We start from the raw sequence: 72,089 nt of genomic DNA, 5'->3' as shown, positions 1-72,089 counted from the left end.
AAGTGGAAAAACAGGTCCCCGAGGTTAGAAAAAAAAATTGCAACTTTTGAAGAGGTTCAAGTCGTTGCTTTTATGGAACAGGAACTGGAACCAAATAAAATCCATCTAGTAGCAAGATATGTTACTACATCTACGGTCACAAATTTCAAGAACTTTGAAACCAGAGGTAAGTGAAAGATGATTTATAAAAAGTTGGCATAACTTTAGAAGAAAAATCAATGATAATTTTAAGAATTTTGTTTTTACCCTCCCCTCAAGAAGCTGTATTTTCTGCTTCTCTGAAAACAGCCTTGTATTTGGAGTGGCTGTTTATCTATAATAGTTTTGTGTGTTTCAACTGGTCAGCATCCTAAAGAATAAAATGTGTTGCATTTACATAATTTTTATTTGGAGAGATGTTGTTCAGTTTTCCTTTTCCACAGATAAGATTAAATAGGTATATATATACATTTGAGACAGAGTCTTGCTCTGTCGCCCAGGCTGGAGTGCAGTGGTGTCATCTCGGCTCACTGCAACCTCTGCCTCCCAGGTTCAAGCAATTCTCCTGCCTCAGCCTCCCAAGTAGCTGGGATTACAGGCACCCGCCACCATTCCTAGCTAATTTTTGTATTTTTAGTAGAGCCAGGTTTTCACCATATTGGTCAGGCTGGTCTCAAACTCCTGACCTCAGGTGATCCACCTGCCTCGGCCTTCCAAAGTGCTAGGATTACAGGCATGAGCCAACATGCCCTAAATAGGCATAGTTTAAAGCAGAAGATTTAGGTTGGGTATGAGGTGTGAATATGAAATGATGAGATCAGTTTCCTTGTGTGGTACATACAACTGCTCTAAAGGCAATTTCAAAAAAGAAGTTACAAGAGGGTTTTTTAGGTTCTTTACAAGACTTCTTACATCATAGTCAGACCTCATGTATAGGTAATTGATGGCAAAGTAATGATTCAATTTCTTTTTGAAGTATATAGTTAAGTTGTTAGCTTTATTATTGACAGTTTATAAGAACAGTGGCATTAAATTTCTTGTTCTGCTCATGTTCTGGTGTCTGACAAACTCTTTTTAGCTATAATACTTTTGTTACCTAGTAATAAATGGGCTTGTTGCCCAATATACATAGAGGTCAATACATTGGCCCTGGCTTTTAAGAAAAAAATAAAAAGCAGCTTTATTCTGAGTCGACTGGCAAGGAGGTAGTAAGAAATGCGCAAATCTGTCTCCCCAAGCTGGGGGCTGAGGGTGGGGATGGAGGGGTTATAAGCATAGGGTAATGAGGTGCGATATGATCGGATCTTGCAATGTGTTGAAGCTGATATGATCGGATCTTGCAATGTGTTGGAGCTGGGAGGTGTGATCTGACTGGATCCTGCCATGGGGTGATGTCATAGCTCAATCTGATTGGATCCTGGATCCTGCCATGTGGTGTTCACTTCTAATTCTGTCCCCACTCTTCTGTCCAAGTACTTCAGTTCCCCCTGTGGTTGCACAGGTGGTTCATCTGGGCACGCTCAGGTTATGTGACCTTCAACCGGGGGGGGTCCATGATAACTGAAAAACAACTCACATTTTTATACATAAAAGTTGAACCAGATTGGTTTGATGTGGTTATCCTTTAAGTCCATGCTTACAAAGACTCTATTTGCACTCCCTTTCTATGAATGCTTACATACATGTATTGGAGTGAACCATAAGAAATAGCCATTTTGTATGTCAAAAACTGTTGAACATCAGCAATTTCATTCAGTTCAATTTAATATATACTAAATAGTATAATTATCTGAATAGGTGAAAATTTTTTCAAGAATTATATGAGGCCTTTAGAGATCACTAGAATCCTACTAGGGCACTGCAACACTAAAACTAGAAATTATTTCTCTGCCCTAGGATTTCCAGCTTCTTAAAGCAACATAGCTATTCAGGGAAGAAACCGGCACTTAGAGATTTGAGTTCTGCTGGGCTACCTTCTTAACTTCCTTGCTGAAGTGGGATTCCATAGATAGGAAATAGAGACATGAAGAAAACCCAGTTCCTTTCTCAACTAGGTTTTCCTATTTCTTGAGTGAGGTGCACCCAAGGTGAAATTCATATACAAAATGTTGTCAGTATTTTGAATGATCAACATTTTTCCTGAATGCATGTTAAAAAATAGCAATGTTTTCTGTTTTAAGGTCCTCATAATGAAAAAGTATCTATTGTTTCCACACTGTTAAGGAAAAAATATGAATCAAAACAGCCTCTACAAAGCATAAACATCAATTTTTCCCTTATCTGATTCTATGAACATCTCACTGAATTGTTTATTTCCTATATAATTTCCAGAATGTCTGATTGCACCGAAGACAGTGGGTCAAAACAAAAAGCACTGGAAAGTCAAGATTCAGCTTTTAACAAGGTTATTTTAGTTTATTACAAAGTGTTGGAGAGTCAGTCAATTTCTATCAGAGAACTTGCTTTAAGCATTTCTGAAATCATTATTTGAATCCTGTTTAACAGTGACATTTTAAAAGCAGACATTACCCAACAAATGGTTTCTGTAAAAACAAAATATATTTACTGCCCAAGAGTGGCTGTGACTGTGACTTTGATGATCTCTTTCGGGAACTCTTAATAGGAGTCATCCATGTTCTGTACAAAGAAATAGGAATAAATCATCAGCCTTATGGCAATGGAAGAAACAAATCATTTTCTTTGCCTAGAAGCCCTAATTTGGCCAATTGCAACAAAAGCAAAACTATGAAAAGACAAGCAGGCTCCAGAGACTGGAAATCAGCTCCTACTGCCCAAATTGATAAACTCATGCAGAAAAATAAACTAAATTCTCTAGCATGTAATTTAGGCACTCTGGTTGGTAGCCTAAAAACTGTGAATCTAAAGTAGTCAATAAAAATGTAAATATTGTTTTAGATTTGGTTTTGCCTGATGAATGGCTAAATTGGGATATGGATTCTGGTAAAATAGCAATGAAAATGTTCCCATCTCCAAGTAATCAGAAAAGTCATTGCATACCTAGAAATAATCTAGGGCTTTCCCCCAAATCAGTTTTTCATCTGAAATTTGTGTGCAAGAAACTTATTAGAATGCTTTTATGAGAATGCGCAACAAACAACTCTCTTACAAATAACCCTCTTTCTGATGAAATGTCAGCAGAATGTCAACTGTTCAACGTACTTCAAAATACAGAGGAAGAAGGATTTGGTTATTACAGGAAAACAATGAACCAATTTTGGAGGTGGGGCCTGGTGGGAGGTGTTTAGATCATGGGGGAGGATCACTCATGAATAGCTTAGAATTGTCCTCAGGTTAGTGAGAGAGTTCTCACAAGATCTGTTAAAAGTGTATGGCACCTCCCCTTCTCTCTTGTTCATGCTCTCCCCATGTAAGTGCCTTTTCCCCCTTTGCCTTCCATCATGATTGTAAGCATTCTGAGGCCCTCCCCAGAAGCAGATGCTGACACCATTCTTGTACTGTCTGCCGAACCATGAGCCAACTAAAGCTCTTTTATTTGTAAATTACTCAGCCTCAGGTATTTCTTTACAGCAATGCAAAAAATGACCTAATACAAGAACTTTTGGAAAATCTGGAGGAAATCGATCAAGAATATATGATTAGTTTTATTCCCATAGTTTTGTAAAATCCTTAATGGAAAAACAATCACACCACGTACAGCAACCTCTAAGATGTCCATCCTTTGCATTCTTTGCATATAGTAAAAGAAGGAGACTTTCTAATTTCCCAAAAGCAAAAAGGCCAGAATTAAAAGAATCAAGATAAGGAAAAGGCTCTATAAGTTTCATGAGTTATGAAGCCTTTGTTTCATAACTCTGTCGCCCAGGCTGACATAAGGAAAAACAATCACACCACGTACAGCAACCTCTAAGATGTCCATCCTTTGCATTCTTTGCATATAGTAAAAGAAGGAGACTTTCTAATTTCCCAAAAGCAAAAAGGCCAGAATTAAAAGAATCAAGATAAGGAAAAGGCTCTATAAGTTTCATGAGTTCAGCAAGCCTTTGAAGGGGGCACTGGATAGTATCTGAGCTATCTGTTCCAAATAGAAGCCTATTTGGTAAGCAACTTCCAAGAAAACCCTCTTGTCTACCTCCTCTTTGAAGACCAGGAGAAAAGCAATAAATATAGCAGTGATTCATAGCATGCAACATCTAGAAGGCATGAACCCAGGAGTTTACTCTGCCACATTTTTGGAGGAAATAATTGTAGGCATTTTTCTTAATCTCTATACCTCATTTTGGGCAAAAAAATATATAAATATCACTGAGGCCCAGTTCAATGAGGTGAGTATATTAGGTGTTTACCCCATGGTAAATGAGTTTAATAATGCTCAAGTCACTGTTTTATAGGGTGTTGAAGAAAGGATATGTTTCCAACTAGTCTACAGCCTGGCCAACATGGTGAAACCCCATCTCTACTAAAAATACAAAAATTGGCTGAGCATGGTGGTGTGTGCCTATAGTCCCAGCTACTCGGGAGGCTGAGGCAGAAGAATCGTTTGAACTTGGGAGGTGGAGGTTGCAGTGAGCTGAGATTGTGCCACTCACTGCACTCTAGCCAGGGTGACAGAGTAAGACTTGTTCTCAAAAAAAAAAAAGTGCTCGTAAGATTGTTGACTCAGTTTATAACGATGCTTTACGGGAATATAAATTGCAAGTGACTTGTGGTAATCATCTGGCACACACTATCACCCCAGTAGCAGAGCAGATAACTAATGGCATACTGATAGAGATTTGAGACTAGCAACTCCCATTGTGTTTTGAAGAAAGGCTCATGCCTAATTCATATTACTCTCTCAAAGCTGAAAATATACTGCAGAAACTTCAGAATAACCTGAAATAACTTATTTACCAAGTTCAACATTCAACATGCTACATTACCATGTTATCACACTCATTTTTAGAAGATGTCATCAGGAGGCTATTATCTCCACTCATTTCTCTATACAGCACGACTTCATGCTTGGGAAGGAACTATTTAATGACTTCAGATTTTAATGAGAAATCCACCTGTATAATAAGTAAAGTTATGTTAGCCATTTTCAAAGCATAAGATTTGGCTCACTAAATATGGTCGTTAGTATCTATGTATAGAAAAAGACCTCCAAAATATAGTGGAATCTGTTTATGATAATATTTTGCAGATGTCTGACTCTCTTGTGTCAATACAGAAAAGTTACAGTAGGCCAAAGCCAAATTATGATTGACCGGACAGCCAGTCTTATTAGTCAAGATTATTGAAAATCATTCAATCCTTTTTGTGTGGCGAGGGCTTACCTTGTCCAAAGACTCCATTGGATGAAATATCCAATATGGTTAAGGAGGTTCTCAGTGAAGTCACAGAGTCACACAGACCCCAGAAAACCCCATCACCACTGGCTATAGGTTTTTACCCTCATACATTTGTAGGAAAAATTGTTGTAAGGCTTTTATCAAAGGTCTTCAACCTGAGCTATAACACTGAGCATGAACTGGATAAAATGATCCAAAAATAGTAAATTCAATAAAGAACAATTTCAACAAAGCTAAAATTTGCATCCTTTGTGATTACCAAGAGCAATCCTTTCCCACTGTAGATACAGACACTGTGGGTGAACTTGTCAATACAGCTTACAAGAATGTTCTGAAACAGCATGGGCTGGCCCTTGAGGTTGATAGTAAAGAACTCAAAGACAGTGATATTTTTGCAGAAGATGTTACCAAAAATACAGTGATATTTTTGCAGAAGATATTACCAAAAAGACAGTGATATTTTTTGCAGAAGATATTACCAATTTAATTGTGGCAGCTATTTGTGTTTATCTTTTTCATCAACTGTTTTCTGGGGATTTGTCAGCTTCCTATGCCACTTTAACAACAGAAAATATTATTAAGAATATCTTTAGTGCCATTAGTAAATCTACGAAGTCAAGGCAGCATTTATCTCTGTATAACACCTTATTGCCATACACATTTTTGGAAGACACAATCAAAGTACTGTTATCCAGAATATTTTCTTCTGCATCTAGCTTGCTTCCATGCAGTGAAATTCCAGATCAGGAATAAATTTCAATGAAATCTCTCCAAAACTAATTAGTGATATTAAGATGAAAAGTTTCCAACATGGAATTAGAGTTTCAAAAGATGAAGAAAAACCAACTCTGTTTATTCAGAGGATGATGCTCAGCATCTCGTTGATTCAGTATTTAGAAATATTTTGCAAAACTCTGGGTCTCAGGAAGCAGCTGAACGTGCTATCACAAGCAGTAACAATGTTTCTATTGACAGAATGGCAGATTTTATCATTAGAAATATCTGTCAACATCTTTATCCATTTGTATATGGAAATTTGTTACTTCCTTCATAATATACATATTTTGATGATGCAAGAAGGCCACAGTTTTTCTACTGGTGTTTACTTCTCAGACTTCTTGGAAGACATGATCTCTGGAGTTTTAAGCAAAATATTCCATAGAGTGTTAAGCATTGCACAAACAAAATCAGCAAGAGATTCAGAAAAAAGAACTTTTGGAGACAGCTGAAGTAATAATATATTTGACAACAGAAGAATTTTCAAAAGTCCAAGTTAGCATCCTAGAAAATACTAAGGGACAATTGTGTTTTCCCCCAGTAGATATGTAATTGTCAAAATTTCTGATGTGGTAAATAACAAAGTTTTACAAGGATATGAACAGGAACAACTACCTGATAAAGATTTTCTCAATGACACAAAGACATTGGCTGAGAGGGTAGCTAAAATTATCCTGGCTGAAGTTTCTGATTTCCAAATTCATCCAGATGTCATACCAAAGCTGCCTTTTAAATAATATTCAAGGCTGGGTGCCGTGGCTCACGCCTGCGATCCTAGCACTTTGGGAGGCCAAGGCGGGTGGATTGCTTGAGGCCAGGAGTTCGAGATCAGCCTCGGCAACATGGCGAAAAACCTGTCTCTACTAAAAATACAAAAATTAGCCAGACATGGCGGTGCATATCTGTGGTCCCAGCTAGTCTGGGAGGCTGAGGTGGGAGGATTGCTTGAGTCCAGGAGGCAGAGGCTGTGGTGAGTTGAGAAGGCACCATTGCACTCCAGCCAGGGCGACAGAAGACCCTGTCTTAAAAAAAATCATATTCAAAACTCAATGCTGATGATTTGGTAAAGAGAATTCATTATGATATTAGTAAATAAATACTCTGAAGATAGACGTGTACAATATATACCACCGTATTATCATGACACGTTCAGAAAAAATAGTCACTCAAGTTTTATCTCAGATAAGTTTATTGGACTTCAGTACAGAAGACCCAGAACTTTCATGATGAGACTTCAGTAAGTCATGAGATTGATTGATGAAATCATGTCAATAATTTCTAAACATGCAATATGCATTATTAAATATGGAAATGAAAAACAAAATGTGATTTCAGGAAATGATGTTCAGGCTATGGTTGATGCCATTTATAGTGATATTTCTCATTCAAATCTATACGAGTCTCTTACAAAAGGTAAAAACACATAATATACCTGTTACAAAAATAACAAGTCATATAATAAAAGAAATATTTAACCATCATATTCAGTCATTTTTATCTGGCATAAGTAATATACCTATTACAAAAATAGCAAGTTATATAATAAAAGAAATATTTAACCATCATATTCAGTCATTTTTATCTGGAGATAAAACTTTTTCTTCATACTGTTGATCAAACTCATAATCAAAGAGCAAGAGATCCTAAACAAAGAGAATTGTCCTTCATCGTGAATTCAGCTGTCCTTTTGGAGGAAGTAATTTCTGGGCTTTTATGCAAAATCTTTTATGTATTCTCACATAATATCTTTATGTGGCCAAAATCCACATAAAGCAAAAGCCAACATTACTGATATTGTTACAACATTAGTAAAATCAACTATGCTGGAGTTCACCACATCACGAATTTTACTTGCAGATAAGTAGGACGAAAATCTGTATTTTTCAGAAGAATATAAAGAAATAGTCCAAAAAATGTCATCAACCTAATTTATGAAAAATATTAAATGATTATGTCTCAGATTCATATATATAGGGCTATACAAAATGATGTCATTGGTTTTGGATGAAAAATATATTGTTTGCTATAAGAAGAAATTTATGATTATCAGGTAGAGTCATTAGTTTCAGGAAAATTATTAATGTCTTCTTACTCCACTCTCCAAGATGAGACTATCATCAGAAATGTACTCAACATCATCAATGATGATAGCCATCTCTTGCCTTCATGCATCTCTGTTTTGCTTCATTCTCTTTTAGAAGACATGATTTATGTGCTTCCAGCATGTATATTCCCTTTATCTGAGACTGAAACTGGACTAAAAGAGGGAGAGGTGCTGCCAAATTATGAGTTTGTTGATGCAGTTTCAGAACTGACTGGTGAAATTAGAAATTTCTGAATGTGAGATTAGATTTGTCCCTGCAGAGGAGCACACAGAAAGCATGCAACTGGGGGCAATTGAGAACTTCGTTGATTCCATACTTAACAATATTATGAAAAAAATTAAATTCCAAGCTGAAGCACAGAACAATACATGCAAAAAGGAAGGCTCGTTCCTTGGGAGAATAGCTGGTTTTATTATGAAGGAAATTATAGATCACCATGTGCAGGCATTTGTATGTGATGAAGAAGCATCTTCCAGTGACTCACCTGAAAATGACCATGTCATTGAATTCTTGAATCCTGCTAATGAAAAAGCACTGTCCCTACCACAGTCTTCTGTGTATTCTGCTACATTTCTGGACGACATTATAATTGACCTTGTTTGCAAGTTTTATACTCTCCAAAGTATTGCTGAAAATCCTAAGGACAAAGAAATATTGGAATAAAACCTCATGGAAATGCTATAAATTTTACAAATGACCCGATTGGGATAATTTAGGAAAAGTGAAATTAAAATTCTAATAAATGCTGAAGAAATGTTTTCTTTTCCACCAATGGATAAACAGACAGTTGATAAAGTATCTGATTCCGTGTATGATGAAGTCATAGAAATATATGGATCTAACAATATTGGGGGAAATGACAGAAGTAACATTGTTATAGAGTTTATTGCTACTTTAGCCAAAAAGGTGATCTCTGCTTTCAAAATTCAACTGCTTTTTTCAGGAGACTGGTCTTCCACCTTCTTTTCATTTCTAGATGTGGATAACATTATCCAAAGAATTCAACACCTGCCATTTAAAACCTTTAAAAAGATAAATGGAAGTTTAAAGGGGAACTGTATTAGTTCATTCTCACACTGTTATAAAGAAGTATGTGAGACTGGGTAATTTATAAAGAAAAGAGATTTAATTGGCCCATGGTTCTGCAGGCTGTGCAGGCAGCATTGTGCCAGCATATGCTTCTGGGGAGGCCTCAGGGAGCTTTTATTCATTCCTTCAGGCGGAAGGCAAAGCAGGAGCAGGCATCTTATATGGCAGGAGCAGGAGCAAAGGGGGCAGGGGGAGGGGGGTGCTACACACTTTTAAACAACCAGATCTCACAAGAACTCTATCACGAGAAGAGCACCAAAGGGATGGTGCTAAACCAATCATGAGAACTCCGCCCCTATGATCCAATCACCTCCCACCGGGCCCCATCTCCAACACTGGGGATTACAATTCGATATGAAATTTGGGCAGGGACACATATCCAAACCATATCAGGAATCCAATTTGTTCAGTCATCTACATCAGGCCTGAAAAACAAAAAGGACACTTTGGAAATAGGTAGATGAGTATTTAATTAAAAGGAAGGTTTCAAAAAGAAGGAGACATCAATGAAAAAAGGCACCATTCATGAGCCAATATGTACCGCTATAACTAGCATTATGAACGGCAAAGTACCCTAGCATTAGGGTTAGCTGGAGGTGTGGTGGATAAAAAGAAAGAGGAGGAAAAGAAAGGGGGAAGTTCAATTAGAGAAGATAGTGGAAAGGTATCAAAAGTTATTTCAACAACTTTTCCAGATTTGAATATAGCACTTACAAAGGATGAAATCAAGAAGAAAGACAATTCAGCTAGAAAAAGGTCTAGATGAGAAGGTATACCAGCATTTTTCACCGGGTACCAATGACACAAAACACAAGAACGTTGGACTGGAACTAGATATTAAAATAGATGATAAAAAGGAAGAGTGATAAAAAAGAGAAAGTTCATTAGAAAAAGGGAACATACCTCTTAAACTACCATCTCTGAAAATCAAGGTGAAAAATAGATCCAAGAGAAGAAGAGAGATTCTCCAGCTTAAAGAGTTACAGATGATAAACAAATCTCACATTCTGAATATGTCCAAAATGTCACTGAAAGCATTTACAGCAATATTTAGAAATATCTTCTTTTTAAGGAAAAATAGGTGATTCAAAATCCCAAAGACCCTAGAAGATAATGCAGCAGATGTAACTCAGGTGGATGGTAAGGATTCTGCGCAGCCTGCTTCAACAAATTGAGCTAACCAAAATGTTCCTGCAACTGAGGAAGAGAATGAGAAAAGTAAAGATAAAGAGATTAAAAGTAAACCTAGTAAACCAGACAGTTCTCAAAACCCACCAGAAAATAATCCTGGGATTTTGTCAGCCAATTTCTTAGACAAGTTATCTCTGAAATAATTAACAAATTGATTTTTCTTCCTCACCAGACACAGATGATGCATGTTGAAATGTAACCAGTGACGTAAATCAAGATGAGATCTATGAGGCAGCTATGAAACCGATTGATTCCGTGTTAAAGGAGTTTTCAGATGCTCAAATTAAAGTGTTAAACCCAGATCAGGGAAATCAGCCCTTCCCACCTGCAATAAAGTTACATCAGTTCATAAAGTACCTCTCAGGCAGAAAGAACTATCTGTGGATAAAGCACCATCCAAGATAAAAAATGATAATTATAGACAAAATACCATCCATGCATAGAATGCCACCTGCAACTAAAACACCTCCTTCAGATGAGGTACTTTTAATGGCTAACACACAATCAATTGATAAAATGTTGATCAATATGATTTTTTGCTCATCTGTATGCAATATTTTGCAGGAATATAGACGGCAAGACTCCATTTGTAAGGACATAACAGTAACAGTGAAAATTTAGCATAAGGCTAGTTAATGCAGTAATAGGAGAAGTTTTTCAGCATCAGCTAACCTTGGTACTTTGTGGTGAGGTTCCAGCTTCAGTATGTTTGCCTCTAGAATCTTGGGAGTTAATTTAAAAGGTCGAAAAGGTGCCCCAAACAGCCTGCAAAAAATGTCAGGCATCATGGCCATATACTACAATGCTGCCTTGTGAATTTTTAGAGTATAATTTCTTCTCTTCTATCAAAAATTTTCTCGGTGGGTGGAGCCAAGATGGCCGAATAGGAACAGCTCCAGTCTACAGCTCCCAGCGTGAGCGACACAGAAGACGGGTGATTTCTGCATTTCCAACTGAGGTACCAGGTTCATCTCACTGGGGAGTGCCGGAAAGTGGGTGCAGGACAGTGGGTGCAGTGCACCGTGCATGAGCCAAAGTAGGGCGAGGCATCACCTCACCCGGGAAACACAAGGGGTCAGGGAATTCCCTTTCCTAGTCAAAGAAAGGGGTGACAGACGGCACCTGGAAAATCAGGTCACTCCCACCCTAATACTGTGCTATTCCAATGGGCTTAACAAATGGCACACCAGGAGATTATATCCCGCACATGGCTCAGAGGGTCCTACGTCCACGGAGCCTCGCTCATTGGTAGCACAGCAGTCTGAGATCAAACTGCAAGGCGGCAGCAAGGCTGGGGGAGGGGTGCCTGCCATTGCTCAGGCTTGAGTAGGCAAACAAAGTGGCAGGGAAGCTCGAACTGGGTGGAGCCCACCACAGCTCAAGGAGGCCTGCCTGCCTCTGTAGGCTCCACCTCTGGGGGAAGGGCACAGACAAACAAAAGACAGCAATAACCTCTGCAGTCTCAAATGTCCCTGTCTGACAGCTTTGAAGAGAGTAGTGGTTCTCCCAGCACACAGCTTGAGATCTGAGAATGGGCAGACTGCCTCCTCAAGTGGGTCCCTGACTCCCGAGTAGCCTAACTGGGAGGCACCCCCCAGTAGGGGCAGACTGACACCTCACACGGCCGGGTACTCCTCTGAGACAAAACTTCCAGAGGAACAATCAGGTAGCAGAATTTGCAGTTCACCAATATCCACTGTTCTGCAGCCACTGCTGCTGATACCCAGGCAAACAGGGTCTGGAGTAGACCTCCAGTAAACTCCAACAGACCTGCAGCTGAGGGTCCTGACTGTTAGAAAGAAAACTAACAAACAGAAAGGACACCCACACCAAAACCCCATCTGTACGTCACCATCATCAAAGACCAAAGGTAAATAAAACCACAAAGATGGGGGAAAAACAGCAGAAAAACCAGAAACTCTAAAAATCAGAGTACCTCTCCTCCTCCAAAGGAACGCAGCTTCTCACCAGCAACGGAACAAAGCTGGATGGAGAATGACTTTGACAAGCTGAGAGAGGAAGTCTTCAGAAGATCAAACTACTCCGAGCTAAAGGAGGAAGATCAAACCAATGGCAAAGAAGTTAAAAACTATGAAAAAAAATTAGACGAATGGATAACTAGAATAACCAATGCAGAGAAGTCCTTAAAGGACCTGATGGAGCTGAAAACCACAGCACAAGAACTACATGACGACTGCACAAGCCTCAGTAACCGATGTGATCAACTGGAAGAAAGGGTATCAGCGATGGAAGACGAAACGAATGAAATGAAGCGTGAAGAGAAGTTTAGAGAAAAAAGAATAAAAAGAAATGAACAAACCCTCCAAGAAATATGGGACTATGTGAAAAGACCAAATCTACATCTGATTGGTGTACCTGAAAGTGACGGGGAGATGGAACCAAGTTGGAAAACACTCTGCAGGATATTATCCAGGAGAACTTCCCCAATCTACCAAGGCAGGCCAACATTCAAATTCAGGAAATACAGAGAACACCACAAACATACTCCTCGAGAAGAGCAACTCCAAGACACATAATTCTCAGATTCACCAAAGTTGAAATGAAGGAAAAAATGTTAAGGGCAGCCAAAGAGAAAGGTCGGGTTACCCACAAAGGGAAGCTCATCAGACTAACAGCTGATCTCTTGGCAGAAACTCTACAAGTCAGAAGAGAGTGGGGGCCAATATTCAACATTCTTAAAGAAAAGAATTTTCAACCCAGAATTTCATATCCAGCCAAACTAAGCTTCATAAGTGAAGGAGAAATAAAATACTTTACAGACAAGCAAATGCTGAGAGATTTTGTCACCACCAGGCCTGCCCTAAAAGAGCTCCTGAAGGAAGCACTAAACGTGGAAAGGAACAACCGGTACCAGCCACTGCAAAAACATGCCAAATTGTAAAGACCATCAAGGCTAGGAAGAAACTGCATCAACTAACGAGCAAAATAACCAGCTAACATCATAATGACAGGATCAAATTCACACATAACAATACTAACCTTAAATGTAAATGGGCTAAATGCTCCAATTAAAAGGCACAGACTGGCAAATTGGATAAAGAGTCAAGATCCATCAGTGTGCTGTATTCAGGAAACCCATCTCACATGCAGAGACACACATACGCTCAAAATAAAGGGATGGAAGAAGATCTACCAAGCAAATGGAAAACAAAAAAAGGCAGGGGTTGCAATCCTAGTCTCGGATAAAACAGACTTTAAACCAACAAAGATCAAAAGAGACAAAGAAGGCCATTACATCATGGTAAAGGGATCAATTCAACAAGAAGAACTAACTATCCTAAATATATATGCACCCAATACAGGAGCACCCAGATTCATAAAGCAAGTCCTGAGTGACCTACAAAGAGACTTAGACTCCCACACATTAATAATCGGAGACTTTAACACCCCACTGTCAACATTAGACAGATCAACGAGACAGAAAGTTAACAAGGATATCCAGGAATTGAACTCAGCTCTGCACCAAGCAGACCTAACAGACATCTACAGAACTCTCCACCCCAAATCAACAGAATATACATTCTTTTCAGCACCACACCACACCTATTCCAAAACTGACCACATAGTTGGAAGTAAAACACTCCTCAGCAAATGTAAAAGAACAGAAATTATAACAAACTGTCTCTCAGACCACAGTGCAATCAAACTAGAACTCAGGATTAAGAAACTCACTCAAAACTGCTCAACTACATGGAAACTGAACAACCTGCTCCTGAATGACTACTGGGTTCATAACGAAATGAAGGCAGAAATGAAGATGTTCTTTGAAATCAATGAGAACAAAGACACAACATACCAGAATCTCTGGGACACATTCAAAGCAGTGTGTAGAGGGAAATTTATAGCACTAAATGCCCACAAGAGAAAGCAGGAAAGACCTAAAATTGACACCCTAACATCACAATTAAAAGAACTAGAAAAGCAAGAGCAAACACATTCAAAAGCTAGCAGAAGGCAAGAAATAACTAAGATCAGAGCAGAACTGAAGGAAATAGAGACACAAAAAACCCTTCAAAAAATTAATGAATCCAGGAGCTGGTTTTTTGAAAAGATCAACAAAATTGATAGACCACTAACAAGACTAATAAAGAAGAAATGAGAGAAGAATCAAATAGATGTAATAAAAAATGACAAAGGCGATATCACCACCGATCCCACAGAAATACAAACTACCATCAGAGAATACTATAAACACCTCTACGCAAATAAACTAGAAAATCTAGAAGAAATGGATAAATTCCTCGACACATACACTCTCCCAAGACTAAACCAGGAAGAAGTTGAATCTCTGAATAGACCAATAACAGGATCTGAAATTGAGGCAATAATTAATAGCTTACCAACCAAAAAAAGTCCAAGACCAGATGGATTCACAGCCAAATTCTACCAGAGGTACAAGGAGGAGCTGGTACCATTCCTTCTGAAACTATTCCAATCAATAGAAAAAGAGGGAATCCTCCCTAACTCATTTTATGAGGCCAGCATCATCATGATACCAAAGCCGGGCAGAGACACAACCAAAAAAGAGAATTTTAGACCAATATCCTTGATGAACATTGATGCAAAAATCCTCAATAAAATACTGGCAAACCGAATCCAGCAACACATCAAAAAGCTTACCCACCATGATCAAGTGGGCTTCATCCCTGGGATGCAAGGCTGGTTCAACATACGAAAATCAATAAATGTAATCCAGCATATAAACAGAACCAAAGACAAAAACCACATGATTATCTCAATAGATGCAGAAAAGGCCTTTGACAAAATTCAACAACCCTTCATGCTAAAAACTCTCAATAAATTAGGTATTGATGGGACGTATCTCAAAATAATAAGAGCTATCTATGACAAACCCACAGCCAACATTATTCTGAATGGACAAAAACTGGAAGCATTCCCTTTGAAAACTGGCACAGAGAGGGATGCCCTCTCTCACCACTCCTATTCAACATAGTGTTGGAAGTTCTGGCCAGGGCAATTAGGCAGGAGAAGGAAATAAAGGGCATTCAATTAGGAAAAGAGGAAGTCAAATTGTCCCTGTTTGCAGATGACATGATTGTATATCTAGAAAAACCCATTGTCTCAGCCCAAAATCTCCTTAAGCTGATGAGCAACTTCAGCAAAGTTTCAGGATACAAAATCAATGTGCAAAAATCACAAGCATTCTTATACACCAATAACAGACAAACAGAGAGCCAAATCATGAGTGAATTCCCATTCACAATTGCTTCAAAGAGAATAAAATACCTAAGAATCCAACTCACAAGGGATGTGAAGGACCTCTTCAAGGAGAACTACAAACCACTGCTCAATGAAATAAAAGAGGATACAAACAAATGGAAGAACATTCCATGCTCATGGGTAGGAAGAATCAATATCGTGAAAATGGCCATACTGCCCAAGGTAATTTATAGATTCAATGCCATCCCCATCAAGCTACCAATGACTTTCTTCACAGAATTGGAAAAAACTACTTTAAAGTTCATATGGAACCAAAAAAGAGCCTGCATTGCCGAGTCAATCCTAAGCCAAAAGAACAAAGCTGGAGGCATCACACTACCTGACTCCAAACTATATTGCAAGGCTACAGTAACCAAAACAGCATGGTACTGGTACCAAAACAGAGATATAGACCAATGGAACACAACGGAGCCCTCAGAAATAATGCTGCATATCTACAACTATCTGATCTTTGACAAACCTGACAAAAACAAGCAATAGGGAAAGGATTCCCTATTTAATAAGTGGTGCTGGGAAAACTGGCTAGCCATATGTAGAAAGCTGAAATTGGATCCCTTCCTTACACCTTATACAAAAATTAATTCAAGATGGATTAAAGACTTACATGTTAGACCTAAAACCATAAAAACCCTAGAAGAAAACCTAGGCATTACCATTCAGGACATAGGCATGGGCAAGGACTTCATGTCTAAAACACCAAAAGCAATGGCAACAAAAGCCAAAATTGACAAATGGGATCTAATTAAACTAAAGAGCTTCTGCACAGCAAAAGAAACCACCATCGGAGTGAACAGGCAACCTACAGAATGGGAGAAAATTTTTGCAACTTACTCATCTGACAAAGGGCTAATATCCAGAATCTACAATGAACTCAAACAAATTTACAAGAAAAAAACAAACAACCCCATCAAAAAGTGGGTGAAGGATATGAACAGACACTTCTCAAAAGAAGACAGTTACACAATGAAAAAACACATGAAAAAATGCTCATCATCACTGGCCATCAGAGAAATGCAAATCAAAACCACAATGAGATACCATCTCACACCAGTTAGAATGGCGATCTTTAAAAAGTCAGGAAACAACAGGTGCTGGAGAGGATGTGGAGAAATAGGAACACTTTTACACTGTTGGTGGGACTGTAAACTAGTTCAACCATTGTGGAAGTCAGTGTGGCGATTCCTCAGGGATCTAGAACTAGAAATACCATTTGACCCAGCCATCCCATTACTGGGTATATACCCAAAGGATTATAAATCACGCTGCTATAAAGACACATGCACACGTATGTTTATTGCGGCACTATTCACAATAGCAAAGACTTGGAACCAACCCGAATGTCCAACAATGATAGACTGGATTAAGAAAATGTGGCACATATACACCATGGAATACTATGCAGCCATTAAAAATGATGAGTTCATGTCCTTTGTAGGGACATGGATGAAGCTGGAAACCATCATTCTCAGCAAACTATTACAAGGACAAAAAACCAAATACTGCATGTTCTCACTCATAGGTGGGAATTGAACAATGAGAATACATGGACACAGGAAGGGGAACATCACACTCTGGGGACTGTTGTGGGGTGGGGGGAGGGGGGAGGGATAGCATTAGGAGATATACCTAATGCTAAATGACGAGTTAATGGGTGCAGCACACCAACATGGCACATGTATACATATGTAACAAACCTGCACCTTGTGCACATGTACCCTAAAACTTACAGTATAATAATAATAATAATAATAATAATAATAATAAAATTCTCGACAGTAGCCAACACTGCAACAGAAATATCTGAAGATAATTTGTATACAGAACTGGATTACCTTCAAATGAAGTAAATTCAATTATGACAGTGGTCTCCAAAGATGAATATATGATTGATTATACAGGATGTACAATCCTTACATCCTAATGATGATGAAATTATTCATTTAGTGGTTCAGACTATTTAAAATAATTGGCGACAATTTGGATTTCATGAAAGCATAAAAAATTTTGTCACCAGTGGCTGCAGAATACTTTCAGAAATCAGTTTAGTTGTACAGGAAGTGGCTGGCAATCAGCTGCTGACCTATTTTTCTGGAGAGCTAACTTCATATAAGTGTACAGAAGTTGCCAGTGTTGTTGAAAATATGCTTAAACATGTTGTCTAAACCACGGGAGTCCCCCATAGTCAGCCATCACGTGTTTACAAACTGCCTTTTAACATAATAGAAGATATTGCTATACTTTTTTTTACCAACGCTTTTATCTATGTTTCCAAAATTGATAAAAAACAAAACAAGTCTCTAAATGCTGAAATGCAAAAACTAACCTTAAAAATCGTACATTTACTTCAAAAATATATGTCTAAAAGTCAGATTAAAGTTGTACCACAGGCCAAAGAGTCACTCACCCTGTCTTTAGCAGACAGTGCAACTATTGAAAAAGTAGTTATTCTGCTTATAACAGTATTTTAAAGCACTCTGGGTAATATTTCAGTGTAGAAAGATTTAATGGGTAAGAACAATGTCCTTGCTGGGTGCGGTGGCTCACACCTGTAATCCCAGCACTTTGGGAGGCCAAGGCGGGTGCATTGCTTGAGGCCAGGAGTTCAAAACCAGCCTGGCCAATATGATGAAACCCCATCTCTACTACAGATACAAAAATTAGGTGTGCATGGTGGCACACGCCTGTAGTCCCAGCTACCCAGGAGACTGAGGCAAGAGAATCACTCAAACCCAGGTGGTAGAGGTTGCAGTGAGCCAAGATAGTGCCACTGCACTCCAGCCTGGGTGACAGAGCAAGACTCTGGTCTCAAAAAAAAAAAAATTCTCAATTTTGAATGGTAAAGGAAACTCAATTTTACCCTCAAGTGGAGGAAGAAGCATCAAATTCAGAATTAGTTATGGAAACTGTCAAAATTCTGGAAAACATGGTTAAGATTATTGATGTCCTTAAGTCAAAGAAAAAGACTTCACCCAGAAAAGATGCTGTGTTTAATGCCATGATTTTCGATAAAATATTGGCCTTGTTCTTGGCTAGACTAATTAAGTTGCCAAGGGCCTCAAGCAAAGATGCTAAAACTTATCAAAGCCTGAGTTAAATAAAATCGCATCTCAATTAAGAAAATCCATGACATCTGAAATTTCCAGAGAAAACATTAGTGTTATAGCTGCTAATCCTGAAGAATGGTTTTTCAAGTCCAGAAAGTATAGAAATTATTTCTCAGGTTATTGATTCTGCTTATAATCATGTACTACAACAATTTGGAACACAGGAACAACTTTATTATAATATTAAACGTACAAACAACTTCTTCCCTTATAAGGTGTCTTCTTTGATTATTAGTAAAGTTTTAAATTGTCCAGTAGAAACAATTCACTCAAAATATTCATGTACTGATCTCTTTGGTGATATGGACATTGGTCGAATTGTTGAAAAGGTGTGTGAGGGTCGGGCGTGGTGGCTCACGCCTGTAATCCCAGCACTTTGGGAGGCCGCGGTGGGTGGATCACGAGGTCAGGAGATCGAGACCATCCTGGCTAACACGGTGAAACCCCGTCTCTACTAAAAATACAAAAAATTACCCAGGCGTGGTGGCGGGCACCTGTGGTCCCAGCTACTCGGGAGGCTGAGGCAGGAGAATGGCGTGAACCCGGGAGGTGGAGCTTGCAGTGAGCCGAGATTGCGCCACTGCACTCCAGCCTGGGAGACAGAGCGAGACTCCATCTCAAAAAAGAAAGGAAGGAAGGAAGGAAGGAAGGAAAAGAAAGAAAGAAAGAAAAGGTGTGGGAGCATGCTGTTAAAATACAGCCTGAGCTACAGAAAAACAAAAGTTAGATTAGGATTTAACTGAAGAGAAACACCCAATTAAAATGATTCTTTACTGTAGGAAACTACCAATCAATATTGATCCAGACATTGCTGCAGAACACCTAGGAGTTATTTCTATAAAAACTCAGCCTACTGAGAAAATGCAGATGGAGTGTTTAGCTAGAACTGGACACAGCATAGAAGCACTGAGAAGAGCATCAATAAGTGGGAGGAGTCACTTAGACTCCTCTGCTGCAGAAAGGAGGAAGAAGGACAAACTTATTGGATAAGACAGGATGACTGAATGTGAAACTGTTAGAAGTAAATGCATAAGGCAGTGTTGAAAAGAAGCGAGTGGCTAGTGAGCCCTTGTTGTCCTCCTGTGACTTTCTTCCTCAGGTAGGTCTACTGAATGCATTTGTCAAATATGGTCAATTTGCTCCTGCTCAGCTCAGTAGAATTGGATGCTCTTGATTCATCCAATACAATCCTCTGCTTTCCTGGCACTTACCCCATCAGCCCTGTGGCTCAGTGTAAATGTGTCAAGCTAGTTTTTATTAGCCAGTCAGAGTGAACTGCCATTTCTTGAAGAAAGAGAACAGGGAAATACCCTTGACAGCAAACCAGAGTGACTGGAATTATAGTCCTCATTTATCAACTCAGAAGAAATGCAATCTTTTACAATTCCCATAGTTCTTTTTTTATGGATATGCATTATTATTGTGCTATATAGGTGCACAAGGGTCAGTTAGAGCATCAGCTCAACCAGCTCTACTGGTCATTTATATCCTCAAACTTAAGACTCCACAGTAGTATTGTTTTTACTTAGCAACATTTATCAACAAACATTAGACTGCAAGCTCTTTAGATATCACTCTTCCTATTTCACTTTTACTATGTAGGAGTTTGTCCAGAGATGGAGCTATAGTGATCCAGCCCCACGTTCTCATTTAATACCAAAGCCCCTTGGTATAAATGAGTCTCTTGCACTGATGGTGAGCTTTCACACTAGGGATATAGCTTGTGGCTTAAAAACTGCCTAGGAGCATGTTTTCCTTAGCATTATTTTCCAGCCGATTTAACTAAGTCTCAGAGCCAGTAAATACATTGATGGGTACTAATTTTTAGTCCCAAATACTGAGATTGTAATGGGCTGGGACATTAATGTAATCTCCTTGATCTTTAGTTTCTTGGACCAGATGAAGGTCCTTTCCAGCTCAAAAATGTCCTTTTCTCTCTGGGTTTTCAAAATTAGATTAGCAGTTACATGGTAGTCTTCATTTATATATGAGTAGTTCCTTGGGCACATGACCTGTGTGACTAAACTGTAAAACATTACCCCCAAGTCAATGCTTAATCATTTGCAGACATATCTGTCACAGTTCTTATTCTTGGTTGCCTGTTCTCTTCACTTTCATCCTTTATCAGCACTTTAACCATCTCTTTATAGCCCAGAGAAAGTTGGAAGTTGATATTTAATCCAAAACAACTATCCCTGCCACTCTAAATGGGAGCAAAAGCTGTCTTAAGGAAAGTTAGACATAGGCAGCCCAGCCAAGACAGACTGTGCAGCGATCTGGATAGCAAGGCCATCCATCCCCAGCATAGGGCTGGGAATTGTAGAAAGAACAATAAATGAGTTTAGGAAACCCAGACAACTCCTGGACTACTCTTCAGTCAGGAAATCCACTTGCAGGGCCTCATTTGCTATTTTAAGATACCAAAACATCCCAACACAGAAAATTTATTATTGTTATTATTATTATTATTATTTTGACGGAGTCTCGCTCTGTTGCCAGGCTGGAGTGCAGTGGCATGATCTCAGCTCACTGCAGCCTCCGCCTCTTGGGTTCAAGCGATTCTCCTGCCTCAGCCTCCCAAGTAGCTGGGACTACAGGTGTGTGCCACCACGCCCAGCTAATTTTTGTATTTTTAGTAGAGATGGAGTTTCACCATGTTGGCCAGGATGGTCTCGATCTCTTGACCTCGTGATCCGCCCACCTCGGCCTCCCAAAGTGCTGGGATTACAGGCATGACCCACCGCACCCAGCCTAAATACATGAATATTAAAGGCCCATACAGCGACAAATTCCAAAGCCATATAGAATGATTTTTTATTTTTTGAACCATTGTTCCCCTCCACCAGACACATAATCAAAATTGATTGTTTCTATTTCTTACAGAAGTTCCTCTTTTATTTTCTTTTTCACAAAAGGCATTCCTTTAGGGCAACATTTATCTAAAAATCTGGTTTACAGTGTTATAATGAGATGTTGAGATCTAGGATTGGTAACTCAAATTAATGTAAAGGCTCTGTGGCATCATCAAAGGCTACAGAAATGGGAAAAGACACTTATTTACTTATAACTGTCTTCTCCTTGAGCTGTCTTTAACATCGCAAAATGGAAAGTGACATTTGACTAGGGAGGTGAGGAGAAATGAGGATTTATTCTTTGAAGCTTTTTTTTTGGAAAATATGTTCAAAGTGTTAGGGGCAGAGGCAAACATCCAAAGGCCTTCAAAATTGTGACTATTATTCATCATTTTAAAAAATCCAGGTTAGCCAACACCTTGTCTTTTTTCATGAAAAAATATATATATTTATATTGCTGTATGATTAGTTCCCTATTAAGAAGTTTAGAAAAATATGTTATCAAGGTGCAGAGACAAAGCAAGATGGTGGAATAGAAGGTTTCACCAATCGTCCCCAATGAGGACACCAATTTTAAACTATCTACACAAGAAAAACACCTTCATAAGAACTAAAAATCAGATGAGCACTCACAGTACCTGGTTTTAACTTCATATCACTGAAAGAAGCACTGCAGAAGTAGAAAAAATAGTCTTGAATTGTCATGTCCCCCCACCTCTGCAGTGGTAGCGTGGTGCTAAGAGCATCTCTGGTTGCTGGCAGAAAGATAGCACAGCAATTGTGAAGCATTGAACTCAGTGCTGTCCTGTTAGAGCGGAAAGGAAAACCAGACCAAATTCAGCTGATTCCTGCCCAGGGAGGGAGCATTTAAACCAGCTCTAGGCAGAGGCGTATTACCAATCACAGCGGTTGAAACTTGAGTTCCAGCAAACCTTGCTATCATGGGCTAAAATGCCCTTGGCGCCTTAAAAAAACTTGAAAGATGGGCCAGGCCACAAGGACTGCAACTTTTATGTGAGTCCTAATGCTGAACTGGGCCCAGAGACATTAAACAGGGGGCATGTGACCTACCTACTGAAACATTTGCCAGGGCAGTTAAGGGAGTGCTGCCACCACCTCACCTCTAACCCCAGGCTGCATGCACATCTCACAGCTCTACAAGAGACCTTTTCCTACCACTTGAGGAGAGAAGGAAGAGTGGGGAGGACTTTGTTTTGCCTCTTGGATACCAGCTAGCCTTAGGGCCCTGGTCAGAGTTGCCAGGCCCTTTTTCCAGGCTCTAGCTCCTGGATGACATTTCTAGACTTATCCTGGGCCAGAAGGGAACCTGCTACCTTGAAGGGAAGGACCCAGTCATGGAAGGATTTGTCACCTGCTAACTGAAGGGCCTTTGGGCCCTGAATAACCAGCAGCAATACCCAGGAACTACGTTGAGGGCCTTGGGTGACCCTCTGAGATTTGCTGGCTTCAGGTGAGACTGTGCATATATATTTTCAGCTATGGTGGCTATGGGGTGAAACTCCTTCCACTTGAGAAAAGCACAGGTAAAAGTAAAGGGGACTTTGTCTTGCACCTTAGGTACCAGCACAGCCACAGGGGGTGGAGCACCAAGCAAGCTCTTGGGGTGCCCAATTCCAAAACTTGGTTCTTAGATGGCATTTCTGGACGTGCCATGGGCCAGAGGGGAGACTATTTCCCTGAACGGTGAGTCCCAGGCCAGGCAGCATTCATGATAGGCTGACTCAAGAGCCCTTGGGCCTTAAGGGAACATTGGCAGTAGTCTGGCAGTACTCCCTGGGGACCTGTGGTGGCAGTGGCCATGGGGTGAGGCTCCTCTGCCTTTGGAAAGGGGAGGGAAGAGTGGCAAGGACTGTGTCTTGTGGTTTGAGTGCCAGCTCAGCCACAGTACAATAGAACACCAGGTAGATTTCTAAAGTTTTTGACTCTATGTGAGAAACAAACTCACCCGTCCAAACCCAAAGAATGGACTCAGAGACCCAGAGAACAGCAAAAGTAAGACTTTCAATGATGGTCTTCCAAGATCGGGTGTCTTAAAGCATTCAGAAAAATTGAAATAACATCAACCATCTTCTCTGACCACAGCAGAATAAAACTAGAAATTAATAAGAAGAATTTTAGAAACTATGCAAACACATGGAAATTAAACAATATACTCTGAATTACCAGTGGGTCAATGAAAAAATCAAGAAAGAAATTTTAAAAATTCTTGAAACAAATGATAATGGAAACATAACATACCAAAACCTATGGGATACAATGAAAGTAGTAGTAAGAGAGCAGTTTATAGCTATAAAAGCCTACATCAAAAAAAGAAGGAAAACTTCAAATAAATAATCTAATGTTAAGAACTAGAAAAGCAAGAGCAAACTGAACCCAAAATTAGTAGAAGAAAATAAATAATAAAGATCAGAGCGGGAATAAGTTAATTTGAAATGAAGAAAACAATACAAAAGATCAATAAAAATGAAAGGTCTTTTTTTTAAAAGATAAACAAAATTGACAAACCTTTAGCCAGACTAGCTAAGAAAAAAACAGGGATTAAAAATAAATAAAATCAGAGATGAAAGAGGAGACATTACAACTGATACTGCAGAAACCCAAAGGATCATTAGTGGATAGTAAGAGTAACTGTAGGCCAATAAATGGGAAAACCTAGAAGAAATGGACAAATTCCTAAACACATATAACATTCCAAGATTGAGCCAAGGAGAAATCTAAAACCCAAACAGATCAATAACAAGTAACAAGATTGAAGCCATAATAAAAAGTCTCCCAGTAAAGAAAAGCCCAGGACCCGATGGTTTTACTGCTGAATTCTACTGAACATTTCAAGAACTAATACCAGTCCTACTCAAACTATTCCAAAAAATAGAGGAGGAGGAAATACTTCCAAACTCACTCTTCGAGGACCATATTTCTCTGTTACCAAAACCAGAGAAAGATAAATCAAAAAAAGAAAACTATAGGCCAATATCTCTGATGATTATTAATACAAAAATCCTCAACAAAATACTAGCAAAACAAATTCAACAATACATTAAAAAGATCAGTCATCATGACCAAGTGGGATTTATCCCAGGAATGTAAGAATGGTTCAATATACGTAAATCAATCAATGTAATACATCACAACAGAATGAAGGACAGAAATTATTAGATCATTTCAATTGACACTGAAAAAGCATTTGATAAAATTCAACATCCCTTCATGATAAAAATCCTCAAAAATTGGGTATAGAAGGAACATACCTCAAATTATAAAAGCCATATATGACAGACTCACAGTTAGTATCACAGTAAATGAGGAAAAATGGAAAGCCTTTCCTCTAAGATCTGGAACACAACAAGAATGCCCACTTTCTCCACTGTTACTCAACACAGTACTGGAAGTGCTAGCCGGAGCAATTGGACCAGAGAAAGAAATAAAGTGCATCCAAATTGGATTAAAAGAGGTCAAATTATCCTTGTTTTCAGATAATATGATCTTGTATTTGGAAAAACCTAAAGACTCCACAGAAAAAACCTATTAGAACACATAAACAAATTCAGTAAAGTTGCAGGACACAAAATCAACATACAAAAATCAGTAGCATTTCCATATGCCAACAATAAACAATCTGAAAAAGAAATCAAGAAATTAATCCCATCTACAATAGCCACAAATAAAATTAAATACCTAGGAAATAACCAAAGAAGTGAAAGACCTCTATAATGAAAACTATCAAACATTGATTAAAGAAATTGAAGTGGACAGCAAGAAATTGGAAGAGATTCCATGTTCATGAATTGGAAGAATCAATATTATTAAAATGTCCATACTACTCAAAGCAATCTACAGATTCAATGCAATCTCTATCAAAATACCAGATATTATTCACAGAAATAGATAAAACAATCCTAAAGTGTACATAGAATCATGGGAGGCTCAGAATAGCCAAGGCTATCCTAAGCAAAAAGAATAAAACTGGAAGAATCACATTACCTGACTTCAAATCATATTACAGAGCTATAGTAACCAAAACAGCATGGCACTGGCATAAAAACACACACAGACCAATGGAACAGAATACAGAACCCAGAAACAAATACACAAACCTACAGTGAACTCATTTTCAACAAAGGTGCCAAGAACATACACTAGGGAAAAGATAGACTCTTCAATAAATGGTGCTGGGAAAATTGGATATCCATATGCAGAAGAACGAAACTAGACCCCTATCTCTCACCATATACAAAAATAAAATCAAAATGGATTAAAGACTTAAATCTAAGACCTCAGATCATAAAACTACTACAAGAAAACTTTGGGGAAAAATCTCCAGGACATCAGTCTCAGCAAAAATGTACTGAGTAATACCCCACAAGCACAGGCAACCAAAAGAAAACTGGAGAAATGGGATCACATCAAGTTAAAAAGCTTCTGCACAGCAAAGGATACAATCAACAAAGTGATGAGACAACTCACAGAATGGGAGAAAATATTTGCAAAACACCCATATGACAAGGGATTAATAACCAGAATATGCGAGGAGCTCAAACAATTCTATAGGAAAAAACATAATCATCCAATCAAAAAAAATGGGCAAAAGATCTGAACAGATATTTCTCAAAAGAAAACATACACAAATAGCAAACAGGCATATGAGAAGGTCCTCCACATCACTGATCATCAGAGAAGTGCAAATCAAAACTACAATGAGATATCATCTCACTCCAGTTAAAATGACTTATACCCAAAAGATAGGCATCCAAGGATGTGGAGAAAAGGGAACCCTCATACACCGTTTGTGGGAATGTAAGTTAGTACAACTACTATGGAGAACAGTTTGGTGGTTCCTCAAAACACTAAAAATGGAGCTACCATATGACCCAGCAATCTCACTATATACAAAAGAAAGGAAATCAATATATCAAAGTGATGATATCTGCACTCTTTTGTCTACTGCAGCATTATTCACAATAGCCAAGATTTGGAAGCACCCTAAATGTCCATCAACAGATGAATGGATAAAGAATATGTGGTTCACCCATTAAAGAAATGGGCAAAGGACCATGAACAGACACTTCTCAAAAGAAGACATAAAAGCAGCCAACAAGCATATGAAAAAATACTCAGCATCACTAATCATTAGAGAAATATAAATGAAAACCACAATGAGATACCATCCCACACCAGTCAGAATGGCTATTATTAAAAAGTCAAAAAATAACAGATACTGGCAAGGTTGTAGAGAAAAAGGAACACTTTTACACGGCCTGTGGGAATGTGGATTAGTTCAGCCAGTGTGAAAAGCAGTTTGACAATTTCTGAAAGAACTTAAAACAGAACTACCATTTGACCCAGCAATCGCATGATTGTGTATATACCCAAAGGAATATAAATTGTTCTGCCATAAAGACACATGCACACATATGTCCATCGCAGCACTATTCACAATAACAAAGACATGGAATCAGCCTAAATGCCCATCAACGGTAGACTGGATGAAAAAAAAATGTGGTACATATACACCATGGAATACTATGCAGCTATAAGGAAGAATAAAATTGTGTCCTTTGCAGCAACAAAGATATAGTTGGAGGCTATTATCCTAAGCGAATTAATGCAAGAAAAGAAAACCAAATACCACATGTTCTCACTTATAAGTGAGAGCAAAACACTGAGTACACATGGACACAAAGAAGAGAACAACAGACACCAGGGCCTACTCAAGGGTGGAGGGTGAGAGGAGGATGAGGATCAAAAAACTACCCACTGGCTACTGTGCTTATTACCTGAGTCACGAAATAATCTGTACATCAAATCCATGAGACACACAATTTACCTATGTAACAAACCTGCACATGTACCCCCCTGAACCTAAAGTAAAAGTTAGAATGTAAAAAAAGAAAAGAAAAAAAAATTTTTTTTTGAGAGAGTCTTGCTCTGCCACCCAGGCTGAAGTGCAGTGGTGTGATCTCATCAACCTCCACCTCCAGGGTTCAAGCGACTCTCCTGCCTCAGCCTCCTGAGCAGCCGGGACTACAGGCACGTGCCACCATGCTTGGGTAATTTTTGTATTTTTAGTAGAGACGGGGTTTATCATGCTGGCCAGGCTGGTCTTGAACTCCTGACCTCAAGTGATCCGCCTGCCTCAGCTTCCCAAAGTGCTGGGATTACAGGCATGAGCCACCACGCCCGGCCAAGAAAGTTAAATTTAAAATTTTTCACTTAAGACAAAAAGAGAAAGGCAATGTGTTTCATATACACAATTGTCTACTATTCAGCCATAAAAAGGAATGAGATCCTGTCATTAGCAACAACATGTATTGAACTGGAGGTCATTATGTTAAGTGAAGTAAACCAGCCACAGAAAAACTTCACATGTTTTCACTTATTTGTGGAAGCGAAAAATTAATAGAATTTAACTTATGGAGATATAGAGTAGAACAATGGTTACCAGAAGCCATGAATGTTAGTGTGGAAGGGTGAGGAAGGGGTATGGTTAATGGATACAAAAATAAAGTTAGATAGAATGAATAAGATCTAGTATTTAATAGTACAACGGAGTGACTATAGTCAACAATAATTTATTGTACATTTTAAAATAACTAAAAGATGACCGGGCACGGTGGCTCATGCCTGTAATCCCAGCACTTTCGGAGGCTGAGGCAAGTGGATCACTTGAGGTCAGGAATTCGAGACCAGCCTGGCCAACATGGCGAAACCCTGTCTCTACTAAAAATATAAAAATTAGCCAGGCGTGGTGGCATGCGCCTGTAATCCCAGCTACTCGGGAGGTTGAAGCAAAAGTATCATTTGAACCCTGGAGGCGGAGGTTGCAGTGAGCCGAGATCACACCATTGCACTCCAGCCTGGGTAACAGAGCTGGACTCTGTCTCAAAAAAAATAAATTAAATAAAATAACTAAAAGAGTATAAATGGATAATTTGTAACACAAAGAAAGGATAAATGCTTGAGGGCAATGGATACCCCATTTACCCTCATGTGATTATTATGCTTTGTATAACTGTATCAAAGATATCAATATCTCATGTACCCCATAAATATATGCACCTGCTATTAACCCACAAAAATTAAAAATTAACAAAATAGCCATTCTGACTGGTGTGAGATGGTATCTCATTGTGGTTTTGATTTGCATTTCTCTAACAGGATCAATTATACACAACTTCAGCATCATACAATATACCAATGTAACAAACCTGCATATGTGCCCCCTGAACCCAAAATAAAAGTTGAAATTTTTAAAAAAATTAAAATAAAAAGTAAGACTAAACAAAAGTCAATGTAGCAATGATTTTCACTTGATTTGAGAACTCAGACACATCATTCCAGGTTTGCTTCTGTATGCATAATGACTTTGGCAGATTTCTCTTTGGCTTAACCAGTATCCCTTCATGTGTAAAATGCATAGAAAAATGAAATGTCTTTTACCTTTCATATTTAGTGGTGATGATGATCATTCCCCAGATCCAAGTGCCAAAGTAACAGAAGACTTGATTGACTTATTTTTCTTCATTTAAATTCGATAGTATTTAAAAGGAGACTGTTCATTACATGGATGAATCTTCCTGTTGTCAAACCTGAAGTTAATACTGGGTTTTCCAGTAGATTGACCTACTTTAGGGGAGTACTGCATCAGTTAACTAGTTAACAGGAACCAATTAGTTTGCTTTGTCTGAGTCACTACTGAGATTTTATTAATGATTTGAGTGTAGAGTATCTGATGTGATATGAGTTTACAATTACTGTGCTTCTCTGAGATCTAGAAAATAAGGGTTTGTCACATTGGTCGTTTATATGGGGACCAGAGCCAATGCTACTAGGATTTAATCATCTTTTTAAGAGTGTATATTTGCTTTATATAACTAGCTTTGCCCTATTAAAATATATAAAAAAGCTTTTAAAGCTAAAGATTAAACCTAAATTTATTTGCTTACTTTAAAACCTAGCTAGGATAGATCCCACTTTATTTTTTGTCTCTGTTAGAACTGGCTCATTAAAATATTTACGACTTAAGGTTTCGGTCCTCAGGATCAATATGGCTGTAACACTGGACTAGAAGTAGGAATGTCATGTTTACTGGAAAGGCAGAGTTGAAATACAAACCACAGGGCTAGAGGTGACCTGGACTATTCTGAGCCAACAACCCACTCAAGGAGTTAAGAAAACTATCCTCTCCACCCAGAAGTATAAACAACATTCATTAAAAGATGAACCATAGAATGAATAGTGGTAAGTATACCAGAATTCCTGAACATATCATAGTCAGAAGGTCATATATCACTGATGTATTTCCTGCATTGTAGAATTACAGGCTATGACAGTCAGAAAGAAGGGGGTGAGGGATAAAAGACCACACATTGGGTAGTGTATACTGCTCAGGTGATGGCTGCAACAAAATCTCAGAAATCACCACTCAAGAACTTATTCATATAACCAAACACCACCTGTTTTCCAAAAACCTATGGAAATAAAAAAAATCATCTGGTAAAACCCCTTTATTTTGGAGATGAAGAAACTGAAGTTCAGGGTGAGGAGGTGACTTGTCCAAGGTCATACAGTGAGTCAGAGTATAAGTCAACCTGAATCCAATGTCAGTGTTTTCTCCAACTTCATTGCTTAAACTAGGTCATGCCTAGTTCCTATATCCTTTGGTAATATTGCGCCTGCACAATTCATTCAACAAATATTCCCTGAGCACTTTCTTTGTGCTGAACACTGTTCTAAGTGCTAGGGATACAGTGGTGAATAAGACAGATAAAGTTCTTGCCTTCCACGAGTTTTACATTCTAACGTGTGGTGGAGGGGTGGGGGCAGGGGACCATAAACATATAACTCTAGATAGGAATAAGTACTTCCCATCTCACCTAGGGTAAAAGCCAGAGCCCTTACAATGGCTTATACATCCCCAGATGGTCTGGACACCACTCCCCCTCTATGATCTCTGTGCCCACCTCCTCTTAATCACTACACTCCAGCCACACTGACCTTAAACATGTCAGGCATTCTCCTTTCAGAGTCGTGGCACTTGCTAGGCTGCCTGCAGCATCCTCCCAGAGATCTGCATAACTCACACCTCACCTCCTTCAGATCTTCGCTCAAATATTATCTAAGTGAAGGCTTCCCTGAGTATCCTCTTTAAAATTGCAACCTCACTGCCATCCCAGCACTCCATACCTTCCACCCCTGCCTTAATTTTCTCCCTAGCTCTTATACCATCTGATAGACTATAGATATTTATTATTTGTTTATTGGCTATCTCCCTACCCTAGAATGTTAGCTCCATGAGGGCAGCGATTTTTGTCTGTTCACTGTATGCTCACATACCTAGAAAATAGGCACATAAGCCAGGCGCGGTGGCTCATGAGCACTTTGAGGGCCCGAGGTGGGTGGATTGCCTGAGCTCAGGAGTTCGAGACCAGCCTGGGCAACACAAGTGAAACCCTGTCTCTACTAAAATTAGAAAAAAAAAAATTAGCTGGGTGTGGTGGCATGCACCTGTAGTCCCAGCTACTTGGGAGGCTGAGGCAGGAGAATCACTAGAACCTGGGAGGCAGAGGATGCAGTGAGCCAAGATAGCACCACTGCACTCCAGCCTGTTTGACAGAGCAAGACTCCATCTGAAAGAAAGAAAGAAAGAAAGAAAGAAAGAAAGAAAGAAAGAAAGAAAGAAAGAAAGAAAGAAAGAAAGAAAGAAAGAAAAGGAGAAAGAAGAAAAGAAAAAGAAAGGAAAGGAAAGAAAGGAGGGAGGGGAGGGAGGGAGAGAGAGAGAGAAGGAAGGAAGGAAGGAGAAAGAAAAAGAAAGAAAGAAAGAAAGAAAAAGAAAAAGAGAAAGAAAGAAAATAGGCACATAGTAGGTGCTCAGTAAATATTTGTGGGATTCATAAATGAATATGAAAAAAAAGAAGAGTAAACATGATAGAGAGGGACTAGCTAGATTCATTTGTTTGGTCCAAGAAGTCCAGGAACATCTGACCTTAATGATAAGAAGGAGGGAGCCACAGGAAGCAGAGGGGACCAAGCACAGGATGCAACAAGTGCAAAGACCCTAGGATGAGAAGAAAGGCTATGTCCAGAGGACAGTGAACAGCACCTGGCAAGAGAGATGGTCAGGGCCAGATCACACAGGGCCTGTTGTAGGCCATGGAAAGGAGTGTGGAGCACTTTCCTGGTCACAGTAGAAAGCCTGTGGAGGATTTTAAGCAAAGAAGTGACATAATCTATCACTTATTAATATTTTTTTTAAATCGCTCTTGGGTGGGTGCGGTGGCTCATGCCTGTAATCCCAGCACTTTGGGAGGCCGAGGCGGGCAGATCACCTGAGGTCGGGAGTTCAAGACCAGCCTGACCAACATGGAGAAACCCCATATCTACTAAAAAGACAAAAAAAAAAAAAATTAGCCAGGCGTGGTGATGCATGCCTGTAATCCCAGCTACTCAGGAGGCTGAGGTAGGAGAATTGCTTGAACCCAGGAGGCGAAGGTTGCAGTGAGCCGAGATCGCTCCATTGCACGCCAGCCTGGGCAACAAGAGCGAAACTCCATCTCAAAAAAAAAAAAAAAAAAAAAAAAAAAAAACTTGCTCTTGCTCCAAGTGGGAGAATAAACTGAGTAGGGATAGGATTAAAGCAGGGATACCAGTTAGAAGGCTATTACAACAAGCCAACCAGAGAGATGATGGTGGCTTGGACTAGCAGGTAGCAGTGGAGGCAGTAAAAATTCAGAATATGTTTTGAAAGTGGAGTCAGCAGAATCTGATGATGGACTGAATGTTGGAGGTGAGGAAGAAAGAATAATCAAGATGATTCCTACAATTTTGACTTGAGTAACTGAATGGCTGGCTGGTGGTGCCATTTGGTGAAACAGGAAAGACTCTGAGAGGAGCAAAGGTGGAGAAGAGCGTTGCAGACAAGAACTCTGTTTGGGCTCTGTTGAGATTGAGAGGCCCATCAGACGTTCAAGTGGAGAGATCACCCAAGTCATTGGCTATTTAAGTCTACATTCAGTGCGGAGGTCAGGGCTGGTGATACGAATTCTTAGTTTCACAGAATAAATCATAAAATCTTAACTTGAATCAGTTTATCTAGGGCTGTTAAATACCTGGAATTCTTCTGTGCCCTCTTCCTCAAAACAACTTCCTAGGTATATCCCGATGGGTTGGTATGCATTTAGCCTACACACATTAAAAACTGATATTTGGAATGATGGCCCTGATAAATTCACATGGCCTCAATCATCAGAAAATGTTAGTTCAAATATGTGCAGTGTACAAGACTTCCTAAGGTAAGAAAGTACATTCAGACACTTTAGGCTGGGCGCGATGGCTCATGCCTGTAATCCCAGCACTTTGGGAGGCCAAGGCGGGTGGATCACAAGGTCAAGAGATCGAGACCATTGTGGACAATATGGTGAAACCCCATCTCTACTGAAAATACAAAAATTAGCCGGGCGTGGTGGTGTGTGCCTGTACTACCAGCTACTCAGGAGCCTGAGGCAGGAGAAATCACTTGAACCCGGGAGGCGGAGGTTGCAGTGAGCCAAGATCATGCCACTGCACTCCAGCCTGGCGACAGAGCAAGACTCCGTCTCAAAAAAAAAAAAAAAAAAAAAAAAAAAAAAAAAAAAAAAGAAGAAGAAGAAGAAAGTACATTGAGACACTGTAGAACAACTAGCAACAAATAATAAAATTTAGAGGTTAGAGGATATTCTGGTTAACCAATTTCATCAAACAATTCAACTAATGAGATCTTCGTATTCCGGGGTAACTGAGGTTTTCTGTTTTTTTTTTTTTTCTAGAACTCTTGACCCAAAGATTAATCTAGCAGGAGTCCTCCCTTCCTTGCCCTTTATACATTTACAAAATGTATATCAAATACATACACATGATTTCATCTGGTCCTCTTGAGAAAATGGTCACATCCCCATTTTACAGCTGAAGAAACAGTGTCCGAGAAGTTAATAACTCTCAAGTGTTCACCCAGCTCTAAGTAGTGAAGCGAAGTGAAGTCCAGGGCTATTTTTACTATTAGCTGTGGATCTTTTCGAAATGTCTCTCACTGTCATTTCTATCTCCTCAGTCTGAATTTCAGTCACTGGCATATTGACATTTTCTGGGACTCAGGGTGGTGCCTCAGCACTATCCATATTTCACAGGAAGTCACTATTCCCTGTGACTGGCACCTTCCCCTCTGTCATTCCTTTACCTAGAAGACTCGTTCTTTTTTTAAAAAAAAAAAAAACTGTCTACAACCAGAGCATTGTAGGGGTTATTAGAAACCATGCACAGCCTAATCTCCCATTTTACAGATGAGCAAAGAGGCCCACAGAATATGAATGGTTGTGCAAGGATGGGCAGCTGGTTGCAAAGCCTGTCTCTCTTGGCACTCTGGCTGGTGCTCCTTCCACCATGTCACACTTGTAGTGTTACGGGTCCCCCACCAGGTTACTTAAGGGTCTATATCCGCTGCTTGAAACCTGAAGGCTGGCAGTGAGCCAAGGCCACGGTGCCCAGCTGAGGAGCAGGTGCCTGAGACCCCAACATCCTGTGGAGTATCTGAGAACCTACTAAGGAAAACAGTCTCGTTGCACATACACAGTAGGCAAAGAGCCATAATATTAGCTTCAAAGCAGCTCAGAGATGGGGGATGGGGTGGATCTCTGGAGTTGTCCTGCTGCTGCCCAGGAGTGCACTGTAGGTAAGTCCTAATAAACTCATCTGCTTGTCAAGCTGGACTTATCTGAGTCATTCTTTGGTCTCTCAGTTCCCTCCCAGTTTGGGGATCCATTACAGTCCCGTTTTTCTCATAACAACACACCATCTTTCCCAGGGTACCATCTTTCCCAGGGTCTGAGGAAAGAGCCAAGATCTGTGCCCACCATTCTAGGGATCTCACCTCTTTCAGCTTTTACTGTTTGCTTAATTTCTGATTCTTTAATAATAAAAGTATTGAGATTATTTTTGTGCCAATAATATATACATGTCTCAGAAGTAACTGCTTTCCAATATTGTGCTTGATCACAGAAAGTCTTACAGATCTAGATCCAGAGAATGCAAGCTCCATGAAGGTAAGTCTTTTCCGCTGGCCCCTCAGTGCAATGCAGTGGGGCCCTGAAAGAAATGGCCTGGTTGCCAATATAAAATAAAGGAAACCGCTTGTGTGGTGTGCTGTGTGGGGCCTCAAGAAGCTCTCCCTTGTTCACACCTTCCTGGGGCCAAATCTCTTCCACTGGGGCTGGCTCCTGGGGCCCGAAAACCCCTTCATCAAAGTCTTCACCTTTGAGTTGAGTCATTTTCCTTGTCCAAGTGCAGAGTAAGCCACGGTTGCCTCTTAACATCTTAACACAGTCCCCTCCCCCACCAATTAGCTCTGTTCCTGGAGCCTCTGGCAAAAAATCCGAAGAAAGTGTGTCGCATGGCACTCCCAGGTAGACCAGGTGAGGCCTGGAAGACCAGGCAGAGAGGGAACAGATGCTTCAGAGAGGAAGGGGCACTGCTGGGGGAAATGAGTGTTGATTCCAACTACTTCCCAATGTCCCTGGGGACTGACCCTTTCTACGCAGCTCTCCAAAAGAGTGGCCAGTCCTAGGTGTGATCCCTAGAAACCCCCTTCCCTAAGCCCTTTTGGGAAGTTTCCAATGAGAGCTGATGCTGAGAGGTGAAGCTGGCTGGGCTTCTGAGTCAGGTGGTGACTTAGAGAACTTTTCTGTCTAGCTGAAGGATTGTAAATGCACCAATCAGTGCTCTGTGTCTACCTAAAGGTTTGTAAATGCACCAATCAGCACTCTGTGTCTAGCTGAAGGTTTGTAAACGCACCAATCAGCACTCTGTCAAAACGGACCAATCAGCACTCTGTAAAACGGACCAATCAGCTCTCTGTAAAATGGACCAATCAGCAGGATGTGGGTGGGGCAAAATAAGGGAATAAGCAGGCCACCCGAGCCAGCAGCGGCAACCCCTTGGGTCCACTTCCATGCTGTGGAGGTCTTGTTCATTAAGATACTCAGCAGCCTTTATGGAGTAGCATAGACATTTCTGCTGGCATTTCACTCCAGGAAAATAGTATTCTTTCCATATATGAATACATATGTTCTCCAGTGTCAGACACAGAAAAAGAGGCCGTGGTGTTTCCATTAATGCCAAAGCCCTGACCATGGTCTACCAAGCCCTACATGAGCTGCCCACCCTCTCCCCTCCCACCATTACCTCTCTGTTGTCACTCTACTGCAGCCACACTGGCCTCCTTACTGCTGCTCTAACATGCCAACATGTTCCCACCTCAGGGCCTTTGCACTTGCTCTTCTTCTGCCAGGAATTCTGCGCCTTCAGATAGCTGTGCAGCTTGCTCCCTCCTCTCCTTTGGGCCTCGCTCAAAAGCCACCTTCTCAGTGAGGCCTTCCCTGAGCACCCCATGTTAAAATAGGTGCGTGCACGCACGCACGCACACACACACTATCCCCTTATCCCACTGTAACTTTTCTTCATAGCACTTAATTCACCCTTCAGTCAGTATTCATTCATTCAACAGTTGTTTATCAGGAGCCTGCTATGTGCCAGGCACTGGAGATTCAGCAGTTATCAAAGCAGACAAAAATTCCCGCCCTCATCCCCTGGTAGATGATATTTCCTTGTATATATATGCACTTCATGAAAGCAAGGGCTTTGTCTGTTTTGTTCATAACCACATCCCCAGCACCTAACATAGTGACTGACATTTAGTAGATGCTCAACAAACATTTGTTGAATGGACTAATGCTTTAGCCATCAGAGTCAAATTTAGTCTCTATGTTAGGAGTTCCTAAATGCCTTTCCCTGTGAATCTGCTGTATAGCCATGTTTGGGAACCACTACACAGAGCAGAGCTTTTTTTTTTTTTTTTTTTTTTTTTTTTGAGACGGAGTCTCACTCTGTTGCCCAGGCTGGAGTGCAGTGGCGCCATCTCGGCTCACTGCAAGCTCTGCCTCCCGGGTTCACACCATTCTCCTGCCTCAGCCTCCCGAGTAGCTGGGACTACAGGCACCCACCACCACGCCCGGCCAATTTTTTTGTATTTTTTGGTAGAGATGGGGTTTCACTGTGTTAGCCAGGATGGTCTCGATCTCCTGACCTCATGATCTGCCCGCCTCAGCCTCCCAAAGTGCTGGGATTACAGGCGTGAGCCATCGTGCCCGGCCACAGAGCAGAGCTTTTTAACCCGGGCTGCACATCGAAATCATCTGGCAAACTTTAAAAACAACTGATGCCTGCCCGCTCCCCCGACTCTCGCCAGAGATTCGGATTCAGTTGGTCTGGGTTGCAGCCTAGGCGATGGGATTTTAAAAGCTCTCCGGGTGATTTGAATATACAGCCAATGTTGCGAACCACTGACTTAATCTACTCATGTCAGGGATTTGGTAGCATCTGCTCCTCCAGCTTCTCAACCTGGCTGCACATTAGAGGCACCTGGGGAATTTTAAAAATATACCAATACTTGTCCCACACTCAGGGATTCCTGTTCAACTGGAGTGAAGCCCAAGCATGCATATTTTTAAAATTTCTCCCGGTGGTTCTACTGTGCAGCCAGGGTTAAGAACAAGTGCTTTCCATTGTCCCTGTCCCAGTTTATCCATTTAAGTACCCTGCTTTGCAACGTCTTAATTCATAAGCTGCCTCAAATCCTCTCGGAAGAACCAGAGTCAAACTCTTGAGATAATACTCTGCTCTCCACACAATCAATACAAAACACGCTTCTCTCACCTCATGTGTATTTAACTTACTTCATTGATTTTCCACTTCCTTTTGAACTGCCACCACCATGGAGTGGCTACCCTGTAACCCCGCCACCCACCCCAGCCTATTTTGTCTCCTTCTGGGACCATGCTGCCTCTGTGTTCCAAGAGGGAATAAATTGATAAAGATGCAGAGGAAAGCCAGGGGCTAAGCCTGCCTCAACATCAACTCTGTGCTTCTGCGACCCCACCCGCCACTTTCTTGCTCCAGACCACACAATTGCTGAGAATTCTTGAAAAGGAGATCAGGGTGATAAAATAGACAGCCCTTTACCCCTTCTCCCCGCCAGACCCCTGCTAACATTATCTTCGCTTGGAGAAGGACCCATCATGTTTTATGTATTCCAAGTCCCAGGAGGGAGAGGCAGACATGGCTGACATTTTTTGTGACCTGGGACAACTGAGCCTTTGCTATGATCCTACAAGGGCAGCCAAGGTCCACATCCAAGTCTGGGGCCAATCCTGGGTGGTCATAATTGACCAGAATTATGAGAACTCAAGCCCAGGAAGAGCAGAGGACAGAGATTACTGGGTACAATGCCACAGTGGTTTCATCCTTTGAGGGTTTCTAGGTATTTCTGTTGTTCACTATCCATCAAAGGGCAGGGGCCTACGATAAGTATTTCACTTTTGTCCGGGCAGTTCATCACCCTCTTTCAATGCAAAAGCATTCTCGCCAATGCATAGTCTTCAAATAATGACATTTCAGGTACAAAATATATATCATTTTATAATCCAGCGCTCAGTGACGTCATTTTGGATATAAATGCCTGTCTACTCACCCCCTGGAATGAGGGGCTCCTGCCTTGCACACCCCCATCTGCCACCAGCATGGGGTTGAAACAGATGACTTATTGTGCATATAGATTGCAATTTGCAGGTTAGTATGCAGCTCTCTGACTTGCACCTCACAGCAGAGGGGTAGCAGGTATTGGAAGTAACATTTATTAAGCAGCGGCTATGTACCAGACATTCTGCTGAGAATGTGCTTTTCTCACATCTGCCCTGCAGAGCGTCATCTCTATTTTATTAAAGAGAAAACGGAGTCACGAAAGGGAAATAGCCTACCATACTGTGCTTCCTCCACGAGTCTTATGTCCTATTTTACAGAAGAGAAAATGGAGGGAAATGACCTGCCTGAGGTTGCACAGCCAACAAACGGCTGCGCTGGGGCTCAAACCTCACAGGGCTTGTGACTTTCATCCCATACAATTTCTTTCCGCCAGCCCGGAGCTACCTCCAGTTGCCACTGTATCCCAGAATTGGGCAGTGACCAAGGACAGTCTGCAGAGTACAGTGGCAAGCAAAAAATATCCCATGTAGGTTTCCAACCGCGTGCCCAACCAAGTAGTAAAAGCACATTCTTCTGTACCTTTAGTTGAGCAGGAACACCTCCTCCCAACCGCTACATTCGGTCCAATACAGGAACTCACTGCACAGCAGTCGTCAATTCAGATAACTTATTTTTTCTCTGATAAGGCAAAAGCAAACCATGGAGGATTCAACAGCTTGACACAGATACCCTGATGCTGCTTCCTTTTGGAGGGAGAAATGCACAAATGGCCAAACTTGTGCTAAGATGCTCAAAATAGAAAGAAGGTCCACAAAGGAGAGCTTACTAAAAATTACAATGATGCCTATTTAAGAAAATTCACAATAAAAAGAGGACTTCTGGACTAGCACATATCCATTACAGCTTATGATGCATTTTTTTACAAATACAGTTTTACTGGGAATGTAAATCAGTTCACAGTATGAAGTGTCATTCCCTAGCACTTAGCATGCACTATGGCCCATTTACTTTGGCCATAAACACCCCAGGCACGTCTCCCTTCACAGTGACCAAATGAACCTCACTACTCTGCCCACAAGCTGATGAAAGCAGCATCAGGGTATCTGTGTTAAGCTGTTGAATCCTCCAGGGTTTGCTTTTGGAAAGAGAATTGGTCTCACCAAGCTGGCTTCATTTGAACTCTCCTACTTCCTACACACTATGAATGCCACACCTACTGCCCAGTTTGTCTTTTCAGCAGTTTTACTTTGAAAAAAAGTATGAATTGGTAGCCAAAGGGTTCACTGCACTCCTCAGAATGAGCTTCCTGTGTGCTATGATCCTAGGATACCAGTCATCTGCCGATCTTGAGCAACATGCAGAATCTAATAGTGACTGCAACTTGGAGGCAGAGTCTCAAAGTGTCGTCCGGGACTGTTTGCATCAGGATCACTCAGGGTGCTTATTAATGATGCAGAATCATGGCCCCTCTGCAGACCTGCCCAGTCAGCACCTCCACGAAACAGAATCTAGGCATCCACATTTTTAGCAACATCACCAAATTTCAAAACCAAAGCTTCAATCTTCTCCTCCTATGAGATTTCCAGAATATGGCCTTGCAGCACACACCTCAATACTGTAACTAAAAGTCTTTATCTTGCTTTTTCAGATACCCATCTCTCCCTTCAAGTCCTCGTCTTTGTCCCTGCAAATTTTGGCGTTTTCCTTATTAACTTCTAGGTCACTCTAGCTAGTTTTTAAAACTACCAGCATATTCTAGTACTGCATTATTAATTTGAAAGCTAAATTTTCCCCCTTTGCTTAAGGGTAAATTTGCTCTCTGCTACCTTAGTTTAAGCCCTAGATTCTTGAGGTTCCCAAGGTTATATTGCTGGAGAAGATAAAAACCAGGTAACCACAAGAGGTATAAGAGAATTTAATCTTTTACTGGAAATAAGAAAGTATGTGTTTTATGCTCCTGTTTTTTTTTTTTTCATGTGCTATCACATCCTGTCTTGATGCATCAGCAACATAGATAAATGTTCATTTCTGCCCTTACAGATACAATAATCATTTTGTTACCATGAACTAGGATATGTTTTAAAGGCCCTATGCACAAAACAAGTGGTGCAGAAAAAATGGGTCCAAATGGAGACTGTTATTGGCCACACAAGTCCTTTATAGCTCACACAACAAACAGATCTGTTGGGGCCAGTCAACTGAAAGTTTACCCAAAGTGGGTGAGAACTGATGTCGTTTTAAAATGCTCTGCTGCTTTCACCTGGACATTCTGAAATGAACCTGGCACTTGAATTGAAATTTACCTTTTCATGTGAAATTAGCTTGTTAAGTTTTTTCACACAGTTATCTGCTAGGACAAGGGAGGCAGGCTCTGCAAAGCTGGCTCAAGAAGCATCAGGATTCAGGGAGTGCAGAGCTGGTCCTAGTGCCAACTTAGCTACTTTTTACCCATATAATCCTTAGATGAGGTGTCTGACCTCACTGACCTCTCCTGCTTCCTCCCCAGAGGTGTGAAAAGGAGCAAATAAAGACTCTTTGTGACAGTGCTTTAAAAACTGTAAGTTATTTGGCCGGGCACGGTGGCTCATGCCTATAATCCCAGCACTTTGGGAGATCAAGCCGGGTAGATCACTTTAGGTCAGGAGTTCAAGACCAGTCTGGCCAACATGGGGAAACCCTGTCTCTACTAAAAAAAAAAAAATACAAAAATTAGTGGGCATGATGGCACAGGCCTGTAGTCCCATCTACTCAGGAGGTTGAGGCAGGAGAATTGCTTGAACCCAGGAGGCAGAGGTTGCAGTGAGCTATCCTGCCACTGCATCTGGCCTGGGTGACAGAGAGAGACTCTGTCTCAAAAAAAAAAAAAAAACCACAAAACTATAAGTTATTCTAGAAATGCTTCTTTCTGAGTCCTAAACTATCAATCCCCTAGCATGACAGCCTCAATTAGAAAGTCAAATAAATGTCCATACCCCTTTTGGTGCGTTCATAGATGCTAAGCCCAGTACTTTCAAACAGAGCTTTGAAATTACAAAAGAAGGTATCATTTTTCTTTGCTCTGTCAAAGGTGTTTTCAAGATCTAATACCAATTTTCCCAAATCTTCCTCAATCCTATCCCCACTCCTGCCACCTCACCAAGACAGAAGCTGAAGTGCTACACCCGACATCAATAAGCATGCTGACCTTCCTCTAAAAATATATGGTTTTTGAAGCATGACATGGTGTCGTACATGCTGATTCTTCTAAATACTGAAAACAAGAGCAAAGTACAGAAGACAGCTAGAAAAAAGGAGAGTTTGATAAATGTTTCTGCTATGCATTCTGGCATGAGAAGAGGAACCCAGGCAGTGTGTGATTTAAGCTCTTCTCTTGAGGTCCCTGTAGCCTTCTTAGGAAGATAAGACTAACTGACAAGCAAAAGTATGACACCAATAAGACAGTGTGTCAAGTATTTTGGGTGCTCTAGGGCTGCAGTCCCCAACCTTTTTGGCACCAGGGACTGGTTTCATGGAAGACAATTTTTCCACAAATGGGGGTGGGGTAGGGTGGGGATGGATTCTAGGGTGAAACTGTTCCACTTCAGATCATCAGGCATTAGATTCTCATAAGGAGCACGCAACCTAGATCCCTCATGTGCACAGTTCACAATAGGGTTTGAGCTCCCTATGAGAATCTAATGCCACAGTTGATCTCACAGGAGGCAGAGCTCAGGTGGTAATGCTTGCTCGCCCCACTGCTCATGTCCTGCTGTGTGGCCCAGTTCCTAACAGGCCACAGACCAGTGGAGTTGGGGACCCCTGCTCTGGGGGGTTCCAAGAATGGAGTCATTGCTGTGAGCTGGAGTGGTCAGGAGATGTTTCCTGGGAGAACTAGAATTGAGCCAACCCTCAAAGGACAAGTAGGGTTTAGAGGGGCATAGAAAGATCCAGAGAGGTTTTCACAATGGATTACATAGCTACATACAATCCCATCATGTGTAAATGGTCCAATTCAGTGCTGTTTGATGGAATGTTCTGTGATAATGGGATTGGACTATATATGCACAGTTGAGTACAGTAGTCACAAGCAACGTGTGGCTATTGAGTCACTAGTGTGATTAAGGAACTGGATTTTTCATTTTAATTTATTCCCATTTAAATAGCCACATGTGGCTAGGGACTCCCTTATTAGATAGTGCAGGTCTAGTTAGTACATGGCTTCGTGAGTACAAGCCAATTCAGGTGAGCTTTAGGGGTTCCCTAATAGTTCATTTCCAAGATATATCCCTGAACATCTAGGGCGGTGCAAAGATCTGACTTCTCTGAGGGGCTTTCAAGCCTCCAGGAATCCTCTTGACCCCTTCGAGACACCTGCAGCACTGATATGGCTAGTGGAGAGCTCATGCTTTTTGGTCATACCTGTTGCCCTGCACTTGGCAAAATCCAATTGATGGAGAAAGGATAGGCCTCATCTAGAACACCAAAGTCAAGTAATCACAAAGAGCAAATCAAAACCTGCACCAGCTGGCCAGGCGTGGTGGTTCACACCTGTAATCCCAGCACTTTGGGAGGCTGAGGCAGGTGGATCACCTGAGGTTAGGAGTTCAAGACCAGACTGGCCAACATGGTCAAAACCCATCTCCACTAAAAATACAAAATTAGCCGGGCGTGGTGGCTCACGCCTGTAATCCCAGCTACTCGGGAGGCTGAGCCAGGAGAATCCCTTGAACCCAGGAGGTGGAGGTTGCAGTGAGCAGAGATCGCGCCGCTGCACTCCAGCCTGGGCAACAAGAGTGAAACTCCATCTCAAAAAAAAAAAAAAAAAGAAGAAAGAAAAAGAAAAAATTAAAAAAATAGACTATAGTAAAAATGTACAGACAGCTTCACCTGCCATGAAAGAAAATGTAAATTAGAATAAATTGAAGGTATCACAATATATCTTTCTGAGAAGCAAAATATAATAAAATGATCAAATCCAGGAATGTACGGAAAGAATTACACTTGAACTCTACAGTGATGGTGGTTCTAAAAATTTGATCTTTCTGAAAAGCAATCTGACAGCAAGTAAGACAAGGTAGGGTTATATCTGCACTTTTGGACCTGGTAACTCTACTTTAGAGAACACAGTCCAAGGAAACCTTAAAGGAAAGGAAAAATTTTTAAGGGGGTCAATATTAAAATGTTCATAGCAGTACTATTAATTGTAAAGAAAAAGTAAAACAATCCAAGTGGGAGACAGGTGTGGTGTATCAGCAGAAAAGAATACTACATAGCAACTGAAAATCACAAGGACAGTGATAATATGAACACATAGAAATGCATGCATAAGTGAAAACAGCACACAAAGTAAGATGTTCACTCTGATAACAATTACACAGTATACTTTATCATTTAACAATCGTATGGTATACTAATGAAAACCTAACAAACTTAGGTATTTAAGTTAATAATCATGAAGATTTTTTGCTGTTGTGATTAGCTGCTTGTAAATAAATGCCTTCCTCTCAAAGAAATATTATCATCATCACCAATATCATTTCTTAAACAAATCCTAATCCCAGCCTAAAGTGAATGGAATGACATCAAATGCCTCAGGTTCACATGAGGCATGAGAAAAAACCCAGAGGAAAAGAAGTCATTATACGAAAAAGAGACTTGCACACGCATATTTATAGCAGCACAATTCGCAATTGCAAAAATATGGAACCAGCCCAAATGCCCATCAATCAACGAGTGGATAAAGAAACTGCGAGATATATATATACATATGATGGAATACTACTCAGCCATAAAAAGGAACGAATTAATGGCATTTGCAGCAGCCTGGATGGAACTGGAGACTATTATTCTAAGTGAAGTAACTCAGCAATGAAAAACCAAACATCCTAAGGTCTCACTTGTAAGTGGGAGCTAAGCTATGAGGATGCAAAGGCGTAAGAATGATACAATGGACTTGGGGGACTCAGAGGAAAGGGTGGAAGGGGGATGTGGAATAAAAGACTACAAATTGGGTTCAGTGTGTACTGCTCAGGTGATGGATGCACCAAAATCTCACAAATCACCACTAAAGAACTTACTCATGTAACCAAATACCACCTGTTTCCCAAAAACCTATGGAAATAAAATTTTTTTAAAAAAAGAAAACATTCATTTAGGCTTCTTTGAACAGCTTCTTTAAAGAGGCTAGGTCATCTTCAATCATCCCCAAAGTAATCTTTTAAATTCTAAGCCAACAAAAAGGAACCAAATTTTTGACTGATGTTCATTTTAGAGAGCGAATTGTTTTGAGATTAAATATACATCACAATGGCTATACATCTGTATGACAAGCATATAGTTTAGAGTAACACAATTCACATGTGTCCTATGGTTTTGCCACTTTATAGCCCCTGACACATAACTTCAGTATTTTGAATGATCCATCTAGGGACCAATGTATCTTTGATGACTTACTATTGATCATCCTTCAGCTATAGAATACCAAATGCTTATCACAAATGTAATTTTTCATTATTTCCTGTTGAAAAATATGACCTGCTCTTATCATCTATTTTGTGCTGTTTCCAGTAACACTTGCAAAACTCAGGGGCCACTTATTGAGTTGAGGAAGAAGTCTAGGTTAAATCATTCATAGTGCAAATAGTCACTCCTCAAATTATATCTTCTAAGTTTACATTTTCAGATAAAAGACACCAGGAAATGCTTGACTTTATTCTTTGGTCATAACAGCACCATGGGGAGCACTTTCCACTTCATTAGAATACCCATTTAGATGATGACCACGTTACTTCTTTCAAAGAGCTTCAAAACATGTTTACAGAAGGAATGGCCTGTACCAGATAAGGATTATTTCCAACTTAGGATTCATGAGTCCATAAACTACCAAGACAGGTACTTACTAGGTACATGCCTCAATACGTTAGAGGAAGCAAAAAACAAAAACAAACAAAAAAAGAGACTGACAGATTCAGGTGTTAATTAGGCCACATCAAAAAAAATATTGATATGCTAAAAACTAAAAAGCATTCTTCATGAGCACTTCACTCAATGTGGCTGTTTAGGTTTGAGGTCACTAGCAATTTGTCCACTAATGAATTCCAAATGTCCTCTGTGAAGTCAACTCATGAAAGGAACAAGTAAACATTCACTGTTCCCAAAGGTTAATTAAAGTCAATGACTAGTGAGTTGTTTCAGGCTGGGCCTAGAGCAAGATATATTTGTGCCCCTCAGACCTCTGACTGCAGGGAGCGTAGCTGACCACTGAGCTCTGAAATTCAACACTACTGCAGCTGAAATCCAAAGTGGCTGAAACTCACCATGCATCACTGCATTTTCACCAAAACCAAACTTTCTACAGGCATCTCTTGGTGTGGCAGAGACACTAAGTCAGGCCATTTCTATGAAGCAAAGGACTCCCCTAACGCGTGACTTTGGGTCAGGGATGCTGTCAAGGAAGAGCCCCCATCTCATAGAGAATGACCAGGAAAAAACCTGCCATTTCTTCATCATAGGTGTAGAACATAGACAGAAATTTAATGGGTTCAAACAAGACAGTTTATTACAACACAGCAAGCAACATGAGCATCAGTATGGTTTTTCCAGTTCCCCTGCCCCCAAGTGCCACGGGACAATGCAACAGGCTCAGATGGACACGACGCATACAGGCAGTTGAATCACAGCTGAGGAACCTAGGATCAAGGGGCTCAGGACTTTTTGGGTAATGAGCAAAGTGGCCAATGCCCCTCCCCTGGGAAGTGAACAGTTAAATAGTAGTCACACTGTGGTCACCTTGCCCTACTTGGTTGCCTATGTGACTGTTTTGCTGAAAGTTTTACTTTCATCATTTTGGGTTTGAGGATTCACGAGCAAAAGAAACTACAATATTACACTCAAATGCAGTTAAAAGTTTAATGATCAACATAACAAAAGAGTATAATAGTTAACTTAGCAAAAGCTAAAGTAGGAGAAAAGGGAAAAGTAAAAGGAAAATACGGGTTTTTTTGTTTTTTTTTTTTTTTCAACAAACTGGGGAGAATACCTACACCCAGATCAAGCAGTGCTGGGAAGTCCTGGATACAGACATCTGGAGTCCTAGTTGGAACAGGTCCCCGGCAGTGTGTCCACTCCATGAGTGAGACTTCAGAGAGCAATTGGAGGGTCCCAGCTTATATTACCAGAGCGAACCACAAGGTCTGAAGGACAGCCACAGGGGCTTTACCTTCAGGGAGTTCTGGGGATGGCTAATGGAACATGGTGTCCCTAGGAGCAATAGTCAACAAGGGTGTTGCTCACCCTAGCTAAAATTAACAGCTAACGTGCAAATGTGCAGCTCTGAAAGTTTAATCAATAATGCTTAAGGTTTTACTTTGTGTGTCTCAGGATGTTCTGAAACCTAGAGAACTGGCCAGATTCTCGAGGTTTGAGAAGTTCCACAGCATACTCCCTTTCTTATCTGAAGTTTCTCAGGACTAGTGGGTGTTTGTTCTCCATGTAGGCTCATAGCCCACATGGGGTCATTTGTTGGTCACAGGCCTACCATTGCTTCTGAAGCCTGCAGTGGAGGAATAGATATGGCTGAGCGAAAGAGAAGATGTGATCAAGTTGCCCAAGTCCAGGGAGATGTAACAGTCAATATCTGTTACATAGCAGTCTGAACAAGACTAATACAATTTTAAATTCCTTACAGTGACTATCTGCAGCAATGGTTCCGCATTAGTTTAAGATACTCGCCAAGAACGTGCAGGGGCGCTCAGGGCCCGTGGTGAACCGTCCCTCCTGAGAAACACATTTGTTTTGCTGAAACCTCCTTAGAACTGCATCACTTGAATATTGGCTTGATGTATTCATTCCACAAATGGTGTTATGATTCATAAATCGTAACATCATTTTGTACCCCATACGTACAATTATAATTTGTCAATTTACAATGAAACAAAATAAAAACAAATTTGAGAACTGCACCCCGCAGTCTAAGACTTTTCCTACCCACCCTTCCTTCTCTCTGTCCTCCACAGGGGTTAGATGTGCATCTATCTAGGCTCTCTCTGACTCCCTCCCCATTTTCCCTATGGGAGTTTCCCCTGGTAAATCTCTCATACATCTAATCTCATCTTGGCATCTGCCTTTCAGAGAACCCAAACTAACACGAATGGTCCTGGTGGTGGTCCAAGAATACAGGCAATGGCGAGATGGGGTTCTGGGATGGCTTCGCTGCCTGCTTGGTAAAATGGACACTGGCACAGGGTGGTAGTCCAACTGCTAAAGATTTCTGTGGAGATAACCTGGGAAAACTGGGAGAATGGCCTTGCAGGTATCCTGGCTCAGACTTTTGAAAATCTGGGAGGGATAAGGCCTGCAAAGACAGTGGAAATGGCTAGATAAGTTAAGAGTATTATTAAATTGTCTTGATGCCCTGCAACAGGTAATGAGAAATGGGTGACAGTTAACAAGCAACTAAACGCTGTTTCGTGAGAGCCAAAGGGCTTCCATGGAGCTTACAAAGAGGCCCTGATCTCCTGCAGTGGAGGAATGGATATGGCTAAGCCAAAGAGAAGATGTGATCAAGTTGCCCAAGTCCAGAGAGATGTAACGGTCAATATTTATTACATAGCAGATCTGTTCTGCTGAAGTCAGGGCCACAAGACTTCATGTGGTTGGAAAGACTTGGGATGGGAACATCTGGCAGATGCCTCTGAGGGTGCTGGCTCTGCAAACACACTGGTTCAACTGTCAGTTTGCAGAGGGGCCCACTCTTCCCTACTAAGAGCTAGCACTTCCCCTGTGCCAGAAGATGCTGCAGACGCTGCTCCCCACACTAGGCAACCAGTGCCTCACTCACAGCTGTCCCCAGCCCCTCTCTTTCTCTCTCTGGTTACTAAACTGGTAACTAGGGTTTAATCCCAGAAGAAACTGGCTAAGAAAGTACTGGCCCTAATAAAGGAGGGAACATACACCAAAGAGCTGCAAAAATTAGCTGGCATAGGCTAGCAGAAGTCAAGGAAGTATTGGGTTTGGATTTCACAGGTACTATATCAAGAGAGCCAGAAAAGCAAAACTTCAGACTTGGGAGCCCTTTCTCAGGATATACAATTTAACCTCCTGGCAAGGCCCACAGCGGGTGAGCAGCCTCTAATAAGATGGATCTCAAAGGCCCAGTGAAAGCAATGGCCAATGCTGGGCCAAGTAGAAACACCTAAGCTGCCCTGGCAGATGGCAGAGGAAGGAATGAAGGGAAGTGGGCATGCTGGGGTGGACAGATTACATGAAGTCAAAAGCCCACCAGAAGACAGTATTCCATGGGGGGGCAGGGGAGACCTCATGCACTGAGGTCAGCAGGAAGGCACTGGTGAGAGGGACACCAGCATCATTAAGTTCAGAGGTGGCCACCTCTGCACGCCAAGGCTGACAGTGAGAGACCATCACAGAGCTGTGCTCATCAGTGTCAAAGGGGATGATGGGGCCCCAGAGTAAGAGACACCAGACAGAGGTGCTTAACCTCCAGAAGGCAGGAGGCCACAAATACCAGAGCAAACCACAAGGTCTGAAGGACAGCCATGGGGGCTTTACCTTCAGGGAGTTCTGGAGATGGCTAATGGAACATGGTGTCCCTAGGAGCAAGTCAAAAAGCGTGTTGCTCCCTATCTACAAGCTGAAGAGGAGTGGAGGAGCAGGAGGCTAAGGGAGCTTGCCCCAATAAAAAGTCCTACTTTCTTGCTTAGCTGCCATACTTCAGCCAGTTTTCAGGTCTGGAAAGAGGTGGCTGGATCCCTGGGAAGGACAATGGTTAGTATGCAATGATTTGCCCAGTACTTCCCCAAAGGGACCTACAGCCACTTACTTGGGTATATGTACACTGGGGAGAGAATACTCAAACATTTGGCGGAACACTGGACCCAAGATCTAAGTTGACTGATACCTAGAGACAGGAAGCATCATCACGGCCCTGGTTAGACTGGGGGCTTATGGAGGCCAAGTGATAACTGAAATTCTGGCCAAAACAGGATTCACGGTGGGCCTGCTGCTGACCCAGCCAGTGATCATTTCCTAGCCCTAAGTGTGTAACTGGAATTGACCTGGCAGTAGGAGTAATGAATGCCCCCAGGGCTCCTTTGTCTATTGGAGTGAGAGCTGTCATAGTGAGGAAGGCCATGTGGAAACGGCTCCTTGGTCTGTTGGAGTGAGAGCTGTCATAGTGAGGAAGGCCATGTGGAAACCTCTGAAGCTGCTCCCCCGAACCCCTCCACAGACAAGATAGTAAACTGTGATGGTTACTGTTGTGTGTCAACTCGGCATAGGTTATAGTACGCAGTTGCTCAATCAAACGCTACTCGGTGTTGCTGTGAAGGTACAGTAATCCCCCCTTATCTGTGGTTTCAGTTACCTGTGGTTAACCGTTGTCGGAAAATATCACATACGTGAGATATTTTGAGAAACACCACATTCACATGACTTTTATTACAGTATATTGTTATAACTGTTGTTTTGCTGTTATTGTTACTGTACCTCATTTATAATTTAAACTTTATCATATATATGTACAGAAAAAACATAGTATATGTAGGGTTCAGCATTAGCCAGTTTCAGGCATCCACTGGGGGTCTTGGAACGTATCCCGTTGATAACGGGGGAGTAGTGGATTTTGTAGATTTGGTTAACATCTACGATCAGTTAAGTAATGATTACCATTGATACTGTGGGTGGGCCTCAACCAATCAGTTGAAAGCCTCAAGAGGAAAACAGATTTCCCTGAAGAAATCCCACCAGTGTCAGCTCTTGTTTCATGAATTTTAGGCTTGCCTAACCAGCCCTCATAATTGTGTGATCCAATTCCTTGCCACATATAAAAGCAAGCAGACGAAATGACTTAACCCGGTTCACAGGCCTTTGTCACTGGCTACCACAGCAATGGCATAATGGGCACATGAGCACAGCAGCCACGATGGCTGAGATGGAGGCCAAGAGGCAATAGCATGAACTGCTTATGATGGCTGATGTAGCAGGGCTCCTCTGACAGGTGACTCTGGCTCAACTCACTTTGGTCTAGCTGAAACCATCTTAGAACTGCACAAGACTTTTCCTACCCACCCTTCCTTCCTATTTCTTCTCCAGAGGTTAGATCTGTATCATAGTCTGACAGCTTTCCCAGACTCCTCGACCCTCCCCCACTACATCCCCCACAAACTCTCCAACTCTCCTGCATGTCTAACCGAGGGTCCAAATTAACACAAAGGGAAGTCCAACTTAGTGCACTCACTATTAAAGCTCTGGTCTTTCATTTTGCAGGGTCAGAAACTCAACCTTTAATAATTTACCAGGGAGTATTTATTAAAGGTCCTGTGACCTAGTTCCTACCAAACTCGTTAAGAGACTGATAGATAAAGGAGAAAGCTAAAACTCAAAATAAGAAGGAACTGCCAGGCAGACCAGGACAGACAATGAAGATGGCAAAGGGTTCCCATCCCACCAACAGTGGCTACTTGAAAAGAGGACAAAGGCTAAAAGGTAGCCTGGTATGTCTGGAATACAAAAAGGAAGCTGGCTAGCCAAAAAGTAGAAACAACCCACATGTCCACTCACTGATGAGTGCATAAACAAAATGTGCTCTATCAATACAATGGGATATGATACAGCCATAAAAAGGAATGAAGTACTGATACATGCTACAATGTGGATGGACCTCAAAAACACTACATTAGGCCAGGTGTGGTGGCACACGCCTGTAATCCCAGAACTTTGGGAGGCCAAGGCAGGCAGATCACTTGAGGTCAGGAGCTCAAGACCAGCCTGGCCAACACGGTGAAACCCCATCTCTACCAAAATACAAAAATAAGCTAGGTGTGGTGGTGCATGCCTGTAATCCCAGCTACTCAGGAGGTTGAGGCAGGAGAATGGCTTGAACCCAGGAGGCAAAGGTTGCAGTGAGCTGAGATTGCACCAATGCACTCCAGTCTGGGCGACAGAGTGAGACTCCATCTCAAATTAAAAAAAAAAAAAAAAAAAACCCCTACACTAAGTGAAAGAAGCCAGACACAAAAGGCCACAATTGTGTAATTCCATTTTTATGAAAGATCCAGAATAGGCAAACCCATAAACAGGAAGTCGATTGGTGGTTGCTAGGGACAGGGAGGAGGGAGGAAACGGGGAGTTCTTGTTTAATGGCTACAGGGTTTCATTTTGGGATGATAAAAAATGTTTTGGAACTAGACAGAGGCAATGGTTACACAACACTGTGGATGTTCAGTACCAAATGCCACTGAATTGTTCCCTTTAAAATGGTTAACTTTATGTTATGTGAATTTCACCTAAATACAAATAAATAATAAATACATTGCAAGGAAAAAATGTGGAAAGAGGCATATCAAACAAAAAAGTTTTAATGAAAAAGAAAAGACATTAAAAAGTTCTGCAAACAGGAGGGTTTGGGCATGGAGCTGGCAGATTTTAAAAATCCTATCCCATTCGTTCACATCAAGCTATCCAAACCTAGTAACTGGAAAGGTCCCAAGATGCTGGGCTATAAACATCTAACACGAAGACTAGAATTCTAGAATTATCTAGTATTTTCCCTTTCCTGAAAATTCCATCTTCAACTGGGGTCTATGGGTTCAAGAGCCATATTTATGAACCAAAGTTCAGGATACATACTCTGGTACAGGGACAATGGATGGTGCAAACAATATCCAGGATATCTAGCTGTTGAAACTGCAGCCCTCCCAATGACTCTAAATAGTCAAGGGATTAAAAGAATCCAGCCCCAGAAGTTTTAGATACAAAAATAGTAACCACCCAACTGAATTTGACTGCATTTAAAAAACATAATTATTTCCAAATCTACTGTGCAGCTGAAGTCTTCAGTGACGCCAACGGTCACTGGGATTCGAAGACTCCCGCTCCCGGGAGCGTCGGGCCCTTTTATGCCTATGGGATTTATCTCGGCTCCTACTTCTACTTCTATAACTACGCCCTTCAGAACGCCCATTATACCAGCTAGAATGTGCATCTGAGCTCCGCCCTCTGTCCCTAATCCTGGTCTTTTCTTCTCTTGCCTCCCTCCTGCTTGAGGACTTGTGCTCGTGCTTGGGTTTCTCCTTCTTCAGCTCCCTCTCTAGGTCCTCTGCTCCACCAGAGTAGGCCGTCCTGGATTTGGGGAGCTTCTGCCCCTCCCTGGGCTCTGACTTCTGAGCTCTCTCTGAGTTCTTGCTGCTGTGCTTCTTAGGGCCAGTGTCATCCTTTTCCTTTACTGTCTTGTGTCTGGGTGACGAAGAGGATGGTTGCTCTGCCTGTACCTCCCGGTCGGCTTTCTCTTTTTCTTTCTTTTTTTTCTTTTTTTCCTTTTTGTCTGGAGAATAAAAGAAAGAAGCAGTAAATAAGAAAAGGGAAAAAAATAAAGAACTCCCTTAAAAAAAAAAAAAAGCACCTTTCTTTTCTGAATACGTTACATCAACCACAGGTGCTACAGTTCAAAAACATTCACAGCCGGGTGCGGTGGCTCACGCCTGTAATCCCAGCACTTTGGGAGGCCGAGACGGGCGGATCACGAGGTCAGGAGATCAAGACCATCCTGGCTAACACGGTGAAACCCCGTCTCTACTAAAAAAAAAAAAAAAAAAAAATTAGCCGGGTGTGGTGGCGGGTGCTTCTAGTCCCAGCTACTCAGAAGGCTGAGGCAGGAGAATGGCATGAACTCGGGAGACGGAGCTTGCAGTGAGCCGAGATCGTGCCACTGCACTCCAGCCTGGGCGACAGAAACTTTCACATGCTAGGAAGTGGGGAATGTGCATAAGGAGAACAACCTTGGCAGCAGCATGAAGCAGCCACTGTCTAGGCCTCCAGGAGAGTGCCTCCGAGAAGCCAACTTGGATGTCTGTCACCTTTGATATGTCAAGTGGCTGTACAAGGTAATTCCCATCCTGAGTTACCTCTTCAAAGACCTTATCTCCAAATACAGTCGCATTCTGAGGTGCTGAGGGTTAGGATTTCACCATATTAACTTGGGGAGAGACACAATTCTGCCCATAGCACCAGCCTTCCACTGATACTCCCTGCTTCCCCAATTAAACTATGCTTCCCCACACCTTCCCCTTTCACACTTGAGTTGATTATCAACTATCAGTGAATGCAAGGAAGAGCAGACATTAAGACCACCCAGAATCTTCTCTTAAGTCTTAATGCTTTACCTTTTTTGTGCTTTTTTGTTGGTTTTTCATCTTCAGAGCTCTCAGACAAACTTGGTGAGGGGGTACGAGCCCCACAGCCCTTCTCCTGGAGCTGTCTGGTCACATCGTCCATTTCTTCTGAGTCCTTAGGAGCCCGATAGTTAGACACATGATCCACTCGGATAGTTCTTCCTTTGATCTAAGCAAGACAGGCGATGCTTCAGTGAAGACAGCCCTCATACCAAACTGTCAAACTATTTGAACACAAGCTACAGAGAACCATGATTTGAACTACATCCTTTACCTTCTTGTTAAATTCTGTCACTAAAGCAGACCTGTCCAACTGGTGTGTCATAGCATGTACACCTAAATATTAATACACTCAGCTCTCAGTGCAGCCAGATGAGGCCTGGGGCAGTTGTACCAGCAGCCTCATCACTTTACTCTGGGGCAGCATACAAATATCTTCATGTTCTGTATGTGCCATAAAATGAAAAAGACTAGGAAAACTACCTCAAAGCACAAGCATCAGGGAAGACTGAGATTTAGATACACAATGAATCACCCTTGATCTGTAACCTAAGTTTACAGTGAAACATACCCTAGGAAGGTCTGGCAACTAGAAGGAATTCTTGAAATCTAGCTTAATGCTACAACTGCTTTCTCTACCCAGTAATTAGGAGGCAAAGTCAGACCAATAGTTTGGAGGGAGAAAGGAATCAAGAAAAGGGCACTTGCTTTTTTCTTAAGCCCTCACACCTTGCTCTAGCCCCACCATACTGGAACAATCAGCTCACGCTGATTCTTGCACAACGAATCACATCTCTCCAGATGAACAACAACAAAATATTAACCCCTCTGGCCGGGCGCAGTGGCTCACACCTGTAATCCCAGCACTTTAGGAGGCCAAAGCGGGTGGATCACTTGAGGTCAGAAGTACGAGACCAGCCTGGCCAATATGGTGATACCCCATCTCTACTAAAAATACAAAAATTTGCCGGGCATGGTGGCGCACACCTGTAATTCCAGCTACTCAGGAGGCTGAGACAGGAGAATCACTTGAACCCAGGCAACAGAGGTTGTGGTGATCCAAGACCACGCCACTGCACTCCAACCAGGGCAACAGAGTGAGACCCTGTCCCCCTCCCCCACCCCCCAAAAAATTAACACCTCACTTAAAATAAAAATATTCTATTTTTAGGCAGATACAGACTTACTCCCTAGGCAAAGTCATCCAAAATTTAAAGTTTGGCTTTTATTGTTCCAATACAAGAGCAGATTTTTATTTTTACCTTGAAGCCTGAGTGGCTTCTCTCATGTATCCTCTTCTCCATTTTGAAACACTTTGGAAAACCTTCCTTTTACAGTGATGCCCTCTGACTGCTGGCTTCCTTAAACATCAAGCCTAGAACCTTGTTCCACTCTGTTCTATAATCTCCAGCTATTCCATACTCGTGAATCAGTGACAAACTCTCCAACTCAAGCCTCCCCCCACCAACTCTGTGACACTGTTCATTTCAACTGCAGCTCTTTTCCTAAATGAGTGCAGCAACCACATGGAGCATCAATAAGCCTGACTTGCGCTATCTCCTTCTAAGAACTCAGTGCCTCACTTATGACAGTGGAAATGAGAGGGAACTGGGGGGAGAAAATTTCAGGATGAAATTACTTTTGTAGAATCTGCCATCAGATTTTAACTAGAGAATTTCTAGGGCCCAATATGCTAGGTCACTGGAGATATATGACAGACATACATGGCTATGTACTAGATTATGAGGCCATGATGAAGCCCAAAACCCCCAACACACAACAATATGGAAGAGCAATGTTTGCTAGTCTCTTCATCCTCCAGTACACCAGAGATGACAGTAGACAATAAAAGAAAGGTGAAAAACAGAGGCCTGGATGAGAGGCAGGCCTGGTGCCTATGCTCCTGGGGAGATGGTTTGTTAACACATGGGGAAAAGAAGCAAGTCCTGCAGGACCATGAGCCAACAGAATTATTTCCTGGAATCTCTTCTTGACCAGTGTCTCCACATCTCTGCAGCCCCGCAACACACCAAGCTCACAAGTGCTGCCCTTGTGTCTGCGGGAACCAGGTAGAAAACGAAACCCCTATACATGGGGAAAAAGTCCAACCAACCTGCTTAATAAGCACACTCACCTTGATCCCATTAAAATTGTCGACGGCCAGAATTGTGCTCCTCTGGTCTTCATAGCAGAGGAAACAGAATCCTTTGGATTTCCCAGTTTTCTTGTCCCGCACGAGATTAATGTTAACAATCTCCCCATATCTATTTATTTTATAAAAGAGTAAGACACTGTTGACTTAAAAGGCAAAAACATGCAGATAAGGTAATAAAACAAAATTCAAATAATATAGTGTATACAAGAGATGCATCTAGAACAAGATGACATAGAAAGGTTGCAAAGAAAAAGTCAGACAAGAACAGGAACCCCCAATTAAAAAATGGGTGGCAATATCCAGAGCAAAGACTAATTCAAGGCCAAAATAAAAATATCACATGAGACTAAGAAGATTATTTTACACTGAAAAAGGCCTAAATACACAACAAAGGTATAAGCCAGGAAAACGTTATGAGCCAATTAAGAAATCAAAAATTTTAATTAAAAAAGCTATTCGAAATGCAAAAAGAAACTAATAGAGAAAGTTATGGGAGAATTTAACACATCACTTTGAAGTTTATCATGCACAAAGTGGACAGAAATAAACTAAAATCAGATTAATTAATAATTACTCTGTTATAATAACAAATATTAATGTAGGACTATTAGATACATAGATATCTTTGAATCCTACAAGATGACATTTTCAAGAATCCATGAAGCATGTATTAAAATTGACTATGGATTAGGTCTCAATGTAAACCTCAATAATTATACTACAAAAAACAGAACAGATCATGTTTCCAGTTATAATGTTATAAAGCTGGAAATGATATTTTAAATAAAAAAAATGTTACCTAACTAGAACTTGAAAGCTACTCTCCTAACAACAGCATGAAAGAGAAGACGAAGCAAAATTAAAAACAAATAAATGGCAGACTATTTAGAAAATAGCAAAAATGAGAATATATACCAAAACTTATGAAATGTGGCTAACGTCATACTCAGGAAAATTTGTAATTTTAAAAGAATTTTATTGTGAAGAGAAAGGATGAACATAAAGGAAGAAAGCAAACCTAATGAAAGCAGATGGCAGTTAATAGAGATAAAAGCAGAAATTAGGCTCGGCATGGTGGCTCATGCCTGTAATCCCAGCATTTTGGGAGGCCAAGGTGGGAGGGCTGTTTGAGGCCAGCAGTTCAAGACTAGCCTGGGCAACAGAACAAGATCCTGTCTCTAAAACAAACAAACAAACAAACAAGAAGGCAGAATTAAATAGAAAAAAAAAGGCCAGGCATGGTGGCTCACACCTGTAATACCAGCACTTTGGGAGGCAGGAGGATTGAGGCCAGTAGTTCGAGACCAGCCTGGGCAACAGAACAAGACCCTGTCTCTAAAAAAAGCAAACAAACAAAAAGGAAGATAGAAATAGGAAAACAAAAAGGAAATAGAAAAAAAAGATCAGGCACGGTGGCTCACGTGCATAATACCAGCACTTTGGGAAGCCGAGGCCATAGGATCACTTGATGCCAGGAGTTTGAGACCAGCCTGGACAATACGGCCAGACCCCTGTCTCTACAAAAAAAAATTTTTTTAATTAGCCAGGCATAGTGTGCACCTGTAGTCCCAGTCATTCAGGAGGGTGCGTGGGGCGGATCACTTGAGCCCAGGAGTTCGAGGCTGCAGTGAGCTAGGATCATGCCACTGCACTCCAAACCTGAGCAAGAGAGACCCTGTTTCAAAAAAAAAAAAAAGAAAAAACATTAGAAAAACAAACTACCTTACGCCTTACAAAAAGATAAATTCCAGGTAAGTTAGAGGTTTATAAATTTAAAAATAAAGTCATAAAAAGAAAATAGGAATTGATAGATATGTTACATAATCACATACATACACTTCAGCCCAAAATCCAGCATCCTACTTAATGAGAAATACTAGAGCCAATTCAACTAAGTTTAGGAACTATTTAATACTAAATTGGAGGTATAGGCCAATGCAATTAGATAAAACAGATACAAGAAATGAAAAAAGGAAGTAACACTACCTTTCTGTAGATTACATATGACAGTAGCCCAAGAGCTCAAGGCTACAGTGAGCTACGGTCTTAACACTGCACTCCAGTGTGGGTGTCAGAGCAAGGCCCTTTCTCAGAACAATCAACTAAATTAAAATGCTAACAGCTGGGGGATCTGGGTGAAGGAGATACAGGTATTCTTTATGCCATTTGATAATGTTCCTGTATTAAGCCTGAAATTATTTCAAAACAAGAATTAAAAAAAAAAAAAAGAATACAGGCACTGGCTTGAAGGAACTCATGTTGACCCTCAAATAGGGAAAATCTGAGCATCAAGAAAGAATAATGATAAGTATAACATATCAAATTAAGAAAAAATAAGTCCATAGTACAGGCTGAGCATCCCTAATCTGAAAATCCAAAATTCAAAATGCTCCAAAGTCTGAAATATTTTAAGCACCAACATGGTATCACAAGTGGAAAATTCCATATCTGACACCTTTAATTTCTGATGGTTCAATGTACACAAACTTTGTTTCACACACAAAATTACTGAAAATATTGAGGGTATAAAATTACCCTCAGTCTATGTGTATAAGGTGTATATGAAACATAAATGAATTTTATGTTTAGATCTGGGTCCCAGCCCCAAGATAGCTCATTACATTTATGCAAATTGGAAACACTTCTGGTCCTCTGGTCCCAAGCATTTTGTTCTTTTTTTTTTTTTTTGGAGACAGAGTCTCACTCTGTTGCCCAGGCTGGAGTGCAATGGTACTATCTCAGCTCACTGCAACCTCCACCTTCCCGATTCAAGTGATTCTCCTGCCTTGGCCTCCAGAGTAGCTGGGACTACAGGCACCCACCACCACACCTGGCTACTTTTTGTATTTTAGTAGAGATGGGGTTTCACCACATGGCCCAGGCTGGTCTCAAACTCCTGAGCTCAGGCAATCCACCTGCCTCGGCCTCCCAATGTGCTAGGATTACAGGCGTGAGCCACCGTGCCTGGCCCCAAGCATTTTGGATAAGGGATATTCAACCTGTAATACAATACACAACAAAGTACTATAGCAAAGAGTTAATATCCTTCATACATGAAGGGCTCATGTAAAATCAACAAGAAAATAAGGAAAATACTTGTAGAAGAAAGTTGGCAAAGGATATGAATAGACAATTTACAAAGAAAAATAATGGGCTGCAAATCTATAAACAGATGTTCAACCTCACTGATGATGAAATAAAGGCAAAGCAAACTAATAATGAGAAGCCCTTTGGCAAATATTTTTTAAAATAGTCACTGTTAATCAGGATTCAGAAAAATGGGCATTCTAATGAGTGTGGAAATTGGTACAACCTTTTGGAGAGCAATTTGGCAATGTTTATAAAACATCTTTAAAATGCTAACATATTGATCCATATTCCTCTTTCACTAAAGCGACCATGAGGGATGCATACAAAAATTTATATACTATAATGTACATTGCAGTATAATTCATAATAGCAAACCATTGGAAATAATGTCCAACATCTTTTTAAAAATGATAAAGAGATATGCCAAAACATTAAGGTTTTCCTTAAGAGTATGTTCTATTTTCTTCTTTATACTTTATTTTGCCAAATGTTCTATAATGACTATATATTACCTTCCAAAATCAGAAAACAAAGTAGTTTTTTTTCTTTTTTCTTTTTTTTTGAGATGGGGGAGTCTTGCTCTGTCCCCCAGGCTGGAGTGCAATGGCGCAATCCTGGCTCACTGCAACCTCCACCTCCCGGATTCAAGCAATTCTCCTGCCTCAACCTCCCGAGTAGCTGGGATTACAGGCGCGCACCACCATGCCTGGCTAATTTTTGTATTTTTAGTAGAGACAGGGTTTCCCCATGTTGGCCATGCTGGTCTCAAACTCCTGACCTCAGGTGATCCGCCCACCTCAGCCTCCCAAAGTGCTGGGATTACAAGCGTGAGCCACCGCACCCAGCCAACAAAGTAGTTTTTTGAAAGGCACTGTTATCAGCGGCAAAGGCAATCTTCATGGAGAGCAATGTGCGTAACCAGAATAGAGAATAGATAATTAGAATAAACAAACATGCACACGTTAGCTCATCATTACTTAATGCAAGTAGAACAGCTCCAAGATGGAAGGCTGAGTAGAAGTACCACAAAGGGGTAGAAATTATAGGCTGCACCTGCTGTGAACTTCCCAACATCCAGAAGTTGGAGGAAGCAATCTTTGTCCCTGCCAGGGCCCTCCACCTGTGTGGGTTGCCCAGGTTCTCTATCACAGCCTTCTTCTCACGGGTATTGCCCAATTCCTTTCCCATGTCTTGCTGCCCCATAAGTGGCTCAACCACTTGGCCAGGGCCCTCTGTCCATGGATGGTCCCATAGCAATCCCTCTGCCAGTGTATGCTACCTGTGTTCGCTTGGTCAGTCCCTTTTGCCATGGTCCGCTACCTGTACATGCTGTCCAACTTCTCTGAAACAGTACTATGCTTCCAAGGCCTACAAAACCCAAACGTAGTGGTCCTCTGCACCTGTGCCAAGGTCCTCTGGCCCTGTGGACTAACTGTGCTGTTTAGCTCTGGGGTTGCAGGCCAGCTGCCCAGCCCCTCTCCTACCAGCTGCTACTACCAGTATGAGCTGTCAACACCCTCTCCCACGAAATGCTGCTGCTAACACCTCAGCAGAATGAAGAATATACAGGTCTCCTATTCATTCTTGTTCCCTTCGGGCTGTGATTCTCAGCCTCCAGGCAGAGATTGCCTTTGCTCACTAACCTTACACTCATAGAGAAACAAAGAAAGCAAACTACGACCTTCTGTTTTTTACCCCAATTCCTCTGTGCTTTACCCCAATCATATGACGCCACACAGGTAAGGGCCAGAAGGGCCCTGTGACCATGGGTTACCCCTAGTTTGCAAGAGCCCAAGGAGTCCAGTCTGTTCCAGTCTAGGCCCAGGCTGAACAAGCCTCAGTGAAAAACAACAGAAATAGACTAGGATCCCCAAGATGCCCTCCCAAATTAACAAACCTCTTGGATCTCCCACAGAACATTCTGGAACCATGTCCTGGGACTGATCTAGAACAGAAGCTCCAGCCCTCCCCATGCAGGGATGCCATTCAGCCTAGAGTGAAAATAAGTGGTTTTTGTGATGCCACAAAATGTATTACAGAAACAAAGTACTCTGTCGACTCAGGAGGCAGGAAATGAAAGGACACTTACTGTGAGAACACACAGATGATGTCCCCTTCAGTCAGTTCATAAGGAAGCCCTCCTAGAAGAGAAAACCACGTTTCAGTTCCACCAACATTTACCAAGTGTTTACTACATACCACGCACTAGGGGTGGAAACAGTAAGCAATAGGCCCTGCCCTTAAAGAAATCAAGTCTGGGCTGGGCACCGTGGCTCACGCCTGTAATCCCAACACTTTGGGAGGCTGAGGCGGGTGGATCACCTGAGGTCAGGTGTTCGAGACCAGCCTGTCCAACATGGCGAAACCCCGGCTCTACTAAAAATACAAAAAAAAATTAGCCAGGTGAGGTGGTGGGCACCTGTAATCCCAGCTACTCAGGAGGCTGAAGCAGGAGACCCGCTTGAACCCAGGAGGCAGAGGTTGTAGTGCGCCGAGATCGTGCCATTGCACTCCAGCCTGGGCGACAAGAGTGAAACTCCAGCTCAAAAAAAAGAAAGAAAGAAAGAAATTAAGTCTGACTCAATGACAGAAGTACATGTAAGGTGCCAGTAGTACAGGAAAAGGAGTAATTAATTTTGAGTGGAAGTCGGGGTCACCACTAACGAAACTAATCTGATCACTCAGTCCTCCTGCCACCCAAAATCCTATGGACAAAGCAGATAGTTTCCATCACAAACCTCTGCTTCCACAAACATGTTGAATTCATCTGCTCATTACCCACAAATTTACAGCTATGATACAAAATCAGTCTACATATGTCATGATTAACCCCACCTACACATAGACAAAGGTTATAAAGACACTGTTAAGCATTTCCTAGGGAATAATTTCCCCTCCAAATATTTATTTCCTCATTTGTAAGATGGGGATATTAGCATGTAACTCGCAAGATTATTATAAGAGTTAAATAAAACGATGTATATAAAGTGCTTAGCACAATGTTTGGTACAATAACCTCTTTGAAGCATCAAACTTGTACAATTACTGATTGTGATATAAAGTGAATACAGTAATGGTAACGTGGCCATGGACTAGAAAGCAGGAGCTAGAGGAGCAAAGTGAATTCTGGAAGGGAAGGGGAATGGGGGAGGGTGGTGGTAGCAATATGGAGCTGTGGCTAAGACCATGAGTTCTAGAATGCTATAGTTCTGCCTGTTGCGCTTACTAGCGATGTGACCTTAAGGAAGTCCCTTAACTTCTCTGCACCCCAATTTCCTCAGCAGTATAATGGGTCAGAGGGTGAGAGAGAAATAACAACAGTCCCTGAACCTTAGCACAGCAAATGGCAAACAGTAACTCTCATGAGCACTGATTTGGCAGGGAAGGAAAACTAAAAATGGGGCAGAAAAGAGATGTAACACGGATTCCCGGGCAGACAGCAGATGGATATGAAGGTGGGCGATGAATGTAAGCAGGAGTGAAGGGTGAAAATGCCGAAATAGTCGGAAACCGAGCAGGAGAATCTGGAGAGCACTGCGGAAGAAAGATGTGGCCCTCACCCAGGAAGATCCAGGCGCTGTCCTTGTACTCGGAGTGCCAGGACACCTTATCGGCCACCCCAAGCTGGACCTCTCGTTCATTCAGCTCGTTGATCAGCTTCACCTTAGTTAAAGGGCTTCACGGTGGCGGGGGGGGGGTGGGGAGGGTAGGCAGAAAAGCAGACAAGTAAGTGCGAACCGGCCGGAGCTGAGGAAGAGCAAAACTAGGGGACGAGCTGTTCCAGTCCCCGCGCCGCTCCCGCCCCTCGGCCCCGCAGACGCTCTACCACACCAGCCCCGGTGGACCACCCCCAGTGGCCCGCTGCTCCTTCCTCAAAAGGAAGCTGACGCCTTACTTCATCTCCTCGGGTTCGGGCTCAGCACTCAGGAATCAGCGCCCGGGAAAGGCAGCGCAGCGCATGCGCGGCCCCGGCGCCAGTGGCCAGTCGATCCGGTGACCTCGCGCCGGAAGAGCCGGGGCGTACCGGGGCTTGGCGCCTGCGCACTAGCAGCCTTCCGCGCTGCGTGCGGTTACCTCTTGGAGAGGTGGTTTTTCTCTAGTTTTTCGCTTTTTCTTCTCTGTGAAATGGGGTAAAGGCACAAGCCTGGGCTGTTGCAGGACCCCCAGCTCTTGAACGATATCTGAAACTGGTTAGATTAGCTATAAATATTTGCTGAGTGAACGGAACAAGCAGCCTGATGTGGCGACTTTAGTCTCAGCCCTCGCTCCCAGTCCAGAGTCCCACTTGGACCTTCGCTCCTAGTCAGTTGCTAACGCACAGACCCATCAAAGCATCCCTGTCATGGCAGAAAAGTGAAGAAGATAGGTGAAAAGGTAAATCTTCTGTTGTCCTTATCCCAATACATAGGCAACAGACCAGTGTGCCTCTATAGGCTGAATCGAATACCTACACATTTGCATGAGAGCTGCTGCCCTTACTCTTTTCCATAGGCTCTCTCCTAGTTGAGCAGGAGGCAGAAATTAATATTGTTAAATTAATAGCTAACAATTGAGCAGATGATGTACTATACGATGCTAGAGTATGTACTAAGAAATTTACATGTATTGTCTCTCCACCCTCACAACAACCCAATAAAGCAGAGAAAATTACAATCCCTAGCCGGGCACAGCAGCTCAGCCTGTAATCCCAGCACTTTGGGAAGCTGAGATAGGAGGATTGCTTGAGCTCAGGAGTTCGAGACCATCCTGGTCAACATAGCAAGACCCTGTCTCTAAAATAAAGGGGAAAAAAGGGGGGCCAGGTGTGGTGGCTCATGCCTGTCATCCCAACACTTTGGGAGGCTAAGGCGGGTGGAGCACCTGAAGTCGGGAGTTCAAGACCAGCCTGGCCAAGATGGTGAAACTCTGTCTCTACTAAAAATACAAAAATTAGCCAGGCATGGTGTCACACGCCTGTAATCTCAGCTACTCAGGGGGCTGAGGCAGGAGAATCACTTGAACCTGGGAGGCAGAGATTGCAGTGAGCTGAGATCACACCACTGCACTCTAGCCTGGGCAGCAGAGTGAGACTCCTTTTTATTTAAAAAAAAAAAAGAAAGAAAAGAAAAAAATTTCCACCCTCATTTTGTAGAGGAAGAAATGAGGCTCAAAGGAATAAATTAACTTGAAAGGTATTCTACCTGCACCCGTCAGGTCAGGTTGATTTAATCAGTCCTTACTGAACATCTAGATTTGTCCTGTACAGCTAAGGTCTGTAGACAGGAGTATCAGGGTGGGTCCTCTGCCTTCAAGGAGCTAATATTATAATTAAGGGGACAAGATATATTTGCTTGATAGATTTCAACCAGAAATATCTAGAAACCAGTGGAAGAGATTATTAATGTATAATATGTGATTTAACCCATATTGACAGTTTGAATCCATTTTGCACGTGTCCACAGCAATACCTGCTCTTGGACTATGATGTTCTAAAAGTGAAAGTCCAGAGCTGTGCGGCCTAACTCAGAGCACCAGATATTAGGTCCTTCATAAAAGCATTTTGATGATGATAACAACTGTACCCTCAAGTGGCCCACCATGTAACCAATGTCCTGCCAAGAAGGAGAACAGAGGCTGCCCACCAATGACAGTTCCTCCTCATTCATTCTGTGTCTGTTCCCCCCTCCCCATTCCAACCCAGCTATTCATTAACTTTGTAAAATTATCTTGGCAATGAAAGCTAAACAGTGACAGATTGCACATGGAGTTTATCTGCTCCTAGGAATCTCAGGTTGCTTAGTTGTGGGTTGAAGTAGCCATTGCAGAGTGGTAAACTAGCATGCAGCATTATCTTGCTGACTTCTTCAAATGGCTGTGAAATGAGAGAGTTAAGACTATACCTGGGGATTAGTCATCAGTGTTCCGAGAGAAGCTGGAGCAAAAGAGTAGAATAAGACCAATTTAGATTGAGAACATGAGAAGGCTATTATTACTATGCAGCTGGTAGGTTCAGCAGAGGTATTCTGAAGGTGAGAGAGCTGAATATTGCTCCAGTTTTCCTGGAACTGAGAGGTTTCTGAGACTTCTGACTTTTGGAGCTAAAATTGGCAACCCCAGAACAAACCATGATGGTTGATCACCCTAGGAGATCCTGAAGTAAATAACGAAGCAAGGAAGTCGGATTTTCCATAGATGTACTTGCATTTGGCAGGAATTGGTAGGTAAGATGATGCCTAGAGATATCCATAAGTCTGAGTTGAAAAGAGGTGGGGATGCAGAGGACCCTCTGAACCTAACATCTGAAAGTAGAACGAGGGTTTGGCATCCAAGGTGGCTATAAGTGATCTCCACCAATAGCATCCATTTAGAAAATATTCTATGCAGTATTTAGTTCTAGCTTCTGAGGGTAATGCTAAGGTAGTCAAAGGCAGTCCCCACATTCAAGGAAAGGCTGAACTATCTAGCCAGAGTCATCTCCCGACTTCCCACCACCACACCACACCCCCAAACAGTTTTTCCTCCAGACTTCCCTATTTTGGGCAATATTATCACCATTTTCCTGGTTGCCCATACTCAAAAACATGGGTTTCATATTTCAGTCTTCCCTATTCTTCACCTCAACATATCCATTCACTCACCAAGTCCTAACAATTGTACTATTGAAGTATCTATAAAATGTGTCTCTTCCAGTCACAGTCCTATCTGAGCCATTAGTACATGCCTCCTAGCTCTTTCAGTACTCTTCTAGCTGCCCCAGCCCCTACTCTCCATTCTCTTCTGTCACTGCTCCCCCACTAAAAAACTCAACTTAAGCCAGGCTCCACTTCTATCCATTCCCTCGAAGGCCCCTTTCATCATCCCACCTAGGCACCTCTGCTGAGAGAGCCTCATAGCCCTGGACCACCCTCCTCTCTCTCACTGAAATCTGCCCAAGCCCCAAGCCCCCAACAAGTCATTCATCATGCAGGAAACCTTTCCTGATCTTATGTGCCCACAGTGATGGCTCTCACTTCTGAACTCTGTAACACTACAGAACTCCTTTATGTTCTTCTCCCATAAAGACCATGAAATCCTGGAAGGTAAAGGATCTGCATTTATAAGCCCCTCAGAACCTCAAGCCTCGAACATTTTCCTATATACATAGAATGCAACCAATATACTTACTGGTTAATGAAATTGAAAAATCACACAACTATGATTACCTTTAGGAAAACAGATGAGGGTAGGGGTAGAGAAGACTTTATTTTATTTTCCCTTTGTTCATTTCTATATGGTTAGAATTTTCCTTTTTTTATTTTTATTTTTATTTTTATTTATTTATTTATTTATTTTTTGAGACAGAGTCTCACTCTGTCGCGCAGACTGTAGTGCAGTAGTGCAATCTTGGCTCACTGCAACCTCCGCCTCCCAGGTTCAAGCAATTCTCCTGCCTCAGCCTCCCAAGTAGCTGGGACTACAGGCGTGTGCCACCACAGGAAGACAGCGAGGAAGCCATGTGAGTGTCTGGTAAAACAATATTGTTCTGAGACACTCTTTTGAGTGTATTTCAGAAACAGAAAGGAGGCCAGTGTGGCTGGAGAGGAGTAGGCAAGGGGGAGAATGATAGATTTTTGTTTATTTGAGAAAATCTTACTTAGTACCTACCATGTACCTGACACTGTTCTAGGTACTTTACATGTATAAATTCATTTACTTCTTGCAACAACCCTATGAAGCAGATATTATTATCCTCACTTGGTAAATGAGAAAAGAGAGGCACAGAGAGGTTAGGTTGCTTGCCCTAGGTCACACAGCTGGTAAATGGTAGAACCAGGATTTGAATCCAGGTCATATAGCTCCAAAGTCTGCACTCTTAACCCCTATACACAGGATAAGTTGAGGTAAGGAGAACAGATCAAACATGGCCATGCTGGGTACTGGCTTTGGAATTTACTCAATGTGAGGTAGGGAGTCACTAAAGAACTTTGATCTGATGTACATTTTAGTAGGTTCACCTTAGCTGCTGTGTTGATAACAGACCAGGGAGGGGGCAGGGGGTGCCTACAGTAGAAGCAGGAAGACCAGTTTGGAAGCTCTACAATAAATCAGACGACGGATGATGGTGATTTGTCTCCAGCAAAGAAGATGGTGTTCCATGCTGGTATTGTTCCAAACTAAAAAAAAAAAAATGTATTTTAAATAAAAATAAATAAGAACACACATGACACCAACATAAAGGCACATCCTTTGTTTGTCAGTGCCCAGACACTGGCCTAGATGCTGGGGATACTACAGTGAATAAGACCACATGACCCAGTACCTGCCCTTGAGCAGCTCACGGTGTTACAAGATAGTTACAGATATAAATAAGTACTTTGTATTCAAGGTGATGAATGTCGTATTGAATGTATGAGTGAAATACCTTTAGAACCAGCTGAGGGATAATTAATTCTGATGCTGGGGGTCAGAGGAAGCTGGGGGTGGAAAGTAGATTGTCAGGGAAAGTCACATAGAGTCAGGTGACTGTTGAGCTTGGCCTTGAAGGCAGTCACATGTAGATGGAAGACGCAGGATGGGTACCACACAGAAACAGCATTTCAAGCAGTGGAACCACCAGAGGCAAAAGCATCAAAGTGTGAAAAGCATATGATGTGACCAGGGGATGGGATGGGGCAGAGTGGTAATGGCTGAAGATAAGGATGGAAGAGTTCTGGCCATTTTGTTAAGGGCCTTGTAGATGAAGCCAAGAAGTTCTGATTCTAGCTAGTAGGCAATGAGAAGTGATCATATAGCTTAATCATTCAGTCATTCAACCAGTCAACCAGCTGACCACTTTTGTTGAGGACTTGCTATAGGCAGACACTGCTTTAGGTGCTGAGAATATAAAGGTGAACATGCTCACCCTATAAGGAAAACATATATGTGGGGACAAAAACATAATCCGAGCATGTTTCTTTGAGCCTGGGAGTGACATGGTCAATTTTCTCTTTCATCACTTTGGAACCAGTGTGGGGGATGGATTGAAGGCATGCAAGTCTTGATGCTGGGAGATCAGTTAGGATACCAGTTGGCTGTGATGAGCAGGAGCAAACAAATTCAACAGATTTCATAGCCACAACATGCTGATTCAAGTAGATGTGGGTAGTGAGGAAACATCTAAGGATGATGCTTAGGTTTCCAGCTTGAGACACTAATTGGGTGTGACACACTTTGCTAAGGTAAAACAGGCAAGAAGACTGGTTTGGAAGAAAACTAATGAATTCAATTGGTAAATCAGTTAAAAATACTGGAGGAGTCAATAAAGGAGACTGAGAAGGAGGATGACAGAGGAAGATGAAAAAGCAGGAGAACGTGTATTCTAAAAGAAAAGGGGAGGGGCCCGGTTGTTCACATCTGTAATCCCAACACTTTTAGAGGCCAAGGTGGGAGGTTTGCTTGAGGTTAGGCATTCGGGACCAACCTGGGCAACATAGTGAGGCCCCCATTTCTACAAAAAATAAAAAAAAAATCCAGGCATGGTGGTGTGAGCCTATAGTCCTAGCTACTTGGGAGGTTGAGGTGGGAGGATCACTTGGGCCCAGGAGGATGAAGCTGCAGAGAGCTGTGATTGTGCCACTGCACACCACCCTGGGTGACAGGGCAAGACCCTGTCTCTAAAAAAAACACAAAATTATATTAAAGTAAAAGGGAGTGAAAGGTGATCATTATTGTCAAACACTGCAGAAAAGTTCTCTTGGTAGAAGCACCTTTAATTTTTCAATGTTTTCACCCACTTATTTCAATTGATCCAAAACAACATCACCATCAGGAAAACTGATTTGAGAGGACCCATAAATCTAACCAGCATGCCATCGTGTACTTACCTTCTCCCATGCTGAAGACTTAAGTGTCGGATGGAAGCAAAACACAAGTCTAAAAGAATGGATGTGGGCCATACTTTCCTTGTGTTAAGAAAGAAGATTAAGTGTATGTGTTTATAAAGTCTGTTCCTTAATTGTAGGTTGCCTGGGAATAAGAAAATAAGAAATGATGCATTGTATTAACAGAAGATCTTATCAACTCTTCCAGGGATATTGACTTAAGATACATGCATGATCTTTAGGGAGTCTGTGAGGACCCTGAATTTGTGTGTACGATGTGTTTACATGTGAACATGTGCATTTTTAGAAAGTCCATAGCTCCCATAAGATTCTAAAATAGTTCCATAGTTCAAAAACAATAGCTAAGGACAATTGATTTAGAGCATCTAATGATTACCTATGAATTACCGTCAGATAACTGAGAGCAGTTTGCAAAGCTTAGCAAGCAGGTGTTGTAGTAGAATTCTCGTGAGTTATGTGAGTCAGAGATAGATAAATTGAAAGCACAGTTGCGCTGCCTTGAGCTCCCCCATGGCTCAGCACAGCTGCTTGCTCCCAGCAATCTGATGCTTATGTAGACTCTTGAGGGATTGGAAAAAGAATCCCAAACTCTTGAGGAGGAGGAGGCCAAGTTGCCTCCAGGGGTTAGTATGACTTCTAAAAGACGCACAACAGATGTCTTTTACCACCTGCCTGTTATTGTTCACCTTTCCTCCACTGCCTAAGCCAATGCAGCGATTTTCCATACCTCAAGCAGCACAACTTTCAGAAGCTGCCAAGATTCTTGATGAGCTGATTAAAAAGCAGAATCTAGTTCCAGGGAAGAAAGGGAGAAAGTAGAGAAAAAAAGTGCTGGAGGAGCATATGACTCTAGTTCTGGTAGAACCCACCTGTAATCACAAATCACATTTACTCTAAATTCATAATGTGAAGTTCCCATTGGCATGCGGGCCTAAAGGGCATGCTGGCTGGACTGAACCAAATGGGACAATCAGACCTGGTGGGAGGAGAAGTAGCACTGGGCAGATCTAACTGGAGCTGAATGTAAAAGTATTTTTCAGGGATAACAGGAACCTACCTAGAGCAAGAGTTCCCAAATGGTCATCGCAATTTCACTTAGGTAGGTCAGTCCTCCCAAGCCAATGACTAGTGCCCACTCCCTGTTCTCCAAAAGATTCCTTGCACGGGCAGCTTTTACCCTCCTCTTATTCATTTTCACTGTTCTGAGCCAGAGTTTTCCTGGGGTGCTCTGTTGCCTGAGGTGAAGAAGCCAGTTACCGGGAGTGCTAGATGAAACACTGATCCAGGGTATAGGAGATGGTCTACAAATTAGGGAAAGGAATGAGTGGGCCACAGCTCAAAGAAGCCAGATCACTGAGACATGACACTGTAAAGACCAGAGCACATGAGTGCTCGGGGACAAGCTGACGGACAATGCTAAGCTTCTAGAGAAGAAGCACAGGATGGGTCTGTCTTGGCTCAAATCACAATGATGTTGCATGAAGGCTGGCAGCATTCTACCCTGGAATGGCAGGAGGTGGCATCCTTTTTGAGGGTGGATGCAGGTTTTCAAGGCTATAGGATGATGCCACACAGCTTGCATTCCATCTCTGGTCAGCAACTTACATTCTGGAGAGAACAGGTGGGACACATAGAGCTTGGCAGACCTGAGTTCAAATCCCAGTTCTACCACTTGCTAGGTATAGAAACTTGGGCAATTTAATTAGCTTCAATTAACTTTTTTGTGGTAGCCTTCCCAAGTTATGAAATGGTGATAATATCACCTCTTAGAGATCTTGCAAGGATTGTGATAAGAGGTGAATGTTACTAATATTAATAATAATATTATATTCTTTTCACATTCCAAATACTCCCAGCCATTGTTACAAACCCCCTGACCCCTTCTGCAACCCACAAATCTTACCCCCTAGTGAACGAAACCAGTTCTTCCTTAGGAAAAAGGTGGAAATCGCTTTCTGAGAGTTGGAGGGCTGCTATATAAAACTCAGCCTAGCATGACCCCCTGACTGGTGTCTTTCTTGAAGAATACACTTCAAGAAAGATTTGCAATGAAAAAAGCTAGAAACATTAATTGAATATATATTTTCTCCCCTCACCCCACCCCATTCCACAAGCCATGGACATCGGCCAAAAAGGTATGTGTGTTTTTACTCAACTCTATTCTGCAGGGGACGGAAGGATTTCAGCCTACTAGTTGTAACTATATAAATCCTTTTTTTAATGGAGCAAGAAGGTTCTGAGTCCTGAGTGACAAATGAAAATGTCTTCAGGGACCATGCTAGGTCCCTGAAGAGCTACTCTGGCTTGCATGAATCCCAGATAAGATGCAACAAATTCAGAGCAACCCAGAAGTGCGAAAAGTGTCCTATTTATCCAGCTAAACAGGAGCAGAGCCTTTCCAAGGATTACTTTCTCCCTGCAGAGTGTGCCCTCTGCTGGGCTTCCTGGCCACTGGCATTTTGGCATCTCAGGCCAACAATGCTGCTGTTTCCTGGCTATGTAGGAACACTTGTAGTATTGCAACCAAATGCCTCTTGGGCAGTAACCACCGCCAAGCAGCAATATAACCAGGACCTAGTTTTTGAATTGTCTCCACATACTAACCCTTGAAACCAATGTATTAATTTCCTATTGCCGCTGTAACAAATTACCCCAAACTTTGTGGCTTAAAACAACACAAATCTATTATCTTCCAGTTCTCGAGGTCAGAAGTCTGAAATCAGTTTCACTGGGCTAAAGTCAGAGTGTTGGCAGGGCTGATTCCTTCTGGAGGCTCTAGGACAGGATTCCTTGCCTTGCCTTTTCTGACTTCCAGAGGCCTCTTGAATCCTTGGCATGTGATCCCTTCCTTGCATCACTCCAACCACTGGCATCTGTCATCACATCTCCAAAACTGCCCACTCTGATCTCCTGACTCCCTGTTGTAAGGGCCCTTATAACACTGGGCTCACAGGGATGGTATCACTGGGTTCACAGGAAAAATCCAGGATAATCTCTCCATCTCAAGATCCTCAGCTTAATCACATCTGCAAACTAGCTTTTGCCAAGTAAGGTCATGTATTCATAGGCTCCAGGGATTAGGATATGGACATCTATGCAGGGGGCATTATTCAGCCTACCACACCCAGGCTTCTGCAACATGGAATACCAAAAAGACCATTGGACCAGGAGTAAGGAGAACTGGATTCCAAATCCCAGCTCTGCCACCCCTTTCTAGTTGGGTCACCTTGGGCAGGTCCCTTTATCTCTCCAAGCCTCAGCTTCTTCACTTATGAAATGGAGATGAGATAATAACCCATAGCTCACAACATGTTATTGAATGTATGAAAAGCTCTTTCCTATCATAGTAACTAACATAGAATAGGCACTCCATAAACCTGCTGTGTAGGCAATGTTTGTGTGGGGTGACAGGATGAGTGGTTAGAAGGCTACAGTAATAGTGCAGATGAAAGATAATAAAGTACTGAATGAAAGAGGCAATAGCAGGAATGGAAAGCAGGAGTGATAAGATAAATGGAGAGGTACACATGAGTCCAGATTTATACATTTCCTTGGGCTCAGGGTAAAATGAGCCTCATTTTCCATG

General features: G+C 41.7%; 1 protein-coding gene across 2 annotated transcripts; it reads right to left on the bottom strand.

The window, feature by feature from the left end:
* Positions 1-51,591: 51,591 nt before the first annotated feature.
* On the bottom strand, positions 51,592-62,672 carry RBMX2 (RNA binding motif protein X-linked 2). Of its 2 annotated transcripts, XM_003846082.4 has the most exons (6): positions 62,560-62,672; positions 62,225-62,340; positions 60,754-60,805; positions 55,554-55,683; positions 53,411-53,588; positions 51,592-52,572 (listed from the first exon to the last, which is right to left on the bottom strand). In XM_003846082.4, the coding sequence occupies exons 1-6, from the start codon at positions 62,562-62,564 to the stop codon at positions 52,085-52,087; spliced, it is 969 nt and encodes a 322-aa protein (XP_003846130.2). In that variant the 5' UTR covers positions 62,565-62,672; the 3' UTR covers positions 51,592-52,084. The 2 variants fall into 2 exon arrangements, with proteins under 2 accessions (XP_003846130.2, XP_034805668.1); XM_034949777.3 differs by lacking the exons at positions 60,754-60,805; positions 62,225-62,340; positions 62,560-62,672 and adding an exon at positions 60,562-60,655.
* Between the last annotated feature and the right edge of the window lie 9,417 nt (positions 62,673-72,089).

This window comes from Pan paniscus, chromosome X (assembly GCF_029289425.2).
Source record: "Pan paniscus chromosome X, NHGRI_mPanPan1-v2.0_pri, whole genome shotgun sequence".
Classification (NCBI taxonomy): domain Eukaryota; kingdom Metazoa; phylum Chordata; class Mammalia; order Primates; family Hominidae; genus Pan; species Pan paniscus.
Note: the sequence above shows the minus strand (reverse complement) of the source record. Positions and strands in the feature narration are given on the sequence as shown.

Bases quoted from the DNA above. Each gene is read 5' to 3' on its own strand.
- RBMX2 (XM_003846082.4), bottom strand. The intron at 60,806-62,224 runs GTGAGGGCCACA...TTTCTCTTCTAG, and splicing joins CAGCGCCTGGATCTTCCTGG to GAGGGCTTCCTTATGAACTG. The intron at 55,684-60,753 runs GTAAGTGTCCTT...TAAAATAAATAG, and splicing joins ATCATCTGTGTGTTCTCACA to ATATGGGGAGATTGTTAACA.